At 47.0% G+C, this 72,089-nt stretch overlaps 1 protein-coding gene across 1 annotated transcript; it reads right to left on the bottom strand.

Annotated features, from left to right (window-relative positions):
* Nucleotides 1-27,296: 27,296 nt before the first annotated feature.
* Nucleotides 27,297-62,541, bottom strand: STMND1 (stathmin domain containing 1). The gene is made up of 5 exons (XM_069728933.1): nucleotides 62,437-62,541; nucleotides 57,509-57,680; nucleotides 35,088-35,224; nucleotides 30,053-30,187; nucleotides 27,297-27,867 (listed from the first exon to the last, which is right to left on the bottom strand). The coding sequence occupies exons 1-5, from the start codon at nucleotides 62,524-62,526 to the stop codon at nucleotides 27,577-27,579; spliced, it is 825 nt and encodes a 274-aa protein (XP_069585034.1). The 5' UTR covers nucleotides 62,527-62,541; the 3' UTR covers nucleotides 27,297-27,576.
* Nucleotides 62,542-72,089: the final 9,548 nt, after the last annotated feature.

Genomic DNA, 72,089 nt, shown 5'->3' with positions numbered 1-72,089 from the left:
GAAGCACCTGGCCGAAGTGTTTGAAGCCCTGTCCAACTTTTGCTTGAAGGTAAAGCCATCTAAATGTCACCTGTTGAAATCCAAAGTGCAGTACCTGGGCCATGTGGTAAGCTCTGATTGGCACAAGACCCTGAGTGGCACAAGACCCTGACAAGGTCACCGTGATCAAGAACTGGCCGAAACCCAGTAACATCCATGAAGTCCGACAGTTCCTCGGGTTGGTGGGCTACTACAGAAGATTTATTAAAGACTTCACCAAGGTAGCCGCACCACTGCAAGACCTGTTAGTTGGGCAATCTAAGAAAACTAAAGGTAAGAATACCCCATTTGACTGGAACGATGGGCTGGAAGGATCCTTCACCCGGTTGAACTTGGCTCTCACAGATGAGGTACTGGCCTACCCAGAATATGACCAACCGTTTGAACTGTACACGGATGCCAACAACGTGGGATTGGGAGCAGTACTGTCCCATGTACAGAAAGGCAAAGAGAGGGTAATTGCGTACGCCAGCAGGAAGCTGCGCCCCACAGAAAGGAACCCTGAAAATTATAGTCCCTTTAAGCTGGAGTTCCTCGCCATCGTCTAGGCAGTGACAGAAAGGTTCAAGCACTACCTGGACTCCGCAAAATTTACAGTTTATACTGATAACAATCCACTGACTCACCTGGAGACGGCAAAACTTGGTACCTTGGAGCAGCAATGGATGGCACAGTTGTCTAATTACGACTTCACTATCAAGTACCGGGCAGGGCACAAGAATGCCAACACCGATGCGTTATCCAGAATGCCTAACCTACCAGATGTGAAAGAGGATTCAGAGGAACCTGAGGAATCTGCCAGCTTTCCATCGCCTTGGAGTGACTCAGAACTCACATTATGTGAGAAACAGGCACAAAAAACAAACAAGAAGCCATGCTGAACCCATTGCCCCACCATGGATGGGCAGAGACACAGGACAGTGACCCCGCGGTCCATCTGGTGAAAGAACTGCTGATGCAGGCAGATTCGCACCCTGGTCCAAATGATCCGCAGGAGACAACAACTGTGGAAGGAGAAAGGCAAACTATTCATCTACGATGGTAAGCTGTGCCGAAGAAACATCGATCCACGTACTCATGAGTTAGTCTGGCAGATAGTGGTCCCACGACAAGATGCGCCAATAGTCCTGGAAGCATACCATCATGGAGCAGGACACTTCGGATGGAAGAAGTTGGAGATCCTGTTACATGGAAAATTTTACTGGATTGGCATGAGAAAAGCCATTGAAAAGTGGTGCCAAGAGTGTGGCCCATCTATCCTGCGCAGAAAGGACCGTGACAGCCAGAGGGCTCCCCTACAGCCCATAGTCACCAAACAGCCACTTGAACTGGTGGCCTTAGACCATGTGAAGCTAACTCCAAGCCGGTCAGGTTATGTCTACGCTTTGACTATTGTGGATCACTATTCCAGATTCCTCGTAGTTGTACTTGTCCAGGATCAGACAGCAAAGACAGCAGCCAGAGCCTTCCAACAGCACTTCTGTAGACCACATGGATATCCTGAAAAAGTACTCACTGGTCAAGGACCAGCCTTTGAAGCGGAAGTATTTCAAGAAGTCTGCAACCTGTATGGATGCAAAAAGATCAGAACAACTCCGTACCACCCGCAAACCAACGGAAAGTGTGAAAAGATGAACCGGGTGGTAATCGATCTGTTAAAGACCTTGCCTTTACATGAAAGGAACTTATGGCCAGAGATGTTACCAGACTTGGTAGACTTGTACAACCACATTCCAGTGAATTCCACCAACTGCACTCTAGCATACCTGATGAGAGGAAGATCTAGTAAACTACTAGTTAATCTAGACATGGGAGTCCTAACCCCAGAAAATACCTCACCAGATACAGATTGGGATACTGAGAGACAAGAAAAATACCGTCAAGTACAAGAATGCGTAGAGAGAAGTCTATCACAAGCGAGACAAAAGCAAGAGAGAGACTATAACTAACGTGCCCCTGCAATTCCCTTGTCAACAGGTGAACAAGTGCTAAAACGTAAAAGGAGAATGCACAAACTTGACGACCAGTGGGAAGCAGAACCGTACACTATCCTACCCTCAAACTTCGACAACACGAAAGTATGCCTTATAAGTAAAGATGGAGGAGAAACTTCAACTGCAGTATCCAGAGATCATCTCAAAATATGCCCTGACAAATTGAGGAACAAAGAAGAAAATTCAGGAACTTAATCCATGGAAGAAGAAGAAAAGAGAATCTACACCGTTCTTGGAGATTTTCCCCAGTCTTGGACTCAAGTACATCAGGCCATAGTGATACCTGTCTTAACTTTTCCCCAGCTGGAAATACCAGAACAAAATGTGATTCCAGACCATACTAAACCAGAAGAGACTTTACGCCAGCAGGTTCAAACAGCAAATGTCACCCCAGCAGTGGAACCAGAGAATCCACCCTCTGCTATTGGTGAAATTGTCAGACCTATGGTGAATCTGAGAATTCACAGACAATTACCCAGTTTACCTACACAATGCAGGCCTACAAATAGTACATGCGCTAGTGGATACACAACAGCAAACATGTTAGACCAGGAATTATGAAGGTCTACTCATAGCACCAAGGGTCAAATACCGGCCGGTTACAGGGACTGTCAAAAATTGGTGTTACCTGTTTGAAATGTTTGCATGCAATTTGTTGCAGGTTTATAATGGACATTGAGGTAATGGACAATGGATTACCCAAAAAACAGTTTTTTGTAAATAGTTTGGCACCCTCAAGGTGCACTCTGGTTATGCCCACTTGCCAGCGTGGGTAGAGTCTTCTTTGTTTCTGCAAGACCCAAAGATAAAACCATCTGGCTTGGCGAACACCGGTTCTGGATATGACTTGTAGCCTGCCCGAGTCCTACATTGGGGGTTTATGAAGGGTCCCTACAATCAGTACTGATAAACTTATGAACATGGACACCCTGGTATAAGGCCAGATGTACTTTTATAAAATGTCTATTGCAACGTTCAAGAACCATGCCTCTAGTAAGGGATGAAAAGTTATCAACCTGTTTTGATGCATTTCAAATGTTTTACAAAAACATCTTTCTAACCTGTTGTTTATGTTTCCTTTCCCAGTCCAGGAGTACTGGATTTAATGGGGAAGAATGTGGCACCCCAGGAGTTCGGGTACCACAGTAGTGCTGCCTTCCTCTCGGGGAAAGTAGTGCTATGCCTAGAGACAAGTGAGATTCCCTTTGGCAGGTTATCACACACAACACCTTCCAAATCCAGGCCAGGTGGGGAGTTCAAAACCCTGTTTTAGGGCAACTTCCCTGGATAAATATCCTGGTTTGGAGGAGGAGTCAGCACAGTTTGTACAGACATTCTGTGAGCGAGTACAGACAGTCTGTGAGAGAGGACAGACAGGAAAGGAGCAGAGAAGAGATTCAGGGCTCAAGGAGGCTGAGAATAGGCCTCCAAAGAGTCAGTGCGCAGAGACAGGGTACCGGGAGCCCGTGGCTAGAGTGGAACTACAGGACACTCAGCAGAACCGGAGGGCATAAGATCATACAGACATTGCCCAAATTACAGCTGTGGCACACCAGCATCCTGGAGTCACCGTGTAGAGACCCCAGAAAGCACGGCTCAAACTGCCTGCCATACAGGTACCTGTCACAGGACAGGAGAAAGAACCGAAGGAATTAGGACCTTGTTTGAAACACTTCAGGCAGCAAAGGGACGTTAGCAAGCGCAGAGTGGAAGGCTCCTAACCTGACTTGCCAAGGGGATTCCACTTGTTTTCGGGCTGCCTGGACTCCTATGTACCTGTTGCTGGTGTCCCTGGACTGTGGCCTGCCAACTACAGTAAACCAGGTAAAGACTTACAACTTGTCTCCTTTACTCATTTACCGGCAACCGTCATCACCACCATGCACCTTAGGACCCCTGGGGACCCCACTTTACCTGTGGGAAGTGTACCATCAGTGCTGCAATAACATCCCCCAGAGGACCCCTTTAACGCCGCGTCGGTCCCACTATTGACCGAACATTACAGGTGGTGTCACGACAGACTTAAACACTTTTCCCTTAAAAGACCATCCCTTTTATTGGGCGCCCAGGGCCACGGACCGGGTCGCAGCCACCGTGACTTCCCCTTTAATACCAGACCTGGTACCGAGTACCCTGTTGCCCTGGTGGGCGACCCAGTTTCATCTACTCTCATACTAGAGTTTTAAAGGGGTTCTCGGGGAAAATATACATAGAAATAGATAACTATAGGAACTCTAATTATAAATACATATCTCCAGGTACCAGGAGCGGAGCTTTCTACTCCACAAGCTCACAGGTACCTGTACTATTAACTTTCTAGGACATGTTTCTGTCAATGTAAGAACACAGCAGCCATTTTAATTCTATAGTTATTATCTTGACAGACAAAATGATTGCGATTTGATAATTAAAAGGTTTTTGTTATTGATTTATAATATTTATAATTTCCTTTACTCATTTTTTTTCCTATTCCGATGGAACTCCTTTCAGGATTATGTGCAACAATAATTGAAATTTCTTGGCTCAGGCTTAGATATAAATTAAAGTTTACCTCTAACTGGACTAAAATATAGGTAGCAGCCACATAGATATCACATTTTGTAATCTACTTTATCAACAGACTGATTTCTTTACAGAAAACATAGATGCGTAGAATTTGGTGAGATCTTCACAGAGCATTGCACTCTCATGGGCCCCCATAGTCAGCACAGACCACTTGCTCCGATACATCTTATTAGAATGAATAAGGGTAGGTACACACTGCATCTGTGCCCTTAGCCTACTTCAGGAGATTTTCCTGATGTACAATAGTTCAGCATTCACAAGACGGAGGCCAGTGTATTCTTTCCATCTCTGTACAGTATATGCCGTCATACTGTTTGTTTAAAGGAGTTGTTCAATACTCAATCCCTTCTCTATTGCTTTATTTTCTCATGTAAAATGAGAACAGTCTATACTCACCTCCGATGCAAGAGTCCATTCCACTGACGTTGATGTTTTGCATGACATTGTGAAGCCACGTAAGTCCTGCAGTTAATCAGTGCCTTCACTCTCACTTCTGAATGTCAGTTTTCTTCAAAAGAACTGTGAGGGAAGTGGCCACTGATTGGCTGCAGGGCTCATGTGGCATAAAAAACATCATGCGAGTCCCGCGAGAGCAGGTGTCGACATCAGTGTAACGGCACCGGCACCAGAGGTGAGTTTAGGCTGTTATTATACATGGGAGAGTATAGTAATTGAGACAGCATTGTCAAGATTCTGTTGCGGGATTTCCCAGGGCATGGGTTCCTCCCTGTACCTCTATCTAGGAGGACCCTAAGCTATCCCTGTTCTCTAGATTACTCCTGAAGGTGGAGATGCAGGGGTCTCGTACCTTCCTAAGCTCTTATATGCACGCTGATCTCTTTCCTTTACCACTCAGGGAGGTATAGGGCAGAGGTGGATAGGATAACGCAAAGCAGACAGACAGGAAAAACAGACAGGGATAAAAGAAAACTACAATCATACAACTCACTCACAAAATGACCAAGTGGGAATCAGTGGAACATTAGAAGGGATAAACTAAATGGGAAAGAGGAATGGGAATAAACAAACGATACCAAATTCTCACTGATATCTCCTGAAACAACACCCACCGACTGCTACTAATTCAGACTGCTCCTTCACCACCAAACCAGGAAGTACAAAACTATCATCCCTAGTGCAAGTCGAAAGCATTTAGTGAGAGAAGTGGCAAACACTGAACAGCTGAGACAATTCAACAATGGGGAGTTCCAGGAAATGGACAGAACTGATTAACCCTTGCAGTAACAGAGCAATGAAGAACTGTACTACTAAAAGGAAGATGAAGCAGATCTTATATGTGTAGGGGTTTGTGTAACAAGACGCTGCAATCTTCTGGCCCCTCTCTGCTGCAGTATCCCTGTGACAGGGATTGTCTGAGTAGTGGTAACGTTTTTAACTGCATATGAAATTGCAGCAAACTGCTTTTTCCTATACCGATGAGCTCATGCAAAGAAACATACGTCATGCAGTATATGTTTCTTTAGAATGAGTTCACATGGTGGACGTATGGGGACATACTTCCTGAGAGTCTGCACCTGATAGTGTCCATAACCGTGGTGTGGCCCTAGCCTAAGACAACAAGGCTGATTATACTATTTATATAGAAAGATTTTAAATATTACTACTAGGAGGGATTATACGAGATATGGTTGCATTTTCTTTTTTTTTAAAAACGCACCATAGGAAATCAAGATTGATGCAAAAGAAATGTGAGATAGGACTTATCAGGTAGCTGCTGAAAAAGGACAGAATCGGATTGATTGCAATCATCAGTAACTCCACATTTCTTTTATTCCAGTTCTGAAATCTCATCCCAATCTGAACATTATTTCAGAACAGAACTAGTGGGCTCTAGTGCCCTATTTTATTTATTTATGGCAAAAAAGAGCCATTTTCATTAAATTTTCGGTATAATGAGTCTTATATTTAACTAATATAGTTTATTTTCTGAAGCTGAAAAACTCTATAGCGCATATATCAGCCTATATAAGGGCAGCATTTTATAGCTGCAGAAACATTGTGCCATTTGGCTACTAGGAGAATATACTTAAAGGGACACTGTCACCTGAATTTGGAGGGAACAATCTTCAGCCATGGAGGCGGGGTTTTGGGGTTTTTGATTCACCCTTTCCTTACCCGCTGGCTGCATGCTGGCTGCAATATTGGATTGAAGTTCATTCTCTGTCCTCCGTAGTACATGCCTGCACAAGGCAATCTTGCCTTGCGCAGGTGTGTACTATGGAGGACAGAGAATGAACTTCAATCCAATATTGCAGCCAGCAAGCAGCCAGCATGCAGCCAGCGGGTAAGGAAAGGGTGAATTAAACACCCAAAAACCCCGCCTCCATGGCTAAAGATTGTTCCCTCCAAATTCAGGTGACAGTGTCCCTTTAACACTAAGTTGATGAGTCCAAGGTATTCATGAAGTGAGCACTCCCCTGCCTCCTCCCTGCTGTGTATATGCATCCATTCATGCACAACCACCTCCCTCCAACCAGGGAGCGGTGGGAAAGTGCTCTCCTTATAAATAAACTATGGGCCCAATTCATTATTGCATTTCCGCCCATTTTATGTCTAATTTTTAGCATATTGTGCCTTTTCTGAAGTATATTTTATATATTTTGTCCCTTTTTTTTTTTTTTTTAAGTTAGCCTCTGTGACCGTGGTTTAAGGTGTTCAGTAGTGTTGAGCATTCCGATACCGCAAGTATCGGGTATCGGCCGATATTTGCGGTATCGGAATTCCGATACTGAATTCCGATACTTCCCGCGTATCGGATACCGGAATCGGAAGTTCCCAGAATTCAAATTGAACGCAGCAGCCAATGAGGAATGAATGAAAGTGTGGGCACATCCTGTTTAGCATGGTGGGCATGTAAGTACTGGCAAGGCTGGGATTGGCTGCTGAAATGATGTCACTCTGCACTATAAAAAAGCGCTGCCGCCATTTTGCGCTCACTCTGCTGTGATTTCAGTTAGGGACAGGACGCTGTGTTCTAACTGAGGGCCAGTCGAGCTAGCTAATTGCTTTATTTTCCTTTCCAAAGGCTAATTTAGCAAAACGCTGTGTGTTCTTCACTGTTCACCTTGCTCTTGCCTTGCAGCGCTGTTTTAACAGCGTTCTGCAAGGTCTCTGTGTGTGTGTGTGTGTGCAGCTCACTCTGTAGTCTGTGTGCAGCCATATACCCGGTTGTATTCAGCTCAGGGGGGGTTCACACTGCCTCACACAGTTGTTCTTTTTTGCTCTTAGTGCAGCCTGCTGCACATTTTTTCTCAAATTTCCTATTAGTGTTTTTCCACCAGTCTCCAGCTCTATTGTGGAAAAACACTACATAGGATAACCTAGAGGGGGGTTTTTGGGCCTTGCAGCGCCGTTTACGGCTGTCTGCACGGTCTCCGTGTGAGCCCAGCTCGCCCTGTAGTCTGTGTGCAGCCATAGCCGGTTGGATTCAGCTCAGGGTTCGTTACTGGCTCATACCTTGAGAAAAATTTTCCTTTTTTTCAAATAGTGCAGCCTGTTTAAAATTTGAAAAAAAAAATTCCTATTAGTGTCTTTCCACTCGTATCCAGCTAAATAGTGGAAAAACACTATATAGGATAACCTAGAGGAGGGTTTTTTGGCCTTGCAGCGCCGTTTACGGCTGTCTGCAAGGTCTCCGTGTGAGCCCAGCTCGCCCTGTAGTCTGTGTGCAGCCATAGCCGGTTGGATTCAGCTCAGGGTTCGTTACTGGCTCATACCTTGAGAAAAATTTTCCTTTTTTTCAAATAGTGCAGCCTGTTTAAAATCTGAAAAAAAAAATTCCTATTAGTGTCTTTCCACTCGTATCCAGCTAAATAGTGGAAAAACACTATATAGGATAACCGAGAGGAGGGTTTTTTGGCCTTGCAGCGCCGTTTACGGCTGTCTGCACGGTCTCCGTGTGAGCCCAGCTCGCCCTGTAGTCTGTGTGCAGCCATAGCCGGTTGGATTCAGCTCAGGGTTCGTTACTGGCTCATACCTTGAGAAAAATTTTCCTTTTTTTCAAATAGTGCAGCCTGTTTAAAATTTGAAAAAAAAAATTCCTATTAGTGTCTTTCCACTCGTATCCAGCTAAATAGTGGAAAAACACTATATAGGATAACCTAGAGGAGGGTTTTTTGGCCTTGCAGCGCCGTTTACGGCTGTCTGCACGGTCTCTGTGTGAGCGCAGCTCGCCCTGTAGTCTGTGTGCAGCCATAGCCGGTTGGATTCAGCTCAGGGTGCGTTACTGCCTCATACCTTGAAAAACAATTTCCTTTTTTTCAAATAGTGCAGCCAGTTTAAAATTTGAAAAAAAAAATTCCTATTAGTGTCTTTCCACTCGTATCCAGCTAAATAGTGGAAAAACACTATATAGGATAACCGAGAGGAGGGTTTCTTGGCCTTGCAGCGCCGTTTACGGCTGTCTGCACGGTCTCCGTGTGATTTAAACTAGCTCTGTAGCCCGATCTGCACCAAAAAAAAGGTTAAGTTCACCAAACACAACTTACACTTGTGTAGGCCACATTTGCAAAATAATAAAGTTTAGTCCACAATTTACAACATTAGTGTTTCTTACACCTGTTAGGAGGAGCATTACAGGAATAAGCACACTAAGGCCTTAGTACTTTTCTGCTTATCTTTATCTGTCAACCAAGATGAAGAGGGCAGGGAGTAAGGCACGTGGGCGTGGGCGCGGAGCAGGGAGAGGAGCAGGGAGAGGACGTGGTGATTCTGTGCCTGCTGCGGGCGCCGGTGACTCGTCGTCACTCAGTTTCAGCAGGGAACAGTCCTTCATGCGCAGCTTTGTCGGAGAGCGCCGTGCACCGCTGCTGCGTGAAGACCAAATTGAAGCCGTTGTCGGGTGGATGGCAGCTAACGCCTCGGCATCGACTTCAGTTAGTGCCACATCCTCTCAGGCACAGAGCACTGGAGAGCAGCCATCTGTCTCTTCACCACCTGCCAAATTGGCCAGGCAGTCAGAGAGCCCAGGACAGGAGCCGTCTCTACTTCTGTTCTCTGAATCTCTTGGCTTGGAAACAGGGGGCCAGCCAAGCAGCATTGGAGAAATGGAAGAAGAGGCAGTGTGCAGTGATGCCCAACACCTTTTTCTCTCTGACTCTGAAGAGGCAGGTGGGCCAGTGCCTCCGGTGACCACAGCGCAGTACGCATCTGATGATGAAACTCAGGTGCCGCTTTCTCGTGCGTACTGTGCTGCTGAGACTACCCAGGAGGAGCAGTTGGTGGCAGAGGGTAGTGGAGATGATGAGGTCCTTGACCCATCGTGGCGTGAGGAACAGGAAGGTGGTGGGAGCAGCTCAGAGGAAGAGCTTCCTCTTACGGGCCAAAGAGGGAGAGGGAGGGGGAAGACTGCGGAGCCTGTAGCCTCCACTTTGGCACCCGTTAGGAGCCTGTCTCTTTCCAAAGCCAAAAAGGGCGCTCCCAAGACTTGCAGTGCCTGGTCCTTTTTTGACACAGTTGCAGATGACATTTGTTTTGTCAAATGCAAGCTGTGTCATCATAAAGTAAAAAGAGGGAAAAATGTCAGCAACCTCAATACCACAAATATGTGGAAACATGTGCGGACCAGGCACGCGGTGGAGTTACAGAAACACACTGAAGATGTAGGCCAACCAACAGCGGCAGCTACCACCTCTTCAGCTCGTGTTGCCTCTTCCTCCAGCTCACGCACAGCTGGTTTGGCTTCCTCCCAGAGACCTTGTGTAATTCCACCCACAGCACCACCTTCCCAGTCATCCTCACACTCCCAGTCTACTCTACAGCCATCGGTAGTACAGGCATGGGAGAAAAGGCGGGCATTCTCGGCCAACCACCCCCGAGCACAGGCTCTGAATGCAGGCATTGCCAAACTGTTGTCCCTGGAAATGCTCTCGTTCAGGCTGGTGGAGACTGACAGCTTCCGTGACTTGATGGCATTGGCAGTCCCACAGTACAAGGTGCCCAGCCGCTTTTACTTCAGCAGGCAGGCTGTCCCTGCCCTGCACAGGCATGTTGAGGCAAACATAAAACATGCGCTACTGAACGCCGTCAGTAGCAAGGTCCACCTCACCACCGATGCGTGGACCAGTCAGCATGGACAGGGGCGATATGTTTCCCTCACTGCCCATTGGGTTAATGTTGTTGAGCCAGGTACAGATCGTGCGAGTGGCGCAGGACGTGTCCTGCCCACTCCAAGGATTGCAGGAATCCAGTCTGTACGCATCGACTCCTCCTCTTACACCAGTTCCTCTGATTCCTCTCTGCAGGATCCGTCACAGTCCACCCCCACATGGACCCGTGAACGTTTACCTATGACCGACATGAGCACAGCCGTGGCCAAACGTCAGCAGGCCGTCTTGAAACTAGTTTCATTGGGGCATCGAAGCCACACAGCGCAGGAGCTCTGGAATGCTATAAAGCAGGAGAGCGATGTGTGGTTACTGCCAGCGAATCTCCAGCCAGGCATGGTAGTGTGTGACAATGGCCGAAATCTGGTGGCAGCTTTGGCCCTTGGCAACCTCACTCACATCCCATGTCTGGCACATGTGCTCAATTTGGTTGTGCAGAGTTTTCTGAGGGACTATCCGGATCTTGATGCCCTGCTGCACAAGGTCCGCCTAGAGTGTGCTCACTTGCGGCGTTCCAGCTTGGCCAGATCCCGCATTGCTGCTCTGCAGCGCCGATTCCGCCTTCCGGAACACCGCATCATATGTGACCTACCTACCCGGTGGAATTCCACGTTACATATGTTGGAGCGGTTGTGTGAGCAGCAGCAAGCAGTTATGGAGTACCAGCTGCATCAGGCGCAAAGAAGTCGCAGTCAGCGCCGATCAGACTTCACAACCACAGAGTGGGCCACTATGAAGGACGTCTGCCAGGTTTTGCGTCCTTTTGATTATTCCACGCGGATGGCAAGTGCAGATGATGCACTAGTCAGCATGACTGTCCCCCTTATCTGCCTGCTTCAGCAAACTTTGCAAGGGTTAAGGGATGATGTGGTGGAAGAGGTGGAGGATGAGGAGTCACCTTTTCCATCAGCTTCTGGAGAGTCAGCGCCACGTGGTTCCTCACAAAGGGGTACGCAGGGGCCAATTTGTGAGGAGGATGAGGAGGAGTCAATGGAGGAGGAAGAGCTCCGTCCAGAGGAGGGAGCGACACAATTGTCCAGTGGTCAGTGTGTACAGCGAGGGTGGGGTGATGACGAGCGGGCAGAGATCATGTCTCAAGCAGGGGACAGCGTTTCTGGGCCGGTTGGCACTCTGCAGCACATGGTGGATTTCATGCTGCAGTGCCTGAGAAACGACCGCCGCATCGACCACATTCTCAACATGCCTGATTATTGGGTGTTCACCCTCCTCGATCCTCGCTACCGGGACAACGTCCAAAACCTCATCCCTGCGTTGACCCGGGAGCGTAAATTGCGGGAGTACCACGACACACTGGTGAATTCCATCATCTTCTCCTGTCCAACTGAGAGGAGTGCTGCTAGTGCTTTACAAAGCAGCTCAGTGCGTCGAGGCAGTGGGGGAGGCTCTGCCCAAAGAGGGAGCAGAAGCAGTGCCTCTGCCCAAGGCAAGCCCAGTATGGCACAACTCTGGCACACTTTTGTGTGCCCGCCCCAAATGTCTACACCATCACCGGCGGCTCCAGTCAGCAGGAGGCAACGGTTCCGTCAGATGGTGACAGACTACATGGCTTGCCCTCTTACTGTACTCCCAGACGGCTCTTCCCCGTTCAAGTTTTGGGTCTCTAAGCTGGATACATGGCCAGAGCTAAGCCAGTATGCATTGGAGGTGCTGGCTTGCCCTGCGGCTAGTGTCTTATCGGAACGTGTCTTTAGTGCCGCAGGTGGTGTACTAACAGACCGTCGCATGCGACTATCCTCCGATAACGTTGACCGGCTTACTTTCCTGAAAATGAACCAGGCCTGGATCTCGCAGGAATTTGCCACTCCTCTGCCTGATTAAGTAATTGGGTGTCATCCAGGTCTCCTGCTGTGTTCATCTTTCTACCACCTGAACTGCTATTCCTGGGCTCCAACACCGCCAGTTGCGGCTCAGAAGTGCAGGCTGCACAGTAAAAACATACGACCCAGTGTTATTGGGTTTCAGTAACGTCAGCTGATCCCCAGCTGTGTAGCCGGCAATGTGTCCTGCGACCGCCACGCTGGCACAACAACCTAAATGTAAGGGAACCTGTCCCCCCCCCCCCCCCGTCGTTTGTTACTGAAAGAGCCATCTTGTGCAGCAGTAATGCTGCACAAGGAAAAGGTAGCTCTTTTTTTTTAGCTCTTTGCACACGCAGAACTTAACACTTATAAAATGTGTTCACTGATACCGTTATACCGTCCCGGAGCTGGGACTTTCCTTCGTAATGTGACGCAGCACAGCCGTCATTCCTACCCCCTTGGTGCCATGCGCTGCCTCCTCAGCGTTGTTTTAAGCTGTCACGGAGCCTGCGCTGTTCTGTTATCCCTTGGGCATGCCCTATTTGCGCTGCCTGTCTTCTGACATAATTTGGTGTCAGGCTGGCTGCGCCTGTGCGGCCGCGGTGCCCGAGATCCCGCCTCGCAGTGTCTTCTGATTGAGTCACACTGCGGGCCTGGGATCCATGGGCATGCGCAGTGCATATCTTCCCCTCGGGCTCTCGCTCATTTCCCTCCGCCTTCTTTAGACTGTGCGCCGTCAGCTGATCCCTAGCATGCCACGGCCGTGACACCGCACAGTCTGAAGAAGAGGGAAGGAGGGGAGTGAGAGTCGAGGTTATGCACTGTGCATGCCCATGGTTCCAAGGCCCGCAGTGGGATTACGTTAGATGAGACTGCGAGGTGGGATCTGGAGCAGCGTGGACGCACAGGCACTGACAGCCTGACACCAAATTATGTCAGAAGACAGGCAGCGCTAATTGGGCATGGCCAAGGGCTAACAGAACAGCGCAGGCTCCGTGGCAGCTTAAAACAACGCTGAGGAGGCAGCGCACGGCATCAAGGGGATAGGAATGACAGCTGTGCTGTGTCCCATTACGAAGGAAATTCGCACCTCCGGAACGGTTTAACGGTATAAAGGGACACATTTTTAGTGTTTACTTCGGTGTTTGCAAGGAGCATAATTAAAAGAGCAACCTTTTCCTTTTGCATCCTTAGTGCTGCACAACATGGCTCTTTCAGCTACAAACGTCTTGGGGGGGGGGGTTAAAGGTTTCCTTTCAACTTGCTCCAATCAGGCTTCGGCCTACACTCTGTTCCTCTGCTCCTCCTGCTGTCCCTGGGCTCTAACACCGCCAGTTGGTGCCTGGAAGTGCTGTGTGCACAGTCAACAGTCGCTCCTCTGTTATTGGGGTTCAGTAACGTCAGCTGATCCCCAGCTGTGTGTGCGGCAATACCTCCAATCTGCTCCTCCTGCTGTCCCTGGGCTCTAACACCGCCAGTTGGTGCCTGGAAGTGCTGTGTGCACAGTCAACAGTCGCTCCTCTGTTATTGGGGTTCAGTAACGTCAGCTGATCCCCAGCTGTGTGTGCGGCAATACCTCCAATCTGCTCCTCCTGCTGTCCCTGGGCTCTAACACCGCCAGTTGGTGCCTGGAAGTGCTGTGTGCACAGTCAACAGTCGCTCCTCTGTTATTGGGGTTCAGTAACGTCAGCTGATCCCCAGCTGTGTATCCGGCAACGTGTCATGCGACCGCCACGCTGGCACAACTAAAATGTAAGGGGACCTGTCCCCCCCCCCCCCCTAGGCGTTTGTTACTGAAAGAGCCACCATGTGCAGCACTAATACTGCACAAGGGAAAGGTCGCTCTTGAAATTATGCTCCTTGCAAACGCTGAACTACACACTCATGTAATGTGTCCCCTCACACCGTCCAACCGTCCTGGAGGTGGGACTTTCCTTTGTAATGTGACGCAGCACAGCCGTCATTGCTACCCCCTTGGCACCGTGCGCTGCCTCCTTAGCGTTGTTTGATTCCGTCATGGACCCTGCGCTGTTATGTTATCCCTTGGCCATGCACAGTTTGCGCTGCCCGTCCTCTGACATCATTTGTTGTCGTCCTGGCTGCGCCTGTGCGTCCACGCTGCCCGAAATCACACCTCGCAGTGTCGTCTAATGTGATCCCACAGTGGGCCTGGTATCCATGGCCATGCGCAGTGCATATACTAGCCTCTCACTCCCCTTCTTCACGCTTCTTCAGACTAGGCGGCGTCAGCTGATCCCTAATAGCATGCCACGGCCGTGACGCCGCACAGTCTGAAGAAGCAGGAAGGAGGTGAGTGAGAGGCGATGATATGCACTGCGCATGCCCATGGATCCCTGGCCCGCAGTGGGACTACATTAGATGACACTGCAAGGTTGGATCTCGGGCAGCTTGGACGCACAGGCACTGCCAGCCTGACACCTACATGATGTCAGAAGACGGGCACCGCTAACTGTGCATGGCCAAGGGATAACATTACAGTGCGGGCTCCGTGACAGAACCAAACAACGTTGAGGAGGTGGTGCCCGGCACCAAGGGGGTTGGAATGACGGCTGTGCTGTGTCACATTACAAAGGAAAGTCCCACTTCCGGGATGGTTTGACGGTGTGAGGGGACACATTATATGAGTGTGTACTTCAGCGTTTGCAAGGAGCATAATTTTCGGAGCCACCATTTTCCATGTGCAGTATTACTGCTGTACAAGATGGCTCTTTCAGCAACAAATGCCTGGGGGGGGGGGTTAAAGGTTCCCTTTCAACTTGCTCCACTGCAGGCTTCGGCCTACACTCTGCTCCTCTTTGATTCCCTGGGTTTCAACACTGTCAGTTGCCACCTGGAAGTGTTGTCTACACAGAAAAAAACACTAGGTGATGTGTCAGTGGGGTTCAGCACCGCCAGCTGTTCCCCTGCTGTGTAGTCGGCAACGTGTCCAGCACAAGCCACGCTGGCACAACAGAACAAAAGCTGCCACCAGTGCAGGCTTCGGCCTACACTCTGCTCCTCTCCTCCTCCTGCTGACCCTGGGCTCAAACACCGCTAGTTTTTGCCCGGAAGTGCTAGCTGCACAGAGAAAAACACCAGCCAATGTGTTAGTGGGGTTCAGCAACGCCAGCTGTTCCCCTGCTGTGTAGCCGGCAACGTGACCTGCAAACGCCATGCAGGCACAGGAACTGAAATTAAAAGGGAACCTGGCCCCACCCCCCCAGGTGTTTCTATGTATAACAGCCACCTAGTACAGCAGTACTGCTGCATTTGTACAAGGTGGCTGACTTTTTCTCCTTGCCCACGTGGAACTCAACACGTACAAAATGTGTCTCATTGAGACCATTCCACTGTCCCTGAGGTGTGACTTTCCTTTGTAATGATACGCAGCACCCCCCTTGGTAGCGTTTCCCGTCTTTTGTCATCATGGTTAGCTGGCTGCGCCTGTGCATCCGCCCTGCTAGAAACAACGCCCCTCGTTGTCATATTTATTTTGTCAGCGAGGGTGTGGTTTATGGGCACGAGCAGTGCATATGTTCGCCTGTCTTAACTCATCTCCTTCCGCCTTCTTCAGACTGTGCGGCCTCCTGGCCGTGGTAGGCGATAAGGGATCAGCTGAGGCCGCCCAGTCTGGAGCAGGTGTAAGGACATGTGTAAGCGGCAAACCTATTTACTGCACAAGGCCACGAATCCCAGCCACGCAGTGTGATTTTTTGAAAACACACTGTGGGTCTGGGATTCATGTCCATCGCTAACCGCAACGGCCGACATGAAATGAGGTCAGAAGACAGGAAGCGCTCACAGCGCATGGCCAAGGGATCACAATAGCGCAGACTCCTGTACAGCAAATAACAACGCTCAGGAATCTGCGCCCAGTACCTAGGTGCAAATTTTGACACCTGTGCTGCGTCTCGTTAAAAAGACAAGTCACGCCTCCACAACTGTTTGACAGTATAATGGGCTAAATAGTGTACGTGTTTTAGTCAGCGTGTGCAAGGAGCAAAACAAATAGAGCAACCTTTTACTTGTGCAGTATTAATGCTGCACAAGGTGTGGCTCTTGTACCTTGCAACACCTGAGGGGGGGGTTAAAGGTAACCTTTGAAATTGGTTCAACTAGGCTTCGGCCTACACTCTGCTCCTCTCCTCCTCCTGCTGACCCTGGGCTCAAACACCGCTAGTTTTTGCCCGGAAATGCTAGCTGCACAGAGAAAAACACCAGCCAATGTGTTAGTGGGGTTCAGCACCGCCAGCTGTTCCCCTGCTGTGTAGTCGGCAACGTGTCCAGCACAAGCCACGCTGGCACAACCGACCAAAAGCTGCCACCAGTGCAGGCTTCGGCCTACACTTTGCTCCTCTCCTCCTCCTGCTGACCCTGGGCTCAAACAACGCCAGTTTCTGCCCGGACATGCTAGCTGCACAGAGAAAAACACCAGCCAATGTGTTAGTGGGGTTCAGCACCGCCTGCTGTTCCCCCGCTGTGTAGCCGGCATCGTGTCCAGCACAAGCCACGCTGGCACAACCGACCAAAAGCTGCCACCAGTGCAGGCTTCGGCCTACACTTTGCTCCTCTCCTCCTCCTCCTGCTGACCCTGGGCTCTAACACCGCTAGTTTTTGCCCGGACATGCAATCTGCACAGAGAAAAACACCAGTCAATGTGTCAGTGGGGTTCAGCAACGCCAGCTGTTCCCCTGCTGTGTAGCTTGCAACGTGACCTGCAAACGCCACGCAGGCACATGAACTGAAATTGAAGGGAGCCTGCCCCCCACCCACAGGTGTTTCTATGTATATCAGCCACCTTGTACAGCAGTACTGCTGCATTTGTACGAGGTGGCTGACTTTTTCTCCTTGCCCACGTGGAACTCAACACGTACAAAATGTGTCTCATTAGAGACCATTACAATGTCCCTGAGGTGTGACTTTCCTTTGTAATGACACGCAGCACCACCCTTGTTAGCGCTGCCCGTCTTTTGACATCATTGGTTAGCTGGCTGCGCCTGTGCATCTCCCCTGCTCGAAACAACGGCCCTCGGTGTCTTATTTTTTTGGACAGCGAGGGTGTGATTGATGGGCATGTGCAGTGCATATGTTTGCCTGTGTTCACTCATCTCCTTCCGCCTTCTTCAGACTGGGTGTCCTCATGGCCGCGGCAGGCGATAAGGGATCAGATGAGGCCGCCCAGTCTGAAGCAGGTGTAAGGACATGTGTGAGCGGCAAACATATTTAGTGCACCAGGGCACGAATCCCAGCACCGCAGTGTGATTTTTTAAAAACACACTGTGGGTCTGGGATTCATGTCCATCGCTAACCGCAACGGCCGACATGAAATGAGGTCAGAAGACAGGAAGCGCTCACAGCGCATGGCCAAGGGATCACAATAGCGCAGACTCCTGTACAGCAAATAACAACGCTCAGGAATCTGCGCCCAGTACCTAGGTGCAAATTTTGACACCTGTGCTGCGTCTCGTTAAAAAGACAAGTCACGCCTCCACAACTGTTTGACAGTATAATGGGCTAAATAGTGTACGTGTTTAATTCAGCGTGTGCAAGGAGCAAAATTAAATAGAGCAACCTTTGACTTGTGCATCATTAATGCTGTTCAAGGTGTGGCTCTTGTACCTTGCAACACCTGAGGGGGGGGTTAAAGGTAACCTTTGAAATTGGTTCAACTAGGCTTCGGCCTACACTCTGCTCCTCTACTCCTCCTGCTGACCCTGGGCTCAAACACCGCTAGTTTTTGCCCGGAAATGCTAGCTGCACAGAGAAAAACACCAGCCAATGTGTTAGTGGGGTTCAGCACCGCCAGCTGTTCCCCTGCTGTGTAGTCGGCAACGTGTCCAGCACAAGCCACGCTGGCACAACAGAACAAAAGCTGCCACCAGTGCAGGCTTCGGCCTACACTTTGCTCCTCTCCTCCTCCTGCTGACCCTGGGCTCAAACAACGCCAGTTTCTGCCCGGACATGCTAGCTGCACAGAGAAAAACACCAGCCAATGTGTTAGTGTGGTTCAGCACCGCCAGCTGTTCCCCCGCTGTGTAGCCGGCATCGTGTCCAGCACAAGCCACGCTGGCACAACCGACCAAAAGCTGCCACCAGTGCAGGCTTCGGCCTACACTTTGCTCCTCTCCTCCTCCTCCTGCTGACCCTGGGCTCTAACACCGCTAGTTTTTGCCCGGACATGCAATCTGCACAGAGAAAAACACCAGTCAATGTGTCAGTGGGGTTCAGCAACGCCAGCTGTTCCCCTGCTGTGTAGCTTGCAACGTGACCTGCAAACGCCACGCAGGCACATGAACTGAAATTGAAGGGAGCCTGCCCCCCACCCCCCCAGGTGTTTCTATGTATAACAGCCACCTTGTACAGCAGTACTGCTGCATTTGTACAAGGTGGCTGACTTTTTCTCCTTGCACACGTGGAACTCAACAAGTACAAAATGTGTCTCATTACAGACCATTACAATGTCCCTGAGGTGTGACTTTCCTTTTTAATGACACGCAGCACCCCCATTGTTAGCGCTGCCCGTCTCCTGACATCATTGGTTGGCTGGCTGTGCCTGTGCGTCCCCCCTGCCCGACACAACGCCCCCCGTTGTCTCATATATTTTGACTGCGAGGGTGTGATTGATGGGCACGAGCAGTGCATATGTTCCCCTGTTTTCACTCCCCTCCTTCCGCCTTCTTCTGACTGTGCGGCCTCATGGCCGCGGCATGCGATAAGGGATCAGCTGAGGCCGCCCAGTCTGAAGCAGGTGTAAGGACATGTGTGAGCGGCGAACATATTTACTGCACAAGGCCACGAATCCCAGCACCGCAGTGTGACTTTAGGAAAAGCCACTGTGGGTCTGGGATTTATGGCCATCGTTAACCGCACCGGCCAACATGAAATGAGGTCATGAGACGGCCTGCACTAACAGGGTATTGCCAAGGGATAACACAAGAGCGCAGTTTCCTGTACTGCAAATAACAACGGTAAGGAATCTGCGCACAGCACCTAGGTGTAAATTTGTACACCTGTGCTGCGTCTCCTTAAAAAGACTAGTAGTCACGCCTCCACTACTGTTTGACAGTATAATGGGCTAAATAGTGTACGTGTTTAATTCAGCGTGTGCAAGGAGCAAAATTAAATAGAGCAACCTTTGACTTGTGCATCAATAATGCTGTTCAAGGTGTGGCTCTTGTACCTTGCAACACCTGAGGGGGGGGTTAAAGGTAACCTTTGAAATTGGTTCAACTAGGCTTTGGCCAACACTCTGCTCCTCTACTCCTCCTGCTGACCCTGGGCTCAAACACCGCTAGTTTTTGCCCGGAAATGCTAGCTGCACAGAGAAAAACACCAGCCAATGTGTTAGTGGGGTTCAGCACCGCCAGCTGTTCCCCTGCTGTGTAGTCGGCAACGTGTCCAGCACAAGCCACGCTGGCACAACAGAACAAAAGCTGCCACCAGTGCAGGCTTCGGCCTACACTTTGCTCCTCTCCTCCTCCTGCTGACCCTGGGCTCAAACAACGCCAGTTTCTGCCCGGACATGCTAGCTGCACAGAGAAAAACACCAGCCAATGTGTTAGTGGGGTTCAGCACCGCCAGCTGTTCCCCTGCTGTGCAGCTTGCAACGTGACCTGCAAACGCCACGCAGGCACATGAACTGAAATTGAAGGGAGCCTGCCCCCCACCCACAGGTGTTTCTATGTATATCAGCCACCTTGTACAGCAGTACTGCTGCATTTGTACGAGGTGGCTGACTTTTTCTCCTTGCCCACGTGGAACTCAACACGTTAAAAATGTGTCTCATTAGAGACCATTACAATGTCCCTGAGGTGTGACTTTCCTTTGTAATGACACGCAGCACCCCCATTGTTAGCGCTGCCCGTCTCCTGACATCATTGGTTGGCTGGCTGTGCCTGTGCGTCCCCCCTGCCCGACACAACGCCCCCCGTTGTCTCATATATTTTGACTGCGAGGGTGTGATTGATGGGCACGAGCAGTGCATATGTTCCCCTGTTTTCACTCCCCTCCTTCCGCCTTCTTCTGACTGTGCGGCCTCATGGCCGCGGCATGCGATAAGGGATCAGCTGAGGCCGCCCAGTCTGAAGCAGGTGTAAGGACATGTGTGAGCGGCGAACATATTTACTGCACAAGGCCACGAATCCCAGCACCGCAGTGTGACTTTAGGAAAAGCCACTGTGGGTCTGGGATTTATGGCCATCGTTAACCGCACCGGCCAACATGAAATGAGGTCATGAGACGGCCTGCACTAACAGGGTATTGCCAAGGGATAACACAAGAGCGCAGACTCCTGTACAGCAAATAACAACGCTCAGGAATCTGCGCCCAGTACCTAGGTGCAAATTTTGACACCTGTGCTGCGTCTCGTTAAAAAGACAAGTCACGCCTCCACAACTGTTTGACAGTATAATGGGCTAAATAGTGTACGTGTTTAATTCAGCGTGTGCAAGGAGCAAAATTAAATAGAGCAACCTTTGACTTGTGCATCATTAATGCTGTTCAAGGTGTGTCTCTTGTACCTTGCAACACCTGAGGGGGGGGTTAAAGGTAACCTTTGAAATTGGTTCAACTAGGCTTCGGCCTACACTCTGCTCCTCTACTCCTCCTGCTGACCCTGGGCTCAAACACCGCTAGTTTTTGCCCGGAAATGCTAGCTGCACAGAGAAAAACACCAGCCAATGTGTTAGTGGGGTTCAGCACCGCCAGCTGTTCCCCTGCTGTGTAGTCGGCAACGTGTCCAGCACAAGCCACGCTGGCACAACAGAACAAAAGCTGCCACCAGTGCAGGCTTCGGCCTACACTTTGCTCCTCTCCTCCTCCTGCTGACCCTGGGCTCAAACAACGCCAGTTTCTGCCCGGACATGCTAGCTGCACAGAGAAAAACACCAGCCAATGTGTTAGTGTGGTTCAGCACCGCCAGCTGTTCCCCCGCTGTGTAGCCGGCATCGTGTCCAGCACAAGCCACGCTGGCACAACCGACCAAAAGCTGCCACCAGTGCAGGCTTCGGCCTACACTTTGCTCCTCTCCTCCTCCTCCTGCTGACCCTGGGCTCTAACACCGCTAGTTTTTGCCCGGACATGCAATCTGCACAGAGAAAAACACCAGTCAATGTGTCAGTGGGGTTCAGCAACGCCAGCTGTTCCCCTGCTGTGTAGCTTGCAACGTGACCTGCAAACGCCACGCAGGCACATGAACTGAAATTGAAGGGAGCCTGGCCACCACCCCCAGGTGTTTCTATGTATAACAGCCACCTTGTACAGCAGTACTGCTGCATTTGTACAAGGTGGCTGACGTTTTCTCCTTGCCCACGTGGAACTCAACACGTACAAAATGTGTCTCTTTGAGACCATTCCACTGTCCCTGAGGTGTGACTTTCCTTTCTAATGATACGCAGCACCCCCCTTGGTAGCGCTTCCCGTCTTCTGACATCATTGGTTGGCTACTTGCGCCTGTTCGTCCGCCCTGCCTGAATAAAATGCTCCTCGTTGTCTTAATTATTTTGACTGCGAGGGTGTGATTGATGGGCACGAGCAGTGCATATCTTCGCCTGTCTTAACTCATCTCCTTCCGCCTTCTTCAGACTGTGCAGCCTCATGGCCGCGGCATGCGAGAAGGGATCAGCAGAGGCCGCCCAGTCTGAAGCAGGTGTAAGGACGTGTGTGAGCGGCCAAAATATTTACTGCTCAAGGCCACGAATCCCAGCACCGCAGTGTGACTTTAGGAAAAGCCACTGTGGGTCTGGGATTTATGGCCATCGTTAACCGCACCGGCCAACATGAAATGAGGTCATAAGATGGGCAGCGCTAACAGGGCATTGCCAAGGGATAACACAAGAGCGCAGACTCCTGTACAGCAAATAACAACGCTCAGGAAGCTGCGCCAAGCACCAAGGCGTTATTTTGGACACCTGTGCTGCGTCTCATCAAAAAACCAAGTCACGCATCCACTACAGTTTTACTGTAGAATGGGGTAAATTGTGTATGTCTTTCATTCAGCGTGTGCAAGTAGACAAATTAATAGAGCAACCTTTCACTTGTGCAGCATTAATACTGCACAAGGTGTGTCTCTTGTACTTTGTAACACCTGAGGGGGGGGTTAAAGGTTTCCTTTGAAATTGGTTCAACTAGGCTTCGGCCTACACTCTGCTCCTCTCCTCCTCCTCCTGCTTCAACACGGGCTCTAACATCGCAAGTTTTTGCCCGCAAGTGCTAGCTGCACAGATAAAAACACACGCCATTGTGTTAGTGGGGTTCAGCAACGCCAGCTGTTCCCCCAGTGTGTAGCCGGCAAAGTGTCCTGCAAACGCAACGCAGACACAAAGCTGCCTCCAGTGCAGGCTTCGGCCTACACTCATCTCCCCCTGCTTACCCTTTGCTCCAACACCGCTAGTTGGGGCTCTAGGAAGACAATCTTTAATAGGCAAGGCAACGCATCCGGGTTCCAGCACCGCCAGCTGGTTCTCGGCAGTGTTCTTGTCACAGGTACTCCCTCGTGCCAAGCCTGGTTTCAGCACCGTCAGCTGTTTCCGGGTTGTGTCAACTTCACTGAGACGCCTATGCTTGCCCCGTCGTGGGGCGGTCGAGTTAGCCAACTCCAGGGTGCCTCCAGTTTAGGAGCTTCCTATGTGGGCTGCGTGAACTGGTAGTCAAGGCTGGTTCTGTAGTGCCAGTAGGCCCAGCTCCCCCTGTAGGACTGTTGGGGTTCGGTAACTGCGGCTGCCTCGCGGCCTAGCTGTTCTCTCCTCTCCTGTGGGCCTTGGGGTCCACCACCTGGTTCCAGCACCGTCAGCTGGTTCCGGGCCGAGCCTTTGGCTAAGGTGCCTCCTCCTGGGTATCCGAGTTCCGCCAACGCCAGGCGGTCCTTGGTAGTGCTTTTAAGCGCGGGCACCTACAGCTTAGTAACCGGGTTCCAGCACCGTCAGCTGGTCCTCGGTCGTGCCATTGGCTCTTGCACACTGGGGCAACGCATCCGGGTTCCAGCACCGCCAGCTGGTTCTCGGCAGTGTTCTTGTCACAGGTACTCCCTCGTGCCAAGCCTGGTTTCAGCACCGTCAGCTGTTTCCGGGTTGTGTCAACTTCACTGAGACGCCTATGCTTGCCCCGTCGTGGGGCGGTCGAGTTAGCCAACTCCAGGGTGCCTCCAGTTTAGGAGCTTCCTATGTGGGCTGCGTGAACTGGTAGTCAAGGCTGGTTCTGTAGTGCCAGTAGGCCCAGCTCCCCCTGTAGGACTGTTGGGGTTCGGTAACTGCGGCTGCCTCGCGGCCTAGCTGTTCTCTCCTCTCCTGTGGGCCTTCGGGTCCACCACCTGGTTCCAGCACCGTCAGCTGGTTCCGGGCCGAGCCTTTGGCTTAGGTGCCTCCTCCTGGGTATCCGAGTTCCGCCAACGCCAGGCGGTCCTTGGTAGTGCTTTTAAGCGCGGGCACCTACAGCTTAGTAACCGGGTTCCAGCACCGTCAGCTGGTCCTCGGTCGTGCCATTGGCTCTTGCACACTGGGGCAACGCATCCGGGTTCCAGCACCGCCAGCTGGTTCTCGGCAGTGTTCTTGTCACAGGTACTCCCTCGTGCCAAGCCTGGTTTCAGCACCGTCAGCTGTTTCCGGGTTGTGTCAACTTCACTGAGACGCCTATGCTTGCCCCGTCGTGGGGCGGTCGAGTTAGCCAACTCCAGGGTGCCTCCAGTTTAGGAGCTTCCTATGTGGGCTGCGTGAACTGGTAGTCAAGGCTGGTTCTGTAGTGCCAGTAGGCCCAGCTCCCCCTGTAGGACTGTTGGGGTTCGGTAACTGCGGCTGCCTCGCGGCCTAGCTGTTCTCTCCTCTCCTGTGGGCCTTGGGGTCCACCACCTGGTTCCAGCACCGTCAGCTGGTTCCGGGCCGAGCCTTTGGCTAAGGTGCCTCCTCCTGGGTATCCGAGTTCCGCCAACGCCAGGCGGTCCTTGGTAGTGCTTTTAAGCGCGGGCACCTACAGCTTAGTAACCGGGTTCCAGCACCGTCAGCTGGTCCTCGGTCGTGCCATTGGCTCTTGCACACTGGGGCAACGCATCCGGGTTCCAGCACCGCCAGCTGGTTCTCGGCAGTGTTCTTGTCACAGGTACTCCCTCGTGCCAAGCCTGGTTTCAGCACCGTCAGCTGTTTCCGGGTTGTGTCAACTTCACTGAGACGCCTATGCTTGCCCCGTCGTGGGGCGGTCGAGTTAGCCAACTCCAGGGTGCCTCCAGTTTAGGAGCTTCCTATGTGGGCTGCGTGAACTGGTAGTCAAGGCTGGTTCTGTAGTGCCAGTAGGCCCAGCTCCCCCTGTAGGACTGTTGGGGTTCGGTAACTGCGGCTGCCTCGCGGCCTAGCTGTTCTCTCCTCTCCTGTGGGCCTTCGGGTCCACCACCTGGTTCCAGCACCGTCAGCTGGTTCCGGGCCGAGCCTTTGGCTTAGGTGCCTCCTCCTGGGTATCCGAGTTCCGCCAACGCCAGGCGGTCCTTGGTAGTGCTTTTAAGCGCGGGCACCTACAGCTTAGTAACCGGGTTCCAGCACCGTCAGCTGGTCCTCGGTCGTGCCATTGGCTCTTGCACACTGGGGCAACGCATCCGGGTTCCAGCACCGCCAGCTGGTTCTCGGCAGTGTTCTTGTCACAGGTACTCCCTCGTGCCAAGCCTGGTTTCAGCACCGTCAGCTGTTTCCGGGTTGTGTCAACTTCACTGAGACGCCTATGCTTGCCCCGTCGTGGGGCGGTCGAGTTAGCCAACTCCAGGGTGCCTCCAGTTTAGGAGCTTCCTATGTGGGCTGCGTGAACTGGTAGTCAAGGCTGGTTCTGTAGTGCCAGTAGGCCCAGCTCCCCCTGTAGGACTGTTGGGGTTCGGTAACTGCGGCTGCCTCGCGGCCTAGCTGTTCTCTCCTCTCCTGTGGGCCTTCGGGTCCACCACCTGGTTCCAGCACCGTCAGCTGGTTCTCGGCAGTGTCTTTTGCTCTTGTACCTTCTGCTCCCCATCCTGGTTCCAGTACCGTCAGCTGGTTCCGGGCAGAGCCTTTGGCTTAGGTGCCTCCTTCTGGGTATCCAAGTTCCACCAATGTCAGGTGGTCCTTGGTAGTGCTTTCAGGCACGGGTACCTCCTGCTTAGTAACCGGGTTCCAGTAACGTCAGCTGGTCCTTGGTAGTTCCATTGGCTCTTGGACATTCGGCTACCCATCCGGGTTCCAGTACCGTCAGCTGGTTCTCGGCAGTGTCTTTTGCTCTTGTACCTTCTGCTCCCCATCCTGGTTCCAGTAACGTCATCTGGTTCCGGGCAGAGCCTTTGGCTTAGGTGCCTCCTTCTGGGTATCCGAGTTCCGCCAACGTCAGGCGGTCCTTGGTAGTGCTTTTTAGCACGGGTACCTCCTGCTTAGTAACCGGGTTCCAGTAACGTCAGCTGGTCCTCGGTAGTTCCATAGGCTCTTGAACCTTCGGGTAGCCATCCGAGTTCCAGTTCCATCAGCTGGTTCTTGGCATTTTCTCAGCCTTCTTGTACCTTCTGCTACATTTCCAAGTTGAAGACCCTAACGTCGACAACCCGGAAGACCACCCCGATGACGACGACCCGGAAGACCACCCCGATGACGACGACGACGACGACGGCGGAGACGACGACGGCTGAGACGACGACGGCGGAGATGACGACACTGGAGACGAAGACCCTGGAGACGACAACATGGAAGACCGAGAAGCAGAAGAACAAGAGGCTGCAGAACAAAGAGCAGAAGAACATTAAGCATAAGACTTAATATCAGAGCAAAAGATATTATCTAAATTATATGCAGAAGAAGACTAAGCAGTGTATGGGGGTGAGTCCGTTCCTCCTCGTGGTGCCCCTGGATAAAGCCTGATGCTGCAGGCCAAACTGAACGCGGACAAATGTAACTTTTGTGACTGGCAGAACGGAAGGTGTAATCTTCCAACTTTTATAGATAACAACTACGGGAATGCCTGTCACAAATGAGAATATGATGAAGAAGTAGAATAGGAAGAATAATAACAGTGGAATAAAAAGAATATGTAGAATAGGAAGAATAATAATAGTTGAAGAAAATGAATATGAAGAATGTAATAAAAAAAAAAATAGGTAGAAGATGAAGAAGAAGATGAATAAGGTGAAGAAGTTGATGTCAAGGATGCTGATGATGATGAAGATGAAAGTGTGGGAAAAGAAAAAAAAAAAAAAGAAAAAAAAGAAGGGGAAGGGCGTGGAATAGTGAAACATCAATATCTGACAAAATAAAAAAAATTTACATACTCAATATCTTTTTCAATCCGAACTTCTTTAAAAAAAAAAAAAAAACATGCTATTCTATTTGATTGGACTAATCCTCATTGCCTTTAATGTCTCCGCCACCTCCCCCATACATCCTACATTATTCTTAGTTGTTTTCCTTCAGGTAGAATGAACCTACAAGGAAAGAAAGGGTTTATTTTAATTCCGATATTTTGGTCCCATTGACTTGCATTGGGATCGGGTATCGGTATCGGCGATATCCGATATTTTTTGAATATCGGCCGATCCAAACCGATACCGATACTTTCCGATATCGGAAGGTATCGCTCAACACTAGTGTTCAGATATATTAACCTAATTCATCATTTGCGACTTTTAAAATAGTCACAAAATTTGTTGCATATGTACTCATTTTTCCCATTCTGGAGTGATCCTATGTACGGCTGAAATTTTTAGCACATGTTTTTCATCATTTTGTAAAACTGGTGACTTTTTGCACTAAAGAATCGTAAAAATACTTAAAGACTGAAAAAAGGCCATTTTTTACTTAATGGCAAATTAATGAATCACATGCACCATTTAGATGAATTTGGAGCAAAATAAGTAAAAAAAAAAAAGTAACTTAAAAAATCCCTGCAAATGATAATTTGTATGTGTCAAGAACAACAATTTTTCAACTGTTTTAGATAAGAGGAGTACAGATCTGTTGCTGTAATACTCTATCCTTTCATAGGTCAGCATACTTGGCCGACTGATGCGCTTTAAGCTTTCGTACATATACTTTTAGCGTGAGCTTTGTTTTAGAAGATATCATTTTCAGAGTCATTTGTCTGATCGGCTTGGTTGTTATAGGTATTATCATACTCCACAGCGCTCATTTCAGTAACCTCATCTCCAATGTCGGAACTCTGAGTTGGTCCATCTATTACATTTTCCAGTGCATCAGAATCTAAGGTTTCAGCTGGTCCTGTGACTTCAGCTTCTTGTCCATCATCAGGCGTAAAAGAGCCTTCACTTCTTCTTAGGGCCATGCTTGGTAAGGCGGTCGTTGGTCTTTCACGCAGTCTTTTCTTTAGTTCCTCTTCCTTTGTCTGCAATATTGCATTAATACAATTAATGGCAACCGGACAAGACCCAGTGAACAAAGAAGGGAACAATATCTCATTTCATTTATACCATGAAAGGCTGTATAAAAGCTGAGCTAATATAATACCATTTACATTGTTTGATAATATGTACAACTAGATGGTAGCCCGATTCTAATGCATCAGGTATTCTAGAATACGTATGCGTAGTGTATAGCACAGCCCACGCAGTACATTGCCCAGCCCACGTAGTACATTGCCCAGCCCACGTAGTACATTGCACAGCCCACATAGTACATTGCACAGCCCACGTTGTACATTGCACAGCCCACGTTGTACATTGCACAGCCCACATTGTATATTGCACAGCCCACGCAGTCTATAGCAATGTGGGCACCATATCCCTGTTAAAAAAAAGAATTAAAATAAAAAATAGTTATATACTCACCCTCCGTTGGCCCCCGGATCGAAGCGGTTACCAACACTTCCCGGGCGCTCCGGTCTGAAGAGTGCATTTTGGTCTCGCGAGATGATGACGTAGCAGTCTCGCGAGACCACAATGCATGGAGCGGTCACCGGGGCGTCGCGAGGAGTGGGAAAGGCCGGTTCCTGATCCAGGAGGGCCACCGGAGGGTGAGTATATTACTATTTTTTATTTTTTTTTATTATTTTTAAACATTAGATCTTTTTACTATTCATGCTGCATAGTCAGCATGAATAGTAAAAAAGTTGGTCACACAGGGTTAATAGCAGCGTTAACCGAGTGCGTTACACCGCGGTCAACGCTGCCATTAACCCTGTGTGAGCGCTGACCGGAGGGGAGTATGCGGGCGCTGGGCACTGACTGCGGGGAGGAAGGAGCGGCCATTTTCTTCCGGACTGTGCCCGTCGCTGATTGGTCATGGAAAACCAGCCACGACCAATCAGCGACTTGGATTTCCATTACAGACAGAGGCCGCGACCAATGAATATCCATGACAGACAGGCAGACAGACGGAAGTGACCCTTAGACAATTATATAGTAGATGACGTCTGCTGTAATGTATCTTTAATTTTCATGTATTTGAGTGGAAACATTTTGGAGAACAAGATAAGTATAATAAAAAAAGAGAATCTGTCTCTTGCCATAAATGTACAATTTTCACCCGAATAAGCCTGTTCTCCCGAATTGAGCTTTACCATTTTTTTTGTTCCTGTGCCTTTCTGTTCCTGAGATGTAGCCCCCATTTCCATGTATATAAATCTAAGCTAGTTACCCACGGGGGGGGGGGGGGGGGGTGATCTTCATGAAGACTCCCACATAGAGGATTTGAAGATTATGCCCCCTTGGCTAACAAGACTAGAATTAAATATGGGGGGGGGGGGCGATTTCTCAGGGATGGAGAGGTACAGAAACAAAAAACAGTAAAGCCCAATTCAGGAGAACAGCGTTATTAGGGTGAACAAATTGTATATTTATGACCAGAGACAGGTGCTCTTTGGGACTCTTGTTACATTGACGCAGCAGGTAGGGTCATCATTCTCATTGGTGCTACTGGAAGAAACCAAGGGCAGCGTTCGACAGCAAAATAGGTAATGAACGGACCGTAGGTCGCACCTTCATACTGCGGCTCCATTCTAAGGGGCTAAAAGTTCCCCGTTCTGATGATCGGGGTGGGTCATAATCCGAATTAACCAACAAGTTAGCACCTACCCTATGGATAGAAGAGATCTTGCTTTCATTAGACAATCCTTTTTAACACTCCTAAACCCATGCTCATTAATGGAGCAGAATTAGGCCAGAATGGGGTCAAGGACACAAGATAGCAGGAATTTTGGTTGCAAGAGATACTCTTGGGTCTATGAATTGTGTAAAGATTGTGCTAAATAAGTCTCCCAGTGTTATTTTCTGATTTATCTACGGTATATGATGTCAAACACATGTACAGTCTATTTTAGGGTAACATTTTAGGATTTACACAGATTGTTAATTAGAACTATTGTAGAATCTTTTTTTGACCAAATACTATAACAGATAAAAATAATAATAAATAATTATGAAGAAATAAATTCAGTCCGGAATTTGTTCTTATTATTATCATACAAGAGTCTTGTATTTTCTTAGTACCTGTCATTAATTGTAAAAATCAATCTAGCTGGTGGAAGCCCACTGACACAAAACAATACTGTTACAGCATCAAAATATGGTTACCTTTCTTCTTTCTTCTGCAGCCTGCATTTTGGATTCAATGTCTTCCTTTGTAAGACTTTTGGTTTTCTTTCTTATAGTTTTCAGTTTTTCCAATTTGGCAGGGGGCCTTTGTAACGATTTTCCTGGTGTGTCCATCTGCAGGAAGAATTATTCACAATATTAATTGCTGACAGCTGCTCACTCACTTTCTCTTACAGAAGCGCAATGTTCATATGGGCCCGTAACCCCTCCATGCAGGGGCAGACATAGTGAGCATAGTACTCCAGGCAACAGAAAGCTTCATGTTCTCCAATAACTAGTGTTGAGCGATACCTGCCGATATCCAGAAGTATCGGATTGGATCGGCCGATATCCAAAAAATATCGGATATTGCCGATACCCGATACCAATGCAAGTCAATGGGACACAAATATCGGAATGTAAATAAGCCCTTTCTGTCCTTCTACATCCTGTTCCGGAGGGGGGAAGAGTGTGGGCGGTGCGTGGGCGGACACTGTGCGTGTCTGTGTGTGTGTGGGGTCTGTGCGGGCCTGCCGGGAATCTGTATGGGCCTTCTCGAGGCTCTGTGCGTGCCTGCCGGGGCTCTGTGCAGCGTGCCGGGGCTCTGTGTGTGCCTGCCGGGGCTCTGTGCGGCATGCCGGGGCTCTGTGCCATTGTGCAGGCATCGTCCGATGGGACTGCAAGTCCCATCGGACGATGCCTACTACAGTGACAGTGATTGACACATTAGCCAATGATGGGACAGTAGTAGTCCCATCATCTGGCTAATGTGTTGAATGAAGAAAAAAAAAAAAAAAAAAGCTACTTTCATGATACATACATACGTACATACATGCATACAAACTACATACAATACAGACATACAGTACATTAAACAGAGTTCATACTCACCATTACTTGTCACTTTGTTCCCCGAAGCCAGTGTCATCTGTAAAAAAATATGAAAACAACCAATATACTCCCTGTCCGCAGAAATCTACGATTGTCCCACGACGATCTCCCGTAGAGAACGGCAGCACAGCTGATGCGACCGCTCTCCAGGGGCTCCAGGAACACAATGACGGGAGGAAGGTATCCTTCCGCACTGTATAACTCCACCACTGTAAAAAAATAGTCCCTAGTCTCACTTTTGGCATTGCTGTATGAGAAATTTTCCCACGCAGCAATTGCTATAAAGTGAGAGTTTGTCCTAAGGTAACCTCTCAGTGATGCACTGCAGGAGCCATTGTCTCCTGTCAGTGTGTCACTGAGGGTCCTATAGAGCAGTGAAATACCGAAAAACAGAAAAAAGATGAAGCGCACTCACCGGTGATGATTCGTCAGATTTATTCAGACATGAATACTGTGCTGCAGGGAGGGTTGTGAACACACACGGACGACAGCCGTTTCGTGCTTAATGCACTTCAACTGGTCCTCGAAACGGCCGTCGTCCATGTGTGTGTTCACATCTTTTTTCTGTTTTTTGGTATTTCATATGAACTGTCGCACAAGCAGCACCCCGGGGAGATTTTTTGCTATATAGGCTATATACGGCAGAATGGTGCACCATAAGAGTGTCATAAGGGTCTAACTAATAGCAGCGGTGCGGATGTACCTTTTTTCTTTGATCCTATAGAGCAGTGACATCACTCGATGTCACTTTTCTATAGGGGAGATAGTCGTGGGACACTCATTATTAATTGGACTATGGCGGACAGGAAGTATACGGTTTATTATTTTACGTTTTTTTGCAGGCGCTGAAGTATGGTAAGTATGGTTAAATGAAGAATATTAAAATACTTTTTTCCTAGTGTGTTTTATTAACCCTTTATTACTATTGGATTAAAAATGGATAGGCGTCTTATTGACGCCTCTCCATTATTAACCTGGCTTAATGTCACCTTACAATAGCAAGGTGACATTAACCCCTTATTACCCCATATCCCACCGCTACACGGGAGTGGGAAGAGAGGGGCTAAGTGCTGGAATTGGCGCATCTAAGGCATGCGTTTGGTTGCTTTTTTTAAACGCATGCGTTTCCATAGAAAAAAAACAAGTCTAGACACTAATAAGCCACCCCCCACCATCAAGGTGATAAAGGGATCCAAACCCTAACCTGTTATGAACAGGTGATTCAGAACCACAATGGACCTAGTGGTTAAGAGCACACAAAGTGACCTGATAGTTACTAACATAGGACGAGCTCTGAGACGTGGGAACTCTGCTGACCGCAATCCCCAATTCTATCATACCACACTAGAGGTAGCCGTGGATTGCGCCCAACGCTCCCCATGCAACTCGGCACAGCCCGAGAAACTAGCTAGCCCCGAAGATAGAAAAATAAGCCCACCTTGCCTCAGAGAAATTCCCCAAAGGAAAAGGCAGCCCCCCACATATAATGATTGTGAGTTAAGATGAAAATACAAACACAGAGATGAAATAGATTTTAGCAAAGTGAGGCCCGACCTACCGAACAGACCGAGGATAGGAAAGATAGCCTTGCGGTCAGCACAAAAGCCTACAAACAACCACGCAGAGGGGCAAAAAGACCCTCTGCACCGACTAACGGTACTGAGGCGCTCCCCCTGCGTCCCAGAGCCTCCAGCAAGCAAGAAAAACCAATATAGCAAGCTGGACAGAAAATATAGCAAACAAAAGCAACACAAGCAGACTTAGCTTATGCAGGGAGGACAGGCCACAAGAACGATCCAGGAGAAAGCAAGACCAACACTGGAACATTGACTGGAGGCCAGGAACAAAGAACTAGGTAGAGTTAAATAGAGCAGCACCTAACGACTTAACCTCGTCACCTGAGGAAGGAAACTCAGAAGCCGCAGCCCCACTCACATCCACCAGAGGAAGCTCATAGACAGAACCAGCCGAAGTACCACTCACGATCACAGGAGGGAGCCTGACCACAGAATTCACAACACTAACCCTAGCAATTTCTAGTCGGTTTTCTAGTTGATTTTGATGATTGGCAGCTGTCACACACTTCTCATCATGTGTTTCAAAAACGCAAACGCAGGAAAAAACGCATGTAAACACGTCAAAACACCGCGTTTTTTTAACCACATACGAAAACGCATGCGTCTAAAAAACGCAGCGTTTGCACACGTTTATATGCGTTTTTTTCACCACCTGCGTTTGCGTTTTTAACGCTGCATTTTTGAACGCAAATGTGAAACCAGCCTTACAGATGCGCCAATTCTGGGGTGGCTGCGGACTGGTATTTGTAGCCGGGGGGCCAATATCCATGGCCCCTCTCTAGGCTATGAATATCAGCCCGCAACTGTCTGCGTAGCCTTTCTGGCTATAAAATATAGGGGGACCCCACGTCATTTTTTTGGGGGTCCCCCTATTTTAATAGTCAGTAAAGGCTACGCAAACAGCTGCGGGCTGATATTCATAGCAGGCTACAGATATTGGTCCCCGGCCGTTGGTTTTCCCCCTCTGGCGCAGAAAATTATGCGGGAGCCCACGCCATTTTTTTCCCTTTTTTTTTTTTAATTCAGCGCTCATCAAGGCCTCTTTCCCACTTGTGTTGGTACGGGTCCGTCGCTATGCGTCGGGCCGACGTACTGACGCACGTTGTGAAATTTGTGCACGACGTGGGCAGCGGATGCAGTTTTTCAACGCATCCGCTGCCCATTCTGAAATCTGGGGAGGAGGGGGCCGAGTTTTGGATGTGCATGCGCGGTAGAAAATGGCGGACGCGATGGACAAAAAACGTTTTTTCGTGCCGAATTTCTGCCAAAACACTACGGATCTGTTGCACGACGGACGCGACGTGTGGCCATCCATTGCGATCCGTCGCTAATACAAGTCTATGGGTAAAAAACGCATCCTGCGAGTACATTTGCAGGATCTGTTTTTTTCCCAAAACGACGGATTGCTAAAAACGCAAGTGTGAAAGTAGCCTTAAAAACATCGGCCTTTCTATTATATATCTATGGATATATCTATCTATAGATGTATCTATCCATATATCTGGCTGCTTTCTCACATCAGGTTTTTGCCGTCAGGCACAATCCGGCGAGTTTTGAAAAAAACGGATCCGATGTTAAAAAAAACGAATCCTATGGAAAAAAAACGGATCTGGCAGAAAAAAACGGATCCGTTTTTTTTCAAAACTCGCTGGATTGTGCCTGACGGCAAAAACCTGATGTGTGAAAGTAGCCAGATATATGGATAGATACATCTATGTCAAACAAACAAGATTCCGAACTGAGTGGCACCAGGTAACTAGTAATCTTCACAGGCTATAGAACATATGGGACCGGCTTTCTGTCAGACTTAAAAACACAACAATTGATGCATCCATGGGCGGTGCTCTACATATAGCAGAACAATAGAGTTACACACTATGTAAGCATAAAAGATGTGGCACTCACCCCAAGATTGCTGAAAAACAATGTCCTTTAATTCGCTTTATGCGGCATTAGACATCTGTGGAGAGGCGGCAGGTAAAAGTGAGGGGTGCGGGGACAGGAGAACGGACGACGGCCGTTTTGCACAAATGTGCTTCCACGGGTTTGGCACCTGGACCCGTGGAAGCACATTTGTGCGAAACGGCCGTCGTCCGGATTTGTGCACGCCGTGTCCAGCATCCCCTGAGGAAGCCCACGCGAAACGCGCGTCGGGGCTGCTGGACAGACACTGGCACTAACCTTATGGGTAAGATAGACATGGCCTCATTTTGATTTTGTCCTATTTAGGTTTAGATTATTAGTTACTCATATGGTTACACTAAGAACATGTATTGCTATACTTTACCAGGCACTATGCACTTTCATGATATATTTTCTCACATAGATATCTAGCATGACATGTTTTTAGTGTCCATAGGCTCTATTCTATTTTTGCCCATGGTGCGATTTTCAGTGATGTATGTCCCCCGTATACAAGCTCTGTGTGTTCATCAAGTCTGTACTTATATTTATTCTGTGTCTATTAATAAAATGTGTTACTTTTTTAGAAAGTTATGTCTTGGGTTTATAGTTACTCCGTGGTTGTTGTAGGATGTGTATATCAGTTATGCTAGCGACATACTAACCAGCACATCATATGCTTCTCCATTCTTCACAACCTTACTCTGGCTCTGGATTATCCCTTGAGACATAAGCTCCTTCAGGATATCAGAGGATGTTTGTCTTTCTCTCGTGACCGATTCTCCATTCAGTGCAGAACTATCTGCAACAGAAAAATGGACATACAAGTTAGCAATGTACATAATACATATAACACCGTGCCAAATACTCAAACCTCTGAAAATGTACTTTAAAAAATATCCTCCCCACATTTTATAATTATTCCCCAACTCAATATGGTGGGTTTCATTGTTACTTGGGAGGCATGTGCGGTGCATGGTCCTCTGTTCGTGGTTCTTACTCCAGAACAAATACTTTAGATTTCATGGCACTTTCCTCGAATGCTATCATTCTTTCTTGATGGGCTTCTCTGGTCTCCAAAATAGATTGGCCAAAGAAGAGAAATAGATTCAAGAGGCTGCTGACTGATTCCTCATATGTATGGAGCAGTGCAGGGCCACAGATGAGATAACAGGGGCACTGCACCTGGCACATTTTCGAAGGTACAATTTTAGGGATAATTCTCGATGATGGGTTTAGTGGTATTACTGTATATGGCCTCTGCCGATATATTAAGGGGCATCTACACTGCAAGATAATCATAAACAAATGTTGTTAAAAACACCTGTTTCACAATCATATTTCAGAACAAAAAGACTATCAATCACGAGCATAGCTCATCAGGTGAAATAATCTTTTGCGTAGTGTATTAGATTATCATTCTCGGTGGTGAGTCATCCTGTGTAAACAAGACTTGTGGTGCTTAGAACCAATGCAGCCTATGCAAACTGAAAAATCTAGTGCAAATTATTATTATTTTTATTTATTGTTATAGCGCCATTTATTCCATGGCGCTTTACATGTGAGGAGGGGTATACATAATAAAAACAAGTACAATAATCTTAAACAATACAAGTCATAACTGGTACAGGAGGAGTGAGGACCCTGCCCGCGAAGGCTCACAATCTACAAGGGATGGGTGAGGATACAGAAGGCGAGGATAAAGCTGGTCAGGCAGCGGTTTGGTCGATCGGTGGTTACTGCAGGTTGTAGGCTTGTCGGAAGAGGTGGGTCTTCAGGTTCTTTTTGAAGGTTTCGATGGTAGGCGATAGTCTGATGTGTTGTGGTAGAGGGTTCCAGAGTAGGGGTGATACGCGAGAGAAATCTTGTATACGATTGTGGGAAGAGGAGATAAGAGGGGAGTAGAGTAGGAGATCTTGTGATGATCGGAGGTTGCGTGTAGGTAAGTACCGGGAGACGAGGTCACAGATGTATGGAGGAGACAGGTTGTGGATGGCTTTGTACGTCATGGTTAGGGTTTTGTAGTGGAGTCTCTGGGCAATGGGGAGCCAGTGAAGGGATTGACAGAGGGGAGAGGCCGGGGAATAGCGGGGGGACAGGTGGATTAGTCGGGCAGCAGCGTTTAGAATAGATTGGAGAGGTGCGAGAGTGTTAGAGGGGAGGCCACAGAGCAGGAGGTTGCAGTAGTCAAGGTGAGAGATGATGAGGGCATGGACTAGGGTTTTTGCAGATTCATGGTTGAGGAATGAACGGATTCGTGAAATATTTTTGAGTTGAAGTCGGCAGGAAGTGGAAAGGGCTTGGATATGTGGTTTGAAGGAGAGATCAGCGTTAAGGATTACCCCGAGGCAGCGAGCTTGTGGGACTGGGGAGAGTGGGCAGCCATTTACTGTAATGGATAGGTTCGTTAGGGGGGGTCGCGTGAGATGGGGGAAAGATGATGAATTCTGTTTTGTCCATGTTAAGTTTCAGAAATCTAGCGGAGAAGAAGAATGAAATAGTGGACAGACATTGAGGGATTCTGGTTAGAAGGGAAGTGATATCTGGTCCAGAGATCTAGATTTGTGTGTCATCAGCATAGAGGTGATACTGAAAGCCATGAGATTCTATGAGCTGTCCCAGGCCAAAGGTGTAAATGGAGAAGAGCAGGGGCCCAAGGACTGAACCTTGTGGGACTCCGACAGATAGAGGGCGAGGTGAGGAGGTGGTGTGTGAGTGGGAGACGCTGAATGTCCGGTCTGTTAGGTATGATGAGATCCAGGATAGGGCCAAGTCTGCGATGCCAAGGGATGAGAGGGTCTGTAATAATAGGGAATGGTACACTGTGTCAAAGGCAGCCGACAGGTCGAGGAGGAGGAGGACAGAGTAGTGTCGCTTGCTCTTGGCGGTTAAGAGGTCATTGGTGACTTTAGTTAGGGCAGTTTCAGTGGAATGGTGTGACTGGAAGCCAGATTGTAGGCGGTCAAAGAGGGAGCAAGAAGAGAGATGGGAGGACAGTTCAAGGTAAATGTGTTGTTCCAGTAGTTTGGAGGCATAGGGGAGAAGTGATATAGGGCGATAGCTAGATACAGAGGATGGGTCAAGAGAAGGCTTTTTGAGGATAGGTGTGATGGAGGCATGTTTAAAGCTTGAGGGGAAAACACCAGTTGTTAGTGATAGGTTGAAGAGATGGGTTAGGGTTGGGATGAAGACTGTGGTGAGGTTTGGGATGAGGTGGGATGGGAGCGGGTCAAGTGCACAGGTGGTGAGATGCGATCTTGAGAGTAGAGTGGAGAGTTGATCTTCTGTAATGGTGGAGAAGTTGGTTTTGGAGGTGGAGGGCTGGGAAGTCGGGAGGAAGGGCTCTGGGGGTTGTTGACCAAAACTGTCTCTAATGCTATCAATCTTCTGCTTGAAAAATGAGGCAAAGTCTTCATGAGTGCAAATCATTTGCTTCGATCTGCCTGTGTAAACAGGCTATCCAACGACCACCAATTGGTGAAAGTTTACCGATCGGCGGTCATATCATGCCACTGGTCTGTCCGTGTAAACAGACCCTAGTTGTGCTTGTAGTACTATTCTGTCTAGATAAATTTGTCATCATTGTAATGGATAATGTCTAAATAGTTCACACCACTGTGTTAGCAACATGAGATACTAGTATACTGTGAGAAGAACAGTCAGGAACAATTTAAAGGTTAATGACTTCCTTAGGTGTCAAATGATTATGAAAGAATGGGATTGAGGATCAAATCTAATAATGCATTTAGATGTGCCGATTTTGGGCCATCAATCAGCTATATAACAAGTATGTAATATAACGATAGACGTTAAATAGTATAATATATATAGCAAATTCTATATATCAGCTCTATTAAGCCGATCAAATACTGTATATAATAAATTGTTTGGTGCTTATTTATCAACCTTCTTGACAATGAGCATGAACAATGATGTGGACAGAATGATCACTAATATAATAGTTCTGCCCCACTTATAGTATCTACCATGTTATCGGCAGCACATTCCCTGCTTCACTGGCGCAACGTGCTGTCAATAACAATGAGGTGGTTGCTGGTATAAACAACCTGATCACCTGCCGAATAAATATTTTCTCATTGGCAGGTGATTGAGGGCATGTTATTGAAGGTCACTTAATTGTTATAAACACCCAAATACGGTATAAGGTAAGACAGCACTCCTCCAAATTGTCCGGGTGCAAACACCTCAGTACTTTATTCTCAATGTGATGTTTCGGTCCATAAGGATAGGACATTTCTGCCTGAGAAAAGTCCAGATCACATGGACCAAAACATCACATTAGAAGTAAGTCCAGAGGTGTGTGCACCCGACAATTTGGAGGAGTGCTGCCTTACCTTATATTTGGGTGTTTCTACTAGTGGACATCACAGAGCCGGGACCCTCAGGATTACACCCACGTCTTTTAGAAGATCATTTTTCCTATCATTACTATTATAGCCTTCAAAAGAAAGAGAGAGTGTTAGTCAACCATCCCTAACTGATAGGTATTTATCCTCGCTGGCGTAGAATACTAAATGGCCATTTTGGTATCAGAAGACAAATAGGTGTCGGGGACGTTAACGAAGGAAGTGGAGGCGGCGCCCGGCGCACAGATTCCCTGAGTGATGGCTGGGAGGCGTTTGTGTCAGGGGGGGAAAAAGACATGCCCCCTGACAAACTACAGGTAGGAAAGTCAAATTCTAAAAACTAATAGTTCAGCGTTGGCAGGGACCCCAACTAAAAGAGCCACCTTGTCAGAATGCAGCATTAGTGCTGCACAAGGTGGCTCTTTTAGTTACAAACGCTGGTTGACAGGTTCCCTTTAAATGCACACATTCTGGGTAACTGAATATCTGATAATGCAATTCTGAGGTCAAAAAGGTAACATCTCCATCCACCACACCAACAAGTTCATTCAGATAGAAAGCACTAGAGTTGAGCGACCTTGACCTTTTTAGAGTCGAGCCAGGTTTCGCGAAACCCGACTATCTCAAAAGTCGGGTCGAGTGAAATCGGCCGATTATGACGTAAAGTCGGGATCGACCGAAACACGAACCCCAATGCAAGTCAATGGGGCAGCATAGTCGGCAGTGAGTGGGGGCCAGGAAAACACCTAGAGTGCCCATTTTAATGTCAAAACCATCCATTCTTCTTAATGAAGCTTGTCAAGCGTAATTTACTTTATAATAATTGGAAGGCATTTGAAATTGGGGGTCATTTGGCTAAAGTTGTGGTGGGTAGGGCTGGTTCAAGTAATTAGTGGGCCCAGGAAATCTGGACCAAGTCACGGCAGTGGAGCAGGGAGAGGTAAGTATTTCAACTTTGCAAGTGCTGTGAACCTGAGCAAGCAGGGGGGGCCCACTCGTTGGCATTGGCACTGGCACAGGGCCCCTCAAAGTACAGCGGTGTGTTTGCACGGCGGGGGCGCCTCCCACCGGCAGCAACACTTTTGCGTACCATGAGAGGCCCTGTGCCAGTGACGTCGCCAACTAGTATTCCTCCCCCCACCTGATGAAGGAACCTGCACTTTCATCTGCACCTTCCTGTTTGTCCCCGTGTAAGGTGGTATGGTATGCGGTAAGGGGGACCTGACTTTCAGCAGGGTCACAATCTTGCAGTGTAGCGTGCACGGGAAATGTTGCGTTATGGGTCAATGTACCAGCAGACTCATCTATCACTGGCTGGGCAATGGGCAGGATGAGGAGGAAACACAGATATAGGCCCAAAGAATAAAGTGGGCTAAATGCAGTTCAAAATTGGTAACACAGGACTAATCAGGGGGCATTGCAGTGGAGGACAACTGGAATGAGAGGCTGACACAGAGAGTAGGCCCAAATCAGTAAGTAGTCGTAATGCAGTTCAAAATTCGCAACAGTAGTAAACAGGCGGCACAGCTTTGTTCAGTGGAGGAGAACAGCAAGGAGTGGCAGACACCGATAGTAGGCCCCAACCCAACTAGTAGGCCAAATGCAGTCTAACATTAACAACTACTTAACGAGCGCCTGAAAACGGAATTTCAGGACAGGAAACCAGGAGAACAGCAAGGAGCGGCAGACACCGATAGTAGGCCCCAAACCAACTAGTACGCCAAATGCAGTTGTTCCGTTTAACCACAATTTAATGAGAGCCTGAAGATAGAAGTTCAGGAAAGGCAACCTGGAGAACACCTTGGAGTGGAACACACCATCTCTCTACACCCCATACCCAATTTGTAGGTCTAATGCAGCGTAGTTTCCAACAACTACTAAACGAGAGCATGATGATCGAAGCATTGGCGAGGAAACCTGGGGAACACCTTGGAGTGGAACACACCATCTCTCTACACCCCATACCCAATTTGTAGGCCTAATGCAGCGTAGTTTCCAACAACTACTAAACGAGAGCATGATGATCGAAGCATTGGCGAGGAAACCTGGGGAACACCTTGGAGTGGAACACACCATCTCTCTACAGTGGAACACACCATCTCTCTACACCCCATACCCAATTTGTAGGCATAATGCAGCGTAGTTTCCAACAACTACTAAACGAGAGCGGGAAGATCGAAGCTCAGGAAAGGCAACCTGGAGAAGACCTTGGAGTGGAACACACCATCTCTCTACACCCCATACCCAATTTGTAGGCCCAATGCAGCGTAGTTTCCAACAACTACTAAACGAGAGCCGGAAGATCGAAGCAATGGAGAGGAAACCTGGGGAACACCTTGGAGTGTAACACACCATCTCTCTACACCCCATACCCAATTTGTAGGCCTAATGCAGCGTAGTTTCCAACAACTACTAAACGAGAGCCGGAAGATCGAAGCAATGGAGAGGAAACCTGGGGAACACCTTGGAGTGTAACACACCATCTCTCTACACCCCATACCCAATTTGTAGGCCTAATGCAGCGTAGTTTCCAACAACTACTAAACGAGAGCCGGAAGATCGAAGCAATGGAGAGGAAACCTGGGGAACACCTTGGAGTGTAACACACCATCTCTCTACACCCCATACCCAATTTGTAGGCCTAATGCAGCGTAGTTTCCAACAACTACTAAACGAGAGCCGGAAGATCGAAGCAATGGAGAGGAAACCTGGGGAACACCTTGGAGTGTAACACACCATCTCTCTACACCCCATACCCAATTTGTAGGCCTAATGCAGCGTAGTTTTCAACAACTACTAAACGAGAGCCGGAAGATCGAAGCAATGGAGAGGAAACCTGGGGAACACCTTGGAGTGTAACACACCATCTCTCTACACCCCATACCCAATTTGTAGGCCTAATGCAGCGTAGTTTCCAACAACTACTAAACGAGAGCCGGAAGATCGAAGCAATGGAGAGGAAACCTAGGGAACACCTTGGAGTGTAACACACCATCTCTCTACACCCCATACCCAATTTGTAGGCCTAATGCAGCGTAGTTTCCAACAACTACTAAACGAGAGCATGAAGATCGAAGCAATGGAGAGGAAACCTGGGGAACACCTTGGAGTGGAACACACCATCTCTCTACACCCCATACCCAATTTGTAGGCCTAATGCAGCGTAGTTTCCAACAACTACTAAACGAGAGCATGATGATCGAAGCATTGGCAGGAAACCTGGGGAACACCTTGGAGTGGAACACACCATCTCTCTACAGTGGAACACACCATCTCTCTACACCCCATACCCAATTTGTAGGCCTAATGCAGCGTAGTTTCCAACAACTACTAAACGAGAGCCGGAAGATCGAAGCTCAGGAAAGGCAACCTGGGGAACACCTTGGAGTGGAACACACCATCTCTCTACACCCCATACCCAATTTGTAGGCCCAATGCAGCGTAGTTTCCAACAACTACTAAACGAGAGCCGGAAGATCGAAGCTCAGGAAAGGCAACCTGGGGAACACCTTGGAGTGTAACAAACCCTCTCTCTACACCACGGAAGGGCTGATTCTTAGGAAGGAAGGCTGTCGGAAAGAAGCAGGGCGCGTCCGAGGGTGATTATATTCTTATTAGGTATATACTCACCCTCGGACGCGCCCTTCTTCTTTATTTGTAATGAATGTTTATTTGCAATGTGGTTTTGACTTACTCTATTTTTTTGGTAAATAATGATTTTATTATTTTCATTGTTTTGCATCTTCTTGGCAATAATATAAAGAAGACGCGACAGGACAACACTCGGTGGATGCCATATCTGTGTTTAAAATTGAAAAAACCTTTCAGTTAACTACTTGCAGGAGAAAGTTATTGTAGCTGGTGGCCATTTTTAGTACTGTACCAGATTTTTGTTGTATGTGTTTGTTTTTAATGTTAAAATGTCTGCATTTGATATCTCTCCAGTATTTTCTTTTTTATAAGCAAAATACTTATTTTTGTATTTTCTGATGTTGGTTCCAGGGGTACACGGGCAGCAGTGGTGTGGTCAGTGGAGGCCTAGTGGAAGGAGTGACCGCAGACAGGCATCGAAGGCCTAAAATAATAACACATGGCTGTAGGCAATTTTAAATTGGTTCCAGGGGTACACGGGCAGCAGTGGTGTGGTCAGTGGAGGCCTAGTGGAAGGAGTGACCGCAGACAGGCATCGAAGGCCTAAAATAATAACACATGGCTGTAGGCAATTTTAAATTGGTTCAAGGGGTACACGGGCAGCAGTGGTGTGGTCAGTGGAGGCCTAGTGGAAGGAGTGACCGCAGACAGGCATCGAAGGCCTAAAATAATAACACATGGCTGTAGGCAATTTTAAATTGGTTTCAGGGGTACACGGGCAGCAGTGGTGTGGTCAGTGGAGGCCTAGTGGAAGGAGTGACCGCAGACAGGCATCGAAGGCCTAAAATAATAACACATGGCTGTAGGCAATTTTAAATTGGTTCCAGGGGTACACGGGCAGCAGTGGTGTGGTCAGTGGAGGCCTAGTGGAAGGAGTGACCGCAGACAGGCATCGAAGGCCTAAAATAATAACACATGGCTGTAGGCAATTTTAAATTGGTTCCAGGGGTACACGGGCAGCAGTGGTGTGGTCAGTGGAGGCCTAGTGGAAGGAGTGACCGCAGACAGGCATCAAAGGCCTAAAATAATAACATATGGCTGTAGGCAATTTTAAATTGGTTCCAGGGGTACACGGGCAGCAGTGGTGTGGTCAGTGGAGGCCTAGTGGAAGGAGTGACCGCAGACAGGCATCGAAGGCCTAAAATAATAACACATGGCTGTAGGCAATTTTAAATTGGTTACAGGGGTACACGGGCAGCAGTGGTGTGGTCAGTGGAGGCCTAGTGGAAGGAGTGACCGCAGACAGGCATCGAAGGCCTAAAATAATAACACATGGCTGTAGACAATTTTAAATTGGTTCCAGGGGTACACGGGCAGCAGTGGTGTGGTCAGTGGAGGCCTAGTGGAAGGAGTGACCACAGACAGGCATCGAAGGCCTAAAATAATAACACATGGCTGTAGGCAATTTTAAATTGGTTCCAGGGGTACACGGGCAGCAGTGCCCTGGTCATTGTAGTAGTAGTAGAAAGAATGGACCGCAGACAGGCATCGAAGGCCTAAAATAAAAAAATTGGGCTGGCTGTAGGCAATTTTAAATTGGTTCCAGGGGTACACGGGCAGCAGTGGTGTGGTCAGTGGAGGCCTAGTGGAAGGAGTGACCGCAGACAGGCATCGAAGGCCTAAAATAATAACACATGGCTGTAGGCAATTTTAAATTGGTTCCAGGGGTACACGGGCAGCAGTGGTGTGGTCAGTGGAGGCCTAGTGGAAGGAGTGACCGCAGACAGGCATCGAAGGCCTAAAATAATAACACATGGCTGTAGGCAATTTTAAATTGGTTCCAGGGGTACACGGGCAGCAGTGGTGTGGTCAGTGGAGGCCTAGTGGAAGGAGTGACCGCAGACAGGCATCGAAGGCCTAAAATAATAACACATGGCTGTAGGCAATTTTAAATTGGTTCCAGGGGTACACGGGCAGCAGTGGTGTGGTCAGTGGAGGCCTAGTGGAAGGAGTCACCGCAGACAGGCATCGAAGGCCTAAAATAATAACACATGGCTGTAGGCAATTTTAAATTGGTTACAGGGGTACACGGGCAGCAGTGGTGTGGTCAGTGGAGGCCTAGTGGAAGGAGTCACCGCAGACAGGCATCGAAGGCCTAAAATAATAACACATGGCTGTAGGCAATTTTAAATTGGTTACATGGGTACACGGGCAGCAGTGGTGTGGTCAGTGGAGGCCTAGTGGAAGGAGTGACCACAGACAGGCATCGAAGGCCTAACATAACAAAAATGTCAATACAATGGTATTGTCAGTGGCAGGCATTGAAGGATGTCAGCGCATAGACTAAACATTGGTGGAGCTGTGAGATAATTTTGCAAGTGGTAGAGCACTGTTTGAGCTGGGGTGGGGGGAAACTGTCTTGTGGCCGGCGGTACAGGCCCAGGGCCCCTCATATTACAACGGTGTGTCTGACGTTGGGTGCGCACCACCACCGCCAGAGACACTTTATTGTACTAGGAGGGACCCAGTGGCAGTGCCGTCGACCAAAAGCGGGCTCACCCACCTCTTCAGACAAACTGCACTCTCACGGGTGCTGTCGCCAAGTGTCGATACCACGGCCCCGTGTGGGGAGTTTGGCCATTTAGTGAGGTGTAAACATGTCATATGCTGGACAATCAGGTGCAGAAAATTACGAGATTGGAAAAGGCATTCAGAATAGTCCACAGGCAAGACCTTTTCATAGGAAAGCTAGGTGTCAGCCGGGCAAGGTGGGGCAAAAGATTTCGAAATCCAGTTGTGGTTCATTTTAATGAAGGTTAGATCATCTACATTTTGGGTAGCCAGACGAGTCCTTTTTTCTGTTAGTATTGAACCTGCAGCACTGAATACTCTTTCTGATAGGACACTAGCTGCCGGGCAAGCAAGCTCCTGCAATGCATATTCTGCCAATTCTGGCCAGGTGTCTAATTTTGATGCCCGGTAATCAAATGGGAATGACGGTTGAGGGAGAACATCGATAAGGGATGAAAAATAGTTTGTAACCATACTGGACAAATGTTGTCTCCTGTCACTTTGAATTGATGCTGCAGTACCTGTCCTGTCTGCGGTCATAGCAAAATCACTCCACAACCTGGTCAGAAAACCCCTCTGGCCAACGCCACTTCTGATTTCTGCCCCTCTAACTCCTCTGGTCTGCTGGCCCCTGCAGCTCGTGTGAGAACGATCACGGGCGCTGTGTGCAGGGAATGCCAGAAGCAAACGGTCAACAAGAGAACTTGGAACTAATATTAGTTCCAAGTTCTCATGTGGCATTATATTTTGCAATTTGCCTTTATAGCGAGGATCAAGGAGGCAGGCCAACCAGTAATCGTCATCATTCATCATTTTAGTTATGCGTGTGTCCCTTTTGAGGATACGTAAGGCATAATCCGCCATGTGGGCCAAAGTTCCAGTTCTCAAATCTGCGGTTGTGCTTGGTTGAGGGGCAGTTTCAGGCAAATCCACGTCACTTGTGTCCCTCAAAAAACCAGAACCCGGCCTTGCCGCGCCACCAATTTCCAGTGGCCCCGGAAAAGCTTCCTCATTAAAAATATAATCATCCCCATCATCCTCCTCGTCCTCCTCCTCCTCTTCGCCCGCTACCTCGTCCTGTACACTGCCCTGGCCAGACAATGGCTGACTGTCATCAAGGCTTTCCTCTTCCTCAGCTGCAGACGCCTGATCCTTTATGTGCGTCAAACTTTGCATCAGCAGACGCATTAGGGGGATGCTCATGCTTATTATGGCGTTGTCTGCACTAACCAGCCGTGTGCATTCCTCAAAACACTGAAGGACTTGACACATGTCTTGAATCTTTGACCACTGCACACCTGACAACTCCATGTCTGCCATCCTACTGCCTGCCCGTGTATGTGTATCCTCCCACAAAAACATAACAGCCCGCCTCTGTTCACACAGTCTCTGAAGCATGTGCAGTGTTGAGTTCCACCTTGTTGCAACGTCTATGATTAGGCGATGCTGGGGAAGGTTCAAAGAACGCTGATAGGTCTGCATACGGCTGGAGTGTACGGGCGAACGGCGGATATGTGAGCAAAGTCCACGCACTTTGAGGAGCAGGTCGGATAACCCCGGATAACTTTTCAGGAAGCACTGCACCACCAGGTTTAAGGTGTGAGCCAGGCAAGGAATGTGTTTCAGTTGGGAAAGGGAGATGGCAGCCATGAAATTCCTTCCGTTATCACTCACTACCTTGCCTGCCTCAAGATCTGCAGTGCCCAGCCACGACTGCGTTTCTTTCTGCAAGAACTCGGACAGAACTTCCGCGGTGTGTCTGTTGTCACCCAAACACTTCATAGGCAATACAGCCTGCTGACGTTTGCCAGTAGCTGCCCCATAATGGGAGACCTGGTGTGCAACAGTGGCAGCTGCGGATGGAGTGGTTGTGCGACTGCGGTCTGTGGACGAGCTCTCGCTTCTGCAGGAGGACGAAGAGGAGGAGGAGGGGGTGCGAACGGCTACAGCCAATTGTTTCCTAGACCGTGGGCTAGGCAGAACTGTCCCAAACTTGCTGTCCCCTGTGGACCCTGCATCCACCACATTTACCCAGTGTGCCGTGATGGACACGTAACGTCCCTGGCCATGCCTACTGGTCCATGCATCTGTTGTCAGGTGCACCTTTGTGCTCACAGATTGCCCGAGTGCATGGACGATGCGCTCTTTAACATGCTGGTGGAGGGCTGGGATGGCTTTTCTGGAAAAAAAGTGTCGACTGGGTAGCTCGTAGCGTGGTACAGCGTAGTCCATCAGGGCTTTGAAAGCTTCGCTTTCAACTAACCGGTAGGGAATCATCTCTAACGAGATTAGTCTAGCTATGTGTGCGTTCAAACCCTGTGTACGCGGATGCGAGGCTAAGTACTTCCTTTTTCTAACCATAGTCTCATGTAGGGTGAGCTGGACTGGAGAGCTGGAGATCGTGGAACTAGCGGGGTGCCGGTGGACATGGCAGACTGAGAGACGGTGGGAGATGGTATTGTTGCTACCGGTGCCCTAGATGCAGTGTTTCCTACTACGAAACTGGTGATTCCCTGACCCTGACTGCTTTGGCCTGGCAAAGAAACCTGCACAGATACTGCAGGTGGTGCGGAAAATGGTGGCCCTACACTGCCGGAAGGGATGTTGCGTTGCTGACTAGCTTCATCGGCCGAGGGTGCTACAACCTTAAGGGACGTTTGGTAGTTAGTCCAGGCTTGCAAATGCATGGTGGTTAAATGTCTATGCATGCAACTTGTATTGAGACTTTTCAAATTCTGTCCTCTGCTTAAGGTAGTTGAACATTTTTGACAGATGACTTTGCGCTGATCAATTGGATGTTGTTTAAAAAAATGCCAGACTGCACTCTTTCTAGCATCGGATACCTTTTCAGGCATTGCAGACTGAGCTTTAACCGGATGGCCACGCTGTCCTCCAACAGGTTTTGGCTTTGCCACGCGTTTTGGGCAAGATACGGGCCCGGCAGATGGAACCTGTTGCGATGTTGATGCCTGCTGCGGCCCCTCCTCCTCCGCTTCAGAACTGCTGCCGCCTGCACCCTGTTCCCCCAATGGCTGCCAATCGGGGTCAAGAACTGGGTCATCTATTACCTCTTCTTGTAGCTCGTGTGCAACTTCGTCTGTGTCACCGTGTCGGTCGGTGGTATAGCGTTCGTGATGGGGCAACATAGTCTCATCAGGGTCTGATTCTTGATCATTACCCTGCGAGGGCAATGTTGTGGTCTGAGTCAAAGGACCAGCATAGTAGTCTGGCTGTGGCTGTGCATCAGTGCACTCCATGTCAGATTCAACTTGTAATGGGCATGGACTGTTAACTGCTTCACTTTCTAAGCCAGGGACAGTATGTGTAAAGAGCTCCATGGAGTAACCCGTTGTGTCGCCTGCTGCATTCTTCTCTGTTGTTGTTTTTGCTGAAGAGGACAAGGAAGCGACTTGTCCCTGACCGTGAACATCCACTAACGACGCGCTGCTTTGACATTTACCAGTTTCACGAGAGGAGGCAAAAGAGCTAGAGGCTGAGTCAGCAAGATAAGCCAAAACTTGCTCTTGCTGCTCCGGCTTTAAAAGCGGTTTTCCTACTCCCAGAAAAGGGAGCGTTCGAGGCCTTGTGTAGCCAGACGACGAACCTGGCTCCACAGCTCCAGACTTAGGTGCAATATTTTTTTTCCCACGACCAGCTGATGCTCCACCACTACCACTACCCTCATTACCAGCTGACAATGAACGCCCCCGGCCACGACCTCTTCCACCATACTTCCTCATTGTTTTAAAAACGTAAACAAACTAACGGTATTTGTTGCTGTCACACAAATTACACGGTGAGCTATAACTTCAGTATGATTTAGCTACCCCTTTACAGGTGAGTGAGACCACAACGAAAATCAGGCACAATGTTACACACTCTGTTGTTGGTGGCAACAAATGAGAGAGATGCCACACACGCAGGACTGTCACTGAAGCACAAATGTAAATATTAATCTCCCACTGATTTGATTTTTTTTTTTTTTTAAGGGAGACTTTAGGGAAAAAAAATAATAGAATAAAATGATTTTTTCAGGAAGAATTTAGAAACCAAATAAAATAAAATTATTTTTTCAGGGAGAATTTAGAAAACAAATAAAACAAAAAAAGGCTTTCTATGGCCCACTGAGTGAGAGATGACGCACACAGGAGTCAGGAGTGGCACACAAGCCCAGAGGCCAATATTTATCTCCCACTGATTGATGTAGTGATTTTTTCAGGTAGATTTTGGAACCCAAATCAAGCTAAAAAAAATAATAGGCTTTCTATGGCCCACAATTGGAGAGAGAGAGAGAGATGGCACACCCAGGAGTCAAGACTGGCACACAAGCAGAAAGGGCAATATTAATCTCCCACTGATTTGTTTTTTTTTTTTTTTTTTTCAGGGAGACTTTAGGAAAAAAAAAATAGAATAAAATGATTTTTTCAGGAAGAATTTAGAAACCAAATAAAATAAAATGATTTTTTCAGGGAGAATTTAGAAAACAAATAAAACAAAAAAAGGCTTTCTATGGCCCACTGAGTGAGAGATGACGCACACAGGAGTCAGGAGTGGCACTCAAGCCCAGAGGCCAATATTTATCTCCCACTGATTGATGTAGTGATTTTTTCAGGTAGATTTTGGAACCCAAATCAAGCTAAAAAAAATAATAGGCTTTCTATGGCGCACAATTGGAGAGAGAGAGAGAGAGATGGCACACCCAGGAGTCAAGACTGGCACACAAGCAGAAAGGGCAATATTAATCTCCCACTGATTTGTTTTTTTTTTGTTTTTTTTCAGGGAGACTTTAGGAAAAAAAAAATAGAATAAAATGATTTTTTCAGGAAGAATTTAGAAACCAAATAAAATAAAATGATTTTTTCAGGGAGAATTTAGAAAACAAATAAAACAAAAAAAGGCTTTCTATGGCCCACTGAGTGAGAGATGACGCACACAGGAGTCAGGAGTGGCACACAAGCCCAGAGGCCAATATTTATCTCCCACTGATTGATGTAGTGATTTTTTCAGGTAGATTTTGGAACCCAAATCAAGCTAAAAAAATAATAGGCTTTCTATGGCCCACAATTGGAGAGAGAGAGAGAGATGGCACACCCAGGAGTCAAGACTGGCACACAAGCAGAAAGGGCAATATTAATCTCCCACTGATTTGTTTTTTTTGTTTTTTTCAGGGAGACTTTAGGAAAAAAAAAATAGAATAAAATGATTTTTTCAGGAAGAATTTAGAAACCAAAGAAAATAAAATGATTTTTTCAGGGAGAATTTAGAAAACAAATAAAACAAAAAAAGGCTTTCTATGGCCCACTGAGTGAGAGATGACGCACACAGGAGTCAGGAGTGGCACACAAGCCCAGAGGCCAATATTTATCTCCCACTTTTTTTTTTTTGTTCCAGGGAAAATTTATAAACCCAATAAAAAAAATAATAAATAGGCTTTCTATGGCCCACTATCTGAGAGACAGAGAGAGATGGCACGCTTAGGACTGGCACACAAGCCCAAAGGCCAATATTAATCTCCCTTTTTTTTTAAGGGAGAATTTATAAAACCAAAAAAAAAAAAATAAATAGGCTTTCTATGGCCCACTATTTGTGAGAGAGATGGCACGCTCAGGACTGACACACAAGCCCAGAGGCCAATATTAATCTCCCACTTTTTTTTTTTTTTTCCAGGGAAAATTTATAAACCCAATAAAAAAAATAAAAAATAAATAGGCTTTCTATGGCCCACTATCTGAAAGAGAGAGATGGCATGCTTATTTTGGGCACCGGTGCTCAGGAAGGATATAATGGAACTAGAGAGAGTACAAAGGAGGGCAACAAAATTAATAAAGGGGATGGGAGAACTACAATACCCAGATAGATTAGCGAAATTAGGATTATTTAGTCTAGAAAAAAGACGACTGAGAGGCGATCTAATAACCATGTATAAGTATATAAGGGGACAATACAAATATCTCGCTGAGGATCTGTTTATACCAAGGAAGGTGACGGGCACAAGGGGGCATTCTTTGCGTCTGGAAGGGAGAAGGTTTTTCCACCAACATAGAAGAGGATTCTTTACTGTTAGGGCAGTGAGAATCTGGAATTGCTTGCCTGAGGAGGTGGTGATGGCAAACTCAGTCGAGGGGTTCAAGAGAGGCCTGGATGTCTTCCTGGAGCAGAACAATATTGTATCATACAATTATTAGGTTCTGTAGAAGGACGTAGATCTGGGGATTTATTATGATGGAATAAAGGCTGAACTGGATGGACAAATGTCTTTTTTCGGCCTTACTAACTATGTTACTATGTTACTATGACTGGCACACAAGCCCAAAGGCCAATATTAATCTCCCACTGATTGATTTATTGATTTTTTCAGGTAGAATTTAGAACCCAAATAAAGCAAAAAAAAAAAAAAAAAAGGGCTTTCTATGGCCCGCTGAGTGAGTGATGATGCACACAGGAGTCAGGAGTGGCACACAAGCCCTGAGGCCAATATTTTTCTCCCACTGATTGATGTAGTGATTTTTTCAGGTAGATTTTAGAACCAAAATCAAGCAAAAAAATAAATAGGCTTTCTATGGCCCACTGAGTGAGAGATGACACAGACAGGGATGGCACTCTAGCAGAAATGTCAATCTTAATCTCCCACAAAAAAAAAAAACAGGGAGTGTCCTTCAATTACTATCTCCCTGCAGTAATCTCAGCCAGGTATGGCAGGCAGCAATAAGGAGTGGACTGATGCACAAATTAAATAAAAAGTGTGTACAAACCAAAAAGATAGCTGTGCAGAAAGGAAGGAACAAGAGGATTTGTGCTTTGAAAAAAGCAGTTGGTTTGCACAGCGGCGTACACACAGCAATGCAGCTATCAGGGAGCCTTCTAGGGCAGCCCAATGAGCTACAGCGCTGAGGAAAAAAAAAAAAAATGTAGCTTCCACTGTCCCTGCACACCGAAGGTGGTGTTGGGCAGTGGAAATCGCTACAGCACAAGCGGTTTGGTGGTTAATGTACCCTGCCTAACGCTATCCCTGCTTCTGACGAAGCGGCAGCAACCTCTCCCTAAGCTCAGATCAGCAGCAGTAACATGGCGGTCGGCGGGAACTCCCCTTTATAGCCCCTGTGACGCCGCAGACAGCAAGCCAATCACTGCAATGCCCTTCTCTAAGATGGTGGGGACCAGAACCTATGTCATCACGCTGCCCACACTCTGCGTTCACCTTCATTGGCTGAGAAATGGCGCTTTTCGCGTCATTGAAACGCGACTTTGGCGCGAAAGTCGCGTACCGCATGGCCGACCCCGCACAGGGGTCGGATCGGGTTTCATGAAACCCGACTTTGCCAAAAGTCGGCGACTTTTGAAAATGAACGACCCGTTTCGCTCAACCCTAGAAAGCACTATTGTCTGAGAGGCTTCCAGGTCAGTGGCAGGAAGTGAAGGGTTAGGCCGCTGCTAGGATACCGATTATCAGGTTGTGTCTAATTACATCTTCTGCTTTTTCTTTATGAATAAGAGAAACAATGTACATTGTGTTGTGTGACAGGCAATCACGTCAGCTCCAGTGTTACTGTGAACGAGAGTTAGAAGGTTCCGGATGCCAACCATTCCTGAACCACCTGTGCTAAGGATATAACAGTGAGAATATCATTATCACCCGGCAACAATGTTTTCTTACTATTACTTTAACCCCTTCGCGACATGCGCCGTACTAGTACTGCGCTGCCGGCACTGCATTAGTGCCAGCAGCAGTACTAGTACGGCGCACCGATCACCGCGGTCTCGCGCTGAGCGCCGCGGTGATCGGGTGCGGGGGTCAGCTGTATATGACAGCTGACACCCCGCAGCAATGCCCACGATCGGCGCTATCGCCGATCGCGGGCATTTAACCCCTCTGATGCCGCTGTCAGTAGTGACAGCGGCATAGAAGGGGATCGCGCAGGGACGGGGGCTCCCTGCGCTCTCCCACCGGAGCAACGCAATGAGATCGCGTTGCTCCGGTGACCCGGAAGGAGTCCCCGGATCCAAGATGGCCGCCGGACTCCTTCCGGGTCATGAAGTGACCTGGCTAGCCGGCGCCTGCTGAGAGCAGGCGCTGGAAAGCCAGCTAAACTGCATGTCAGATCGTTGATCTGACAGTGTGCTATGCACAGTGTCAGATCAACGATCTGATCTAATACAGAGATGTCCCACCCTGGGACAATGTTAGAAAGTTAAAAAAAAAAAAATAGAATGTGTAAAAAAAAAATAAAAAAAAATCCCCCCCCCAAAAAAAAAACATTTCCCAATAAATCCATTTATTTATGTAAAAAAAACAAAAAAACAATAAATGTACACATATTTGGTATCGCCGCGTCCGTAACAACCCGCTCTATAAAACTGTCCCACTAGTTAACCCCTTCAGTGAACACCGCAAAAAAAAAAAAAAAAACAAGGCAAAAAACAACGCTTTATTATCATACAGGCGAACAAAAAGTGGAATAACACGCGATCAAAACGACGGATATAAATAACCATGGTACCGCTGAAAACGTCATCTTGTCCCGCAAAAAAAAAGCCGCCATACAGCATCATCAGCAGAAAAATAAAAAAGTTATAGCTCTCAGAATAATGCGATGCAAAAACAATTATTTTTTTATATAAAATAGTTTTTATTGTGTAAAAGCGCCAAAACATAAAAAAAATTACATAAATGAGGTATCGCTGTAATCGTACTGACCCGAAGAATAAAACTGCTTCATCCATTTTACCACACGTGGAACGGTATAAACGCCCCCCCTAAAAGAAATTCAGGAATTGCTGGTTTTTGTTCATTCCGCCTCCCAAAAATCGGAATAAAAAGCGATCAAAAAATGTCATCTGCCCGAAAATGTTACCAATAAAAACGTCAACTCGTCCCGCAAAAAACAAGACCTCATATGACTCTGTGGGCCAAAATATGGATAAATTATAGCTCTCAAAATGTGGTGATGCAAAAACTATTTTTTGCAATAAAAAGCGTCTTTTAGTGTGTGACAGCTGCCAATCATAAAAATCCGCCAAAAAAACGCTATAAAAGTAAATCAAACCCCCCTTCATCACCCCCTTAGTTAGGGAAAAATAATAAAATGTAAAAAAATGTATTTATTTCCATTTTCCCATTAGTGCTAGGGTTAGGGCTAGGGTTAGGGCTAGGGCTAGGGTTAGGGCTAGGGTTAGGGCTAGGGTTAGGGCTAAGGTTAGGGCTAGGGCTAGGGTTAGGGTTAGGGCTAGGGTTGGGGTTAGGGTTTCAGTTATAATTGGGGGTTTCCACTGTTTAGGCACATCAGGGGCTCTCCAAACGCGACATGGCGTCCGATCTCAATTCCAGCCAATTCTGCTTTGAAAAAGTAAAACAGGGCTCCTTCCCTTCCGAGTTCTCCTGTGTGCCCAAACAGTGGTTCCCCCCAACATATGGGGTATCAGCATTCTCAGGACAAGTTGGACAACAACTTTTGGGGTCCAATTTGTCCTGTTACCCTTGGGAAAATAAAAACATAGGGGATAAAATATCATTTTCGTGGAAAAAAAAATATTTTTTATTTTCACGGCTCTGCGTTATAAACTGTAGTGAAACACTTGTTGGTTCAAAGCTCTCACAACACATCTAGATAAGTTCCTTGGGGGGTCTAGTTTCCAATATGGGGTCACATGTGGGGGGTTTCTACTGTTTAGGTACATCAGGGGCTCTGCAAATGCAACATGACGCCTACAGACCAATCCATCTAAGTCTGCATTTCAAATGGCGCTCCTTCCCTTCCGAGCTCTGCCGTGCACCCAAACAGTGGTTCCCCCCAACATATGGGGTATCAGCGTTCTCAGGACAAGTTGGACAAAAACTTTTGGGGTCCAATTTGTCCTGTTACCCTTGGGAAAATAAAAACATAGGGGATAAAATATCATTTTCGTGGAAAAAAAAATATTTTTTATTTTCACGGCTCTGCGTTATAAACTGTAGTGAAACACTTGTTGGTTCAAAGCTCTCACAACACATCTAGATAAGTTCCTTGGGGGGTCTAGTTTCCAATATGGGGTCACTTGTGGGGGGTTTCTACTGTTTAGGTACATCAGGGGCTCTGCAAATGCAACATGACGCCTGCAGACCAATCCATCTAAGTCTGCATTTCAAATGGCGCTCCTTCCCTTCCGAGCTCTGCCGTGCACCCAAACAGTGGTTTCCCCCAACATATGGGGTATCAGCGATCTCAGGACAAGTTGGACAACAACTTTTGGGGTCCAATTTGTCCTGTTACCCTTGGGAAAATAAAAACATAGGGGATAAAATATCATTTTCGTGGAAAAAAAAATAATTTTTATTTTCACGGCTCTGCGTTATAAACTGTAGTGAAACACTTGTTGGTTCAAAGCTCTCACAACACATCTAGATAAGTTCCTTGGGGGGTCTAGTTTCCAATATGGGGTCACTTGTGGTGGGTTTCTACTGTTTAGGTACATCAGGGGCTCTGCAAATGCAACCTGACACCTGCAGTCCATTCCATCTAAGTCTGCATTTCAAACGGTGCTCCTTCCCTTCCGAGCTCTGCCATGCACTCAAACGGTGGTTCCCCCCCACATGTGGGGTATCAGCGTACTCAGGACAAATTGGACAATAACATTTGTGGTCCAATTTCTCCTGTTACCCTTGGGAAAAAAAATTGCGGGCTAAAACATCATTTTGTGGAAAGAAATAATGATTTTTTAATTTTCACAATGCTACATTCTAAACTTTAGTGAAACAATTGGGGGTTAAAAGTGCTCACCACACATCTAGATAAGTTCCTTAGGGGGTCTTCTTTCCAAAATGGGGTCACTTGTGGGGGGTTTCCACTGTTAAGGCACGTCAGGGGCTCTCCAAATGCGACATGGCGTCCGATCTCAATTCCAGCCAATTTTGCATTGAAAAGTCAAATGGCACTCCTTCCCTTCCGAGCTCTGCCATGCGCTCAAACAGTGGTTTATCCCCATATATGAAGTATCGACGTACTCAGGACAAATTGCACAACAACTTTTGGGGTCCAATTTATCCTTTTACCCTTGGGAAAATAAAACATTTGGGGCAAAAAGATCATTTTTTGTGAAAATTAATAAAAAATTTTTTTTTACGGCTCTACATTATAAACTTCTGTGAAGCACTTGGAGGTTCAAAGTGCTCACCACACATCTAGATTAGTTCCTTAGGGGGTCTACTTTCCAAAATGGTGTCACTTGTGGGGGTTTCCACTGTTTAGGCACATCAGGGGCTCTCCAATCGTGACATGGGCTCCGATCTCAATTCCAGCAAATCTTGCATTGAAAAGTCAAATGGCGCTCCTTCCCTTCTGAGCTCTGCCATGTGCCCAAACAGTGGTTTACCCCCACATATGGGGTATCGGCGTACTCAGGACAAATTGTACAACGAATTTTGTGGTCCAATTTCTCCTGTTACCCTTGGTAAAATGAAACAAATTGGACCTGAAGTAAAAATTTTGTGAAAAAAAGTTAAATGTTCAATTTTTTTGAAACATTCAAAAAATTCCTGTGAAGCACCTGAAGGGTTAATAAACTTTTTGAATGTGGTTTTGAGTACCTTGAGGGGTGCAGTTTTTAGAATGGTGTCACTTTTGGGCATTTTCTGTCATATAGACCCCTCAAAGTCACTTCAAGTGTGAGGTGGTCCGTAAAAAAATGGTTTTGCAAATCTTGTTGCAAAAATGAGAAATCGCTGGTCAACTTTTAACCCTTATAACGTCCTAACAAAAAAGAGTTATGTTTCCAAAATTGTGCTGATGTAAAGCAGACATGTGGGAAATGTTGTTTATTAACTATATTATGTGATATAACTCTCTAATTTAAGGGCATAAAAACTAAGAGTTTGAAAATTGCTAAATTTTCATAATTTCCGACAAATTTTTGTTTTTTTCACAAATAAATGCAAGTCATATCGAAGAAGTTTTACCACTATCATGAAGTACAATATGTCACGAGAAAACAGTGTCAGAATCACCAGGATCCGTTGAAGCGTTTCAGAGTTATGACCTCATAAAGTGACAGTGGTCAGAATTGTAAAAATTGGCCCTGTCACTTAGGTGAAAAGAGGCTTTGGGGTGAAGGGGTTAATGCTCAAAATGATACATCTGTATACTGCACTGACCATCTGTCATTTCACCATCCTTCCATCCATTCATCCTTCCTTCCCACCTTCCGTCCACCCATCCATCTCCCTGCCTATTGTGTACTTTATTTCTAGCTATTCATCTGTCTATGTCACAAGCATATACAGCACGGTGGCTCAGTGGTTAACACTAGACAAGGACAATATCTGTAAGGAGTTTATACATCCACCTTGTGTTTCCTCCCACAATCCAAAGACATACAGTACAATTTGATAGTGCTATACAGAGGAACAAATCTACTGATCCACAACTCCCTGGGCCAGTATGTATATCAATGTACTTAGATATTAGATTTTCTGTATATATATATATATATATATATATATATATATATATATATATATATATATATATATATCTTTCTCTCTCTACATTTTTTAAATTCAGGAGTAGATTTCATGATTTACTTACCTTTATTTACACTGATTGCCGTCCTTGGAGAAAACATTGTTTCTGCCACTGTTCCTGGAATATGGCTGCCGGCTCCCTCATCAAGACCCACTCCACTGTCCAGCGTCCCCTTAGACATTGCAGACCCATCTCTCAGATTGGATGTTACGTTCTTTTGCGACTTTGACTCATCCTGCAAATTAGATTGGATGCTATGCAAGTTAATAAATGACCGTAATGAAGGATGTCCTGAAGGTTTAATCACTTGATAGTAACAACCTTCTTTGCATATTTTTCCCCCATTTTGACTAATTTTTGTTGACATATTTGACACAGAGTAGAGGTTCATTCAATTTATTTTGACTGCTCTGTCTGGAGTGCGGTGACTTTAGAACTTGTGTGGAAAGACTCAGCGAGTGGTCAGCTCAGCACTTGATTTGGGATCCGGGAAACCAAGAAATAGGCTATGTGCACACGCTGTGGAAAGGTGTGCGGATTTCTCCGCACTGATTTTGTTAAATCCGCAGGAAATCCGCACTGCAGATTTACTACGGAATTACCACGAATTTACCGCGTTTTTTGTGTGGATTCCACCTGCGGTTTTACACCTGCGGATTCCTATTATGGAGCAGGTGTAAACCGCTGCGGAATCCGCACAAAGAATTGACATGCTGCGGAATAAACAACCCTGCGTTTTCACGCTTTTTTTCCCGCAGCATGTGCACTGCGGATTTTGTTTTCCATAGGTTTACATGGTACTGTAAACTCATGGAAAACTGCTGCGAATACACAGCGGCCAATCCGCTGCTGATCCGCAGCGTGTGCACATACCCATAAAGAGTATTCAGACGTCTGTGAGACACGTACATGTTTTTCATGGATAGAACCCATACACATTATAGTTTTTAGGACTGTTCCTATATATGTTTTTTCTTTTATTTGCAGATTGAGTGGTCCGCAACAAAATCTAGTGGACATGTCTATTGTTGATGCAAGCCACGGATGAAAATTGCAAAGAAAAATAAAAAATAAGCTCACCCTTAAAGGGAACCCGTCATGTCATTTCAAGCATTTAAATTGTCCCCAGTGCATTGTTAGTGACACAATGTACATCACAAACGCTTTTTTTTTTTTTTTAGTAAAAACGTCGCTGTAATAATGACCAAGGAGCACTTTATATAGTTATATGGTCCCCACTTGTTTAATCAAAACAAGCCAAATGCGTTTCGAAAGCTCATTGCTCGCTCTTTCAGCCCGAGTCTAAGAACGCACTCAGCGTTAGGCCGGGGTCACACTAGACCGTAATACGGACGAGTGCACTGTGATAAAAAAATTGCATAGCACTCGGCTCAAAGTTGATTAATGGGGCAGCTCCTATTATCCGTTGTTTTCTCAGCCGTATTCAGGATCCGAGTGAAATCGCAGCATGCTGCGATTGTCAGCGTATCTCGGCCGAGAATCGCCAATGAAAGTCTATGGGACTGAGAAAAAAAAAATCATCGGATTACACACCAACCATCAGTGTGACTTGCGAGAAATACGCATCGTGTTCTATAGAAAAGCCGGTAATATATATTTGTTTAGACTGTATATATGTTTTTAATAATTTTTTGAGGCCATGGATCCATTCTATGTCCGTTTTGCAAGCCGCCGATAAAATCTCGCCGTACGGATGCCATACGGATGTCACACGGATAATTTGATGCGAGGAAATCACGTCCTCGCACTGCACACGGATCACTGTTTTGTAAACATTTGTGCGATTCTCGTCCGTGTAAAACGGACCGTATTTTTATACGTTGTGTGTGTCCCCGGCCTTCGAATCACATTTTTTCTTTTATTTTCCTGTTGCACCCCTTATCCCCAATTGCACTCATGCCTAGGTGCTACACAGTGTTGCCTTTCTATATACATACATTTTCATGACTAAACAAAGGATGGAGACATTTTACTCCTGTGCATTCCTATGTGGAACTGGACTCCCTCTCTTCATTTATGGATAAAAATGACCCATAAAAGTCTACAGACCTGTGAAAATCATGGACGAGCACATGGTAGATACCAAAGTGGGTCAGTAAAAAAACAAACAAACAATAGCATTCAGATACCATGCATGTGCAATCAGAATGCTGTCTGCTTTTTACTGTTTAATGGGTGCAAGATTTATTTTTATTTGCATACATGAAAAATTAATGTCACACTGATAGTGAAAAGTGACAGATCGCCTGAAAAATGTATGATAATCGGATTCAGAACGCTGATGAAAATCAATTTGTTTTTTTTCTCATACGTGAAAAAACATGGTCATCTGAATGAGGCCTAAGGCTATATTCACATGTTGCGTTTTTTTCTGCGGTTTTATTGCTGCATTTTTTCCCCACAATTTTTAAGCTGCTTTTTAACAGTACCAATAAAGTCTATGATCTTTCAGAAATCTCATGCACACACATTGGTTTATTTTCCTGATTTTTGCAAACTGCAGCATATCACTTCTTTCAGCATTTTTTCAGCGTATTTCCAGGATTTTTTTCTCCCACAGGAAACAATGGGTAAGTGGAAAAACGCAGCAAAAACACAGGTATCAGGTTTTGCTGCGTTTTTGGTGCAAAAACCTCAGTAAGTTGCATTGTTTTTTTAATACACTAAACTTTATCAGCGTGCACAAGAGAGACAATTAACTGATAAAAATGCAGCAAAAAACACATCAAAACCAGCTTCATTAATGCCAGGAGAGCGGGTTTTGCCTGCAGCAAAAAAAAAAAAGCTGTAAAAACGCAATGTGTGAACATAGTCTAAGACTAAGGCCGGCGTCACACTAGCGAGTTTTACGGACGTATGAGCGCATAAAATACGTCCGTAAAACACGCATTACACACGGCCCAATGATTCTCAATGGGTCAGGTCCTATCAGCCGTATATTACGCATCCGTATTCTACGGCTTTCTACGGCCGTACAAAATCGCAGCATGCTGCGTTTGTCACTGTATTGCGCAAATAATACGCCAATGAAAGTCTATGGGGGCGAGAAAAATACGGATTACACACGGACCAGCAGTGTGACTTGCGAGAAATACGCAGCGGTGTTCTATAGAAACGCCGGCAATTCAGCGCGGTGTACAGTAAAATCACACTGACAGCTTACAATAGAATAGGTAGAATAAATGTGTACACATAGAATAGGTATATATGTATATATATATATATATATGTCAGTGAGACACATATATGTATATATATTAATATTTCTTCCAGCGCTAGACAGCTTTAAAGTCGGTAATTCAATTGCCGGCTTTTGCTATCTCCTTCCCAAACCCGACATGATATGAGACATGGTTTACATACAGTAAACCATCTCATATCCCCATTTTTTTTTGCATATTCCACACTACTAATGTTAGTAGTGTGTATGTGCAAAATTTGTGCGCTCTAGCTATTAAATTTTAGGGTTAAATGGCGGAAAAAATTGGCGTGGGCTCCCGCACAATTTTCTCCACCAGAGTAGTAAAGCCAGTGACTGAGGGCAGATATTAATAGCCTGGAGAGGGTCCACGGTTATTGCCCCTCCCCCTGGCTAAAAACATCTGCCCCCAGCCACCCCAGAAAAGGCACATCTGGAAGATGCGCCTATTCTGGCACTTGGCCACTCTTCCCATTCCCGTGTAGCGGTGGGATATGGGGCAATGAAGGGTTAATGTCACCTAGCTATTGTAAGGTGACATTAAGCCAGATTAATAATGGAGAGGCGTCAATTATGACACCTATCCATTATTAATCCAAAATCTGAAATACGGACCGTATTGTCTTACGCCGAGTGTGACGCCGGCCTAAGAGTTTGCTACAATTATATTTAGTGCAGAAAATCTTTCTCCTTTCTTCCTGGTTTGCGACAAAGTAAGTTGAGCCTCCTTAGGGTTGCCTAAACTGCTTAGAATTATATATATGATTGCTCAGTATCAGGTCAGGGGTTTTAACCTCCAAAAGTGAACAAGACTGACAGTAAGCAGAGATCTTGAAAACGTCACACTGATGACGGATATACGGCTGATAAGAAATGTGAGCTGGAAGCAACTGGCAACGCAGGAGGGCACAGAACCTATCAAAATCCAGTATTAAAGGTTTTTTTTTTAACCATTTCAGGCCTATTAAATTATATTTCTAAACCCTCTTCGATACAGAAACAAATGATTCAGCGAGATTTATCATTTTAGTATTTTTAATATTTTATGACACCTTTAAAAATATTTTGAAAATGCAATAAAGTACCAGAATAGTGTGAACATTGATCCATGCCTCAAACTCTGCGTCTGCCCTGTACATTCGCACCTATACGGTTCTGGTCACGTCCGCTCGGACATTCGGTTTGTTCCTTTTAGGAATAGACAAACCGAACAATTGGTCTGTTGCATCAGTTATGCAAACAGAAGCAGAGGGGGCCCAGTGATTATTAGGGGGTCCGTTTGGAGAAAAAGCCCTGCGTGAAATACTACATCTATTTCTATCTTCGGAAAAATTAATTGGGTCACTGTTAAGAGGCAATTTAAAAACAAGCAGACACTTGGGTGTCATAAAAATAAAATAAAAATAATAATAAAATAATAATACTAGTCCTATAATAACCAAGGTCCAAAATAAGATCCGGATAAATCCCATTCTAGTACAATAAATGATTACCAAACAACCATAATTAGATGGGGAAACAACACTTCATTAGCCAGAAACAACAAAACCCCTGAATCTATGTGTCTGGGGCATAATGAAAACCTCAGCAATGACTGATGTCACATATGTACCCAGGAGTGGAGGCTGTGAGCAGCACACAGCACATGATCTATGGGTGATCCGGGTGATCTATGGGCCCACTCCACAGCACACGGGTGGATCGGTCACAGAGCTGCAGCTGATTTATGAGGCTTGGTGTACAGTTACATCTTATAGGATTGTCAGCTGACCTGGCTTTCCGACTTGCCTTTCTCTGCCCACCCGCGTTTCCTCGCGTCCGTGGGTTGGACGATCCGCACCTTCGAGCTCTGGCATCCCATAGCTACAGTGTGGGGGAATGTGACCGGCGCGCCACCGGCATTCTTATATACAGCCGGGCACGGTTACTAACGACGCCGCCGTCTCCATGGCAGGTTACTACAATAAGTGACGTCACCGGGCTGTGCAGGGACGTGCACGAGAACACCCCGGGGATGCAAACACTGTGATCGATACGCGGAAGCGTGAGGGGGACATGTACAGAGAAGGTGACGTATCCATTACCTAGAGGGGGTACTAATGGTTTTCTGGGAAATCTCATTTTTCGTGCTATAAATAATGCACGCATTTCATGTGATTGTGCATAGGCTCAAGATTGTGGATGTTCTCGTGATCGTGGCTATTCTTAACATTGGACTATACAACAAAATATCAGGTGTTGCTGCCTATATTTTATTGTAGCAAAGGAAGGAAAAAAAAAGGTCCAGTACCAGGCGTCACTTCATTAAAATCTTCAATATTTTATTTCCAAGTCAAGAATAAAGCATCATGTGGGGACGCAGCCCCTAATCATGATTAAGAACTTTGTTCGAAACGCGTCAGGCGTTTAGGGGCTGCGTCCCCACATGATGTTTTATTCTTGACATGGAAATAAATTATTGAAGATTTTAATGAAGAGACGCCTGGTGCTGGAACGTTTTTTTCCCTTCCTTTGCTATTGGTAATGAGTGGTATCCAGCCACTTGCTCATCCGGATTCCGCTGAGGCACCAGTTATCCCTTTCCCTGCTCCCTGTATGTTGCTATATTTTATTGGCCATACACAGCCCATGGCAGACTGGGGTCCCGCCACAGCACATTGTACCAGTAAGTACAGGCTCATTGTATGCACTTTAGCCCACTTGTGGCCTCGGCCTTGCGCCATTTGCACTATTTAGCACTTTATTCATATACATTCTACATGTATTCTTGTGCAGCTACTTTGTGTCCATTGTGAGCTTTGACCAGCGGCACATGTTCTCATTAGTGATAACGGAGCATGCTCGCCACTACTCGGTATTTGCCCAAGCACCTCACTGAGATGCTCGGAGCTCGCCGTGTATTTCTGGGGTTGCTCACCAGGAGCTCGGGTCCCTACCCTGCTTGTTTGGCGCTCTTTAGAGAGCCAATTAACATGCAGGGATTGTCTGTCACATACTGTAATGCTGCAGCCATGTTGGTTGTGGCATTACAGTGATTGCCTGGCCGCACAGCGTCATCAGGTCTATATCAGACCTGGCACCGCCATGCTTGTCACAGTCAGCGCCAGAGTCAGGCAGAGTAGGGAAAGTTGCTGCTGAGCTAAGGAGAGATTTGCTTGGTTCTTACTTAGCATGGGTATAACATAAATTATACACATATCCATCTCAACTAACAGTCCTTCTGAGGACTAATAAAGCTGAATAGATATCAGTGCTAGGCAGGCAAGCAGTTTATGTGGCAGACTTCAGTGCATATAGCAAGAGGGTCCATTTCCGTTCTCTCTGCTGCTACTGCTATATATGCGTGTGGCAAGAGACGGGGAACTGGATGTGATGGTGAATGCAGAGGCCGAGGCTGTGGGCAAGCTGAAATTGTGCCACAACGAACACCCACATCTTCTCGTTTGACCTTCCTGTCCCAATTACTAGGGGACCACAGAACACCACTATTGAACCCAGAGTAGTGTCAAAAGGTTGTTGGTTGGATAGCAGATAATGCTTACAGTCACTTTGTCACCACCACCACTCTGTCTTCCACATGGTCAAGTCTAAGTAGCCTTGAGTCTGGACCGCATAATCCTCACCCTGATCCTCCTTCCCCCCACCATGGTGAGTGCCCGGAGACAACTGATCCCACACTTGGACACTTCAAAGAGTTGTTCACTTTTCCATTTTCAGATTCGGGTCTCTCGTCTGGTCCACTTGAAACGGGGCAAAAGGAAATTGCATGTAGCAATGCCCAAATATTTGAGTAGCCACAGTCACCCAAAGCGACGGTGGGAAAGTGTCACAAGAGGTGGACAATGATAAGACACAGTTGCCAGAAAGTCAGGAGGAGGACCAGGGTGCGGAAGTGGAAGACGGGGTGGTGGATTATATAGTAACTAGTGTTGAGCGATACCTTCCGATATTTGAAAGTATCGGAATCGGATGGTATCGGCCGATACCGGCAAAATATCGGATCTCGCCGATACCGAGTTCCGATACCAATACAAGTCAATGGGACACAAATATTGGAAGGTATTCCTCGATGGTTCCCAGGGTCTGAAGGAGAGGAAACTCTCCTTCAGGCCCTGGGAACCATATTAATGTAAAAAATAAAGAATAAAAATAAAAAATATGGCTATACTCACCCCTCCGAAGAACTCTGGCTGTCACCGCTGCAAGCGTCCGCCTCCGTCCTTAAGAATGCTGTGAGTGAAGGACCTTCGATGATGTCACGGTCACGTGACCACTCACCTGACTGCGACGTCATCGAAGGTCCTTCACGCACTACATTCTCAGGAACGGAGGCGGACGCTCGCAGCGGTGACAGCCAGGGTTCTTCGGAGGGGTGAGTATAGCCATATTCTTTATTTTTTACAGTAATATGGATCCCAGGGCCTGAAGGAGAGTTTCCTCTCCTCCAGACCCTTGGAACCATACGCACCGCACAATCCGATACCGATTTCCGATATCACAAAATATCGGATCTTGGTATCGGAATTCCGATACTTGCAGTATCGGAATGCTCAACACTAATAGTAACTGACCCAACCTGGCAGGAGGACATGCAGAGCAAGGTCAGCAGCACACAGGGGGAAGGAGGTGTAGCACCCCAATGCGCAGGAAGAAGCAATGTGGTGGCTACAGACAGAAGGTGGGCAACCGTTCCCTATAACACCAACATAACTGAAGTTGACAGTACATCTGTTAGGTTTTCCTGAGTCGGGTTGTTTTTTAATGAGTCTGACGATAACCCAAAAAAAAGCCATTTGCACCACTTGCCAGGCCAGTATCAGCAGGGGTAGCAAAACTACCAGCCTGACAACCACCAGCATGATCAGGCACATGGCAGCAAAGCACCTGACTTTGTGGGCCGAACCCCAGGAACAGTGTCTGCGGGTGACGCCACTGCCACTTCCACTGTTGTGTGTAAAAGGCAATCTCCTGTCCATGGTGCATGCGACGATGCCTCCTGCCCTGCACCTGCATACACTCAGCTAGCACCATCAGCAAGCATGTCCACGTCCTTGTCCCAGCGCAGCATTCAGTTGTTCATACCCCAGTCCTTGGGAACTCAAGCCTAAATACCCAGCGCCCCACTACTAAATTCCCATATTTCACAACTGCTTGCACTCAAAATGTTGCCTTTTAGGCTCGTGTAGATGGAAGCTTTCCGCAACCTGATTGCAGCAGCCGTCCCTCAGTACTCGATCGCCAGCTGCCACTATTTCTCCCTGTGTGCCGTCCCCGCTGCCAGACATGGTCATGTGTGATAATGGCCAGAACCTGGTGTCGGCTTTGAGGCAAGGTGAGCTCACACATGTACTATGCCTGTACCATGCCTGGCCCATGTGCTTAATGGTTTCTCAAAAGCTACCCGGAACTGCCGGATCGGCTTGTGAAAGTATGCTGCCTGTGTGCCCATTTTAGAAAGTCAGCTACAGCTTCTGCCTCCCTTGCTGTGCTTTAGCAATGTTTGCAGCTTCCGGCTTACCGACTGGTGTGTGATGTCCCCACACATTTGAACTCTACACTGCAGATGTTGGAAAGGATTTGTGAGCAGAAGAGGGCAGTTGTCGACTACCTGCATCAACAAGGCCATCGGTGTTCAGTTCAGACTCCACACATAAGACCTCAGGAGTCAATATCGATGTCAGACATACGTACCATCCTCCAAAACCTTGAGAACTCCACCAAGATGGTGAGTGGCGGGCGATGACGCCATAATTGATTGTCACCATCCCGCTTCTGTGTGTTCTGAAATGCTCTCTGCTCACAATCAAAGAGGATGCATTGCAGGCTGAGCATGATGAGATTGAGCAAGGAACCATACAGGTTGATTACACACAGCCCAGCCTCATCTCATGCCAATGTGGATAGGGTGAGGAAGAGGAGGTGGAGGAAGAACATGAGCTACTTTCATGTGCTATAGATGGTACCTCAAGCACAACTGTCATACCGTCTGTTCAGCGTGGATGGTCTGAGCACAGGGAGGAGGAGGAGGAGGAGGAGGAGGACGACGACGACATGGTCAGTTGTCCTCTTGGTGAGGATACAGAAGTCTTGCCTGTTAGCAGTTTGGAACGCATGGCTGAGTTTATGTTACACTGCCTTTCCTGTGACCCTCGCATTTTCAAAATTTTGGGTAACAGTCATTACTGGTTGGTGACCCACACTACAAGGAGAACTTTGTGTCTCTTATTGCAGAGGCAGACAGATCTACTAAAATGTTTCATTCCCATCGGACCCTTGTTGCTAAATTATTAAAAAAGTTCCCATTTGAAAATGCTTGCGGCAGAGGTCACAGTGCATTGGAAAACAAAGGAGTACAGGCGAGGGTGACAAATCCAATCTAGCAGAGGCATAGGAACACTGGTAAAGTTGTGGGAGACTTATCAAACCCTCCCATCACACTGGGCCTGAGGAGCGAGGTGATCTGACAAGGAGTGCAAAGTTTTGGAAGATGCTGATAGAGTATCTTTCTGACCATACCAATGTCCTTATCATAATTGGGTATTCAAGCTGGACACGTGGCATGTACTGGCTCTCTACGCCTTGGGGGTCCTGGCCTAACATGCCACTAGTGTTTTGTCAGAGGGGGTATTTAGTGCCGCTGGTGGAATTATAACTGATAAGCGCATCCGCCTGCCTACTGAAAATGCTGACAGGCTGACTCTTATAAAAATGAACAAGGGCTGGATTGGGCCAGACTTCTCAACACCACCGAGTGATAGCAGCGTAACATACTCAAATCCCGTGTCTTTTTTCAAGCGGTATATTCCCATGCACCTCTTCACACCCACACATGGGTATACGCTTCCTGAATTCGCCTATTTGCTGTTGTCCTCCTCCTTCTCCTCATCCTCATCATGCACCACCACTATATCACCAGGGTGACCATGGTCCGTGATGCAACATCAACATTGTTTTAAAAGGGTGTTTATGATGCCTGTAAACAAAATTTTTTATAGTATGTTGATGTATACCCCCAGGGGAAATTTTTGTCAGCCCATACACTGACTGCATGGGCATTACAAGTATAGGAGAACGGCTCCTTTTTAATGGGAACAGATTTTTAGGAGGCTCTCCTCCACTTCTCTTCTAAAGGGTATTGGGGGTGTGTCCAAATTTGGGGCAGGCCTTGCATAGGCAAACAGTATGGGAGAACCACTTCCTAATAATGGGAACTCTAGGGATTGGTCAGCTTCAACAATGCTATTCTCCACTGCCAGGTCTTCAGCCTCAACACTGCAATTCTCCAATGTCGGGTCTTTAGCCTCAGTGACATTCTCCAATGCAGGTTCTTCAGGCTCAACACTGCAATGTTCCACTGCCGGATGCTCAGCCTCAGCAATGACATTCTCCACTGCTGGGTCTTCAGCCTCATCACCGATTTTCTCCAATGCAAATTCTTCAGGCTCAACACTGAAATGCGCCACTGCCGGGTGAACAGCCTCAACACTGCAATTCTCCAATGTCGGGTCTTCAGCCTCAACACTGACATCCTCCAATGAAAGTTCTCCAGGCTCAACACTGAAATGCTCCACTACAATTCTCCAATGTCAGGTCTTCATCCTCAACACTGCAGTTCTTCAACACAGGTTCTTCAGCCTCAAAACTGCAATGCTCTAATGCTGGTTCTTCAGCCTCAACATGGACATTCTCCAATGCAAGCTCTTCAGGCTCAACACTGAAAATTTTCACTACCAGGTGTACATCCTCAACACTGCAATGCTCCAATACTGGATCTTTAGCCTCAACACTGACATTCTCCAGTGCAGGTTCTTCAGGCTCAAAATTGCAATGCTCCACTTCCGGGTGTTCAGCCTCAACACTGCAATGCTCCACTGCTGGATCTTCAGCCTCAACAATGCAATGCTTCAATTGCGGGTCTTGAGCCTGAAGAACCTGCACAGAATGTCAGTGAGGCTGAACACTGAAATGCTCCAATGCTGGGTGTTCAGCCTCAACACTGACATTCTCCAATGCAAGCTCTTTAGGCTTAACACTGACATTTTTCACTGTCAGGTGTTCATCCTCAACACTGCAATGCTCCAATGCTGCGTCATCGGCCTCAATACTGACATTCTCCAGTGCAGGTTCTTCAGGCTGAACACTGAAATGCTCCACTGCCTGATGTTCAGCCTCAACACTGCAATGCTCCAATCCCAGGTCTTCATCCTCAACACTGCAATTCTCCAATGGAAGTTCTTCAGGCTCAGCACTGAAATGCTCCACTGTCGGGTGTTCAACCTCAACATTAACATTCTCCATTGCCTGGACTTCATCCTCAACACTGCAATTCTCCAATGCAGGTTCTTCATGCTTAACACTGAAATGCTCCACTGCTGGGTGTTCAGCCTCAAAACTGACATGATCCACTGCTGGGTCTTCAGCCTCAATACTGACTTTCTCCAATGCAAGTTCTTCAGGCTCAACACTGAAATGCTCTACTGCCGGGTGAACAGCCTCAACAAGGCAATGCTCCAATTCCTGGTCTTCAGCGTCAACACTGACATTCTCCAATGCATGTTCTTCAGGTTCAACACTGAAATGCTCCTGTGCCGAATGTTCAGCCTCAGCACTGACATTCGCCACTGCTGGGTCTTCATCCTCAACACTGCAATTCTCCAATGCAGGTTCTTCAGGCTCAACACTGCAAATTAATGCCAAATTACTAATAATGAGAACAATGCTTTCAGGTGGCCATCCAGTACCTCTGTTCAAAGGGTTAATGGGGGCATCTAAATAGGGGGCAGGTGTTGCATTCACTGCATAGGCAAACAGTATGGGAGTACCAAATTACTACTAATGGGAACAATGCTTTCAGGTGGCCATCCAGTAGGTCTCTTCAAAGGGTTATTGGGGTGTGTGTAACTCTGGTGCAGGACAGGCTTGCATGCAATGCATAAGAAAACAGTGTGGGAGTACCAACTTCCTAATAATGGGAACATTGCCTTCAGGTGGCCATCCTGTAAATGTCTTCAAAGGGGTATTGGGGTGCGTCCAAATTTGGGGCAGTTGTTGCATTCACTGCATGGGCAAACATAATGAGAGAACCAACTTCCTAATAATGGGAGATGGCTTTCAGGTGGCCATCCTGTATGTGGCTTCAAAGGGGTATTGGGTTACGTCTAAATTTGATGCATGGCAGGCCTTGCATGCAATGCATAAGCAAACAGTATAGGAGTACCAACTTCCTAATAATGGGAGCAATGCTTTCAGGTGGCCATCCAGTACCTCTGTTCAAAGGGTTATTGGCATGTGTGTAACTTTGGGGCTGAGCAGGCCTTGCATTCCATGCACAGGCAAACAGTATGGGAGTACCAAATTACTAATAATGGGAACATTGCCTTCAGGTGGCCATTCTGTACGTGGCTTCAAAGAGATATTGGGATGCGTCTAAATTACATGCAGGGCAGGCCTTGCATGCAATACATAAGCAACCAGTATGGGAATACCAAATTACTAATAATAGGAACATTGCTTTCAAACCATCCTGTACGTGGCTTCAAAGGGGTATTTCTAAATTTTGGGCAGCCCAGCCACTCACTGCATACGCAATAACATGATAGTAAACCCACTGTTTAATAATGGGAACAACAAAGCATAGCTGATGGCCCTCTAACAATAGTGAGGACCGACTGCTGGCCCTTTAAGAATAGTAAAGGCCGCCTGATGTCCCTATAAAAATAGGCTTTGTGACTTTCAGAGTCCCTCCTTCATAAATGAAACAGGATATGTTAGATGCTGTGTCACGCATCACATGGCCAGATAAGGTTGTAAAATGTTAGTGCATTTGTCTTGTTGAAAGCAATGTTAAAGTTGAAAAACGCATCAAAAACGCTGCGTGTGAACATAGCCCAAGTGGTAGAGGAGCATTTTTGTTTTATTTTGCCTTATATACAAGTCATTACTCTGAAAAGGATGTTCCTTAACATATTTTCCAAGGAAAATCCATTTTGGTTTTGTGTTTGTATGTTATATTGTGAGTCTGTAAAAGTGGTGTAAGACTGACAACATTGTTCACAGCAGTGACCTGGGAATCTAAGGCTTCCAGGGGTCTTCCCCATCATGTTCCCATGTCATTTGAGCACTGTTCCCATCAATTCCTGCAGTTTATAGACTCTCTAAAGACCCTTGAGGGGGGCTGCGGCGAAAATGCTCGATTTTCCTACAGACTTACATTGGGCTCGTTGCTCGGGTCAAGAACCCAAGCATTACAATATGCTCAACCTGAGCAACGAGCATCCGAGCATTTTAGTGCTCGCCCATCACTACTGCTGACTTAACCTTTGAAATGAGCCAGTCAGCCAGCCTCCTTTACACACAGTACTGATGATTTGCTGATACAGGAAAGTCTCATGTCAAGCACAAGCTTGAAATAGAGGAATCAGGACCAGGAACCAAAGCTTAGAACTGAGGATTACAACACATTTCTAAATACAACAATTATAAGTTGTATATACTGTATTTATATTTCAGACACGTATAAAGGTAATTTTTTTTCTTAAAGTAAATCTGTCAACAGGACTTTATCCCCCAGTCTAATTATATGTGCATGTAGCTCTTCCAAAGAGAAGTCCAGCAATACCTTTACATGGCCAGTCTGTTCCTCCGTTACTGAGAAATCTGTGTTTGAATTCATATGCAAATGAGACTGAAAAATTAGTTCTAGATCTGAAGCCTCTGTCACTCAGGTTCTATTCCCCACTCACTGCCGTGCAACTTCAGGCAACGTAACCGTCAGTCAAGCAGGAGGAGGTAGCCGGCGCTGGGCGGGGAATAGAACTGGAGTAACAGGGGCTTCAGATCTGAAAATATATCTTCACCCTCATTTGTATATAAATTAAAACACTGATGTCTTTATAAATGAGCTATATGCATATATAAGTAGTCTGGAATGTGAAATCACGGGGGACAGATTCCCTTTAAGTGGACAAAGCCTTTAATTTTATAAGAAATTCAGAAGCAGAAACTATAGTAGACAAACTCGCCAAAACTGGACAATTGAGAAAAGGAAGAAAAGTAACTGATCAGATTGTTTATTTCCTTCTGCATTCTGCAAATACTAAGGTCAGTAATTCAGTTAACACTCTACCCATAGCTTATTCACAATTGGCATGTATCACTTTGCTGTGTATCATTGTATCTGTATTTAGCTCAACTCCATTCATGACCTCCATTATGATGTTAATTTAACACCTAGCAACAATTTGACCAGTGATCTTCAGCAATGCAAATGATAGTCGTACAGTTCTCTAAGTAGCGAGTGTATTTATAAACAGTAGTGTTGAGCGATACCTTCCGATATCGGAAAGTATCGGTATCGGTTTGGATCGGCCGATATTCAAAAAATATCGGATATCGCCGATACCGATACCCGATCCCAATGCAAGT

This window comes from Ranitomeya imitator, chromosome 6, assembly GCF_032444005.1.
Source record: "Ranitomeya imitator isolate aRanImi1 chromosome 6, aRanImi1.pri, whole genome shotgun sequence".
In the NCBI taxonomy this organism is placed as follows: domain Eukaryota; kingdom Metazoa; phylum Chordata; class Amphibia; order Anura; family Dendrobatidae; genus Ranitomeya; species Ranitomeya imitator.
Note: the sequence above shows the minus strand (reverse complement) of the source record. Positions and strands in the feature narration are given on the sequence as shown.

What these genes read in the sequence shown, in the direction of transcription:
- STMND1 (XM_069728933.1), bottom strand. Translation starts at nt 62,526, where the DNA reads ATGGGATGCCAGAGCTCGAAGGTGCGGATCGTCCAACCCACGGACGCG. An exon ending in GGCAATCAGTGTAAATAAAG is followed by an intron (nt 35,225 to 57,508) that starts GTAAGTAAATCA and finishes TTTCTGTTGCAG; the next exon opens with ATAGTTCTGCACTGAATGGA. An exon ending in CTGCAGAAGAAAGAAGAAAG is followed by an intron (nt 27,868 to 30,052) that starts GTAACCATATTT and finishes GCAATATTGCAG; the next exon opens with ACAAAGGAAGAGGAACTAAA.